Here is a 55398-nt window from a genome sequence, read left to right as displayed (position 1 = left end):
CTCCTGTCCTTCCTCCTCCCACCAGTTACATGATCACCTTAAATATTTCCCCTACATACTTCGTGGCATCAGACAGTGTTCCACAGAACCTCTCATTCCTAAAGTTTCATCTCTTTGGGTATAAAATTTATAGTTGATGGGTTTTTGCTTTCTGCATCTGGACATGCACCTCTTCTTTTTTAACAAATATTTATTTTTATTTATTTGAGAGAGAGAATGAGGCAGAGGAAGAGAGAGAAAAAATGGGCACGCCAAGGCCTCTAGCCACTGCAAACGAACTCCAGATGCATGTGCCACTTTGTGCATCTGGCTTACGTGGGTCCTGGTTACTCGAACTGAGGTCCTTTGGCTTTGCAGGCAAGTGCCTTAACCACTAAGCCATCTCTCCAGCCCAATGCGCCTCTTCTTTCTGGACTGAAATAAAAAAAAATCCACATTATTTGAATTGTTCTCTTTTCCAGTGAAGGTGGCATTTCTGTGGTTGCATTAAAGATAGTTTTTTCCTTGTGTGTGTATGTGTGGATGGGGGGGTGCATGCACCTGTACGTGCCCTTGCAGGGCCATGTGCCCATCTGTGGCAGGATGCACTCACCTGTGATGCCCAGAATGAAATGTCTACCTTTCTTCTGCCTCTTCATATCTGAGCCAGAGTCCCTTACTGATTCTGGAGCTTGCCATTTTTCATGAGCTCCAATGATTCTTGGGTATTTGCTATCTACGGGACTGGGGATACAGACGTGTGGCCATAGCCAGCTGTTTATGTGAGCCCTGGGGATGAAACTTGAGTATTCTCTCAAGATTCCTCAGACCCTCATGCTTGCATAGGAAGTGCTCTTAACCACTTAACCATCTCTCTACCTAGCAGTCTTTTTTTTTTTTTTTTTTTTTTTTGAGTTTTGGCAAGTATGATGTATGATGGTATGGGTCTCTTTAGGCTTATACTGTGTGGGGTTCAACACCTTGAATATTTAAGATTTGTGTGCTTTGGAAATCCCCAATCATTATTTCTTTAGATACCCCTTCAGCCTTTCCCTTATTCTATCCTGGTCCTTTAAGGGCAGGATTGAATGTTAGATCTTTTGTTATATCCCAGGGGATCTCGAGCTGTGGTTTACCCTCACCACACATGTGCACATGCACACACTCACATTTTCCCCTCTGTTTTTCAGACTGGGTAGTTTCTACTGTTGTGTCTTCAAGCTCACCGGAGTGTTTCCCTGTCCCCTCTGCTCTGGAGCCGTCATTGAGTGCTGCATCGCTATTATTGAACATTTAAGAAAATTCTAAACTGACCATTTGTTCCCCATTACATCCTTGGCAAGACTGTCCATGTTTTTGTTTGTTTCATGCCTGGTTACAATTGCTCATAAGGCATCTTTTATGATGCTCTTAAGAGCTTTGTCAGATGATTCCAGTGACAATGTCCTTTGTGTTGGGTCTGTTGATATTTTCTGATACCAGTTCAGATTTTCCTAGTTCTTGCTATGAGAGGTGCTTCTTTTGTTGGACCTTGAACAATTGGGGGTACCTTATGTTAAGACCCTGGATCCTGATGCCATCTCGTTTCATGCTGCGTCTTCCTGTCCGGTACCTGGAGGCAGAGTGGTGCACTGTCCCGAGGGGAGGGAAGTCCAGCATGCCCACTCCCACCCAGCTGTTTTTAGCACGGCAAGAAAAGCTAGCCTCCAGAGGAGGTAGGAAGCTTCTGTCTTGCTGCTTTGATCTTTGGCGCTGTGGGGAAAAGAGCTTCCAGGCCCTACAGAGTGGATGCTGGGAATGGCTTTTCTAGGTTAGGCCTAGAGATGGTTTCTGTCCTTGGGTGCATCATTAGTGACGTGGTCGTGAGCCCCACTGCTCAGGGTGTGGTGCATGCTATGCAGCCACTGCACCAAGCCAGACATTGCACAAAACTACTGGCTGGGCTTCTCTGACCATGCTGTCACTCAGCACGCTCCCAGCCACCGCCAGTCCCAGCCCTCGGCCTCACCATTTGCACCTCTTCCCCTTCAGCATATGAGTTTATAGCCCAGAATGAAACAGTGCCAAAGCCTCTTGAGAAGTGGAGGGCAGAGGGGAGTTTGCCACTCCGTCTTTTGTACTAGGTATTCCTGGCAGTGTCCTCATTGTGTCTGTAAGCTCAGGGATAGGTGAAGTGGTGACAGATCTGCTTAGAGAGCTGGCACAGAGAGGTACAGGAAGCTGAGGAGGCTCATGGGTCAAAGAGGCATCCTGGAAGAGGAGAGGGACACTCAGACCAGTGCACAGGATGGGGAAAGGCTCGAGATGTTGCAGCAGTTACTTTCTTGCTGCCAAGACAAAGCACTTGAACAAAAAGCAGCTTACGAAAGGAAAGCGTTTATTTCTGGCTTACAGTTTTGAGGGGAGTTCGTCATGGTGGGAAGCAAACATGCAGGTGTCACATCTCAGTGACAGTAGGGAGGGCTGAGAGAGAGTCAGCTAGGTGTGGCCAGTGGCACTGGGCTATGACACCCCAGGGTCCACCCCCAGTGACCCACCTCCTTCAACAAGGCTTCACCTGCCCAAGGCTCCACCAGCTGGGGATTAAGCTTGAGGCTTGCTCACAAACCCATAACGAAGTGGGGGATATTGTGCATTCAAAGCACGGCAGATGTTAAGAATCTTAGGTACCTTAGGAGAACAGCCATTCCAGCCCCTCAGCATCAGAGGGTTCTGGATGTAGACTGGGTCACATGGTGGAGGAGGGGGTGTTGTATCACCCACTGGGGATTCATACTGCCTGTCTTGCCATGTCTGGGACAGTCCATTCACCCAGGGACCTCTGTCCACATGGCAATGAGGGGGACTGCAGTACAGCCTCCTCATACAGAGGCCTATGCAAGAGCATAGACAAAGCGGCCGTGGTGGCACACACCTTTAATCCTAGCACGTGGGACGCAGAGGTAGGAGGATTGCCATGAGTTCAAGACCACCATGAAACTACATAGTTCCAGGTCAGCTTGGGCTACAGCGAGACTCTACCTCGAAAAACCAGAATGTGTGTGTGTGTGTGTGTGTGTGTGTGTGTGTGTGTGTGGAGAGAGAGAGAGAGAGACGGAGAATAGACAGCCCTTTGCACCTGCTGAGCATCCATTCATGCTGCTCATGGGAAGCATGCACAGGAGGACACATGCTGGCTGTGGAGGGCACACATGGGCTACAGCTTTTCCAGAGACTTGGCACACCCTGCAGCCAGACGGTTGTTTTGATAGCTATCCTGATTTTTCACTGAGGAAACTTCCTCCAGTGAAACCTGTGGAGCCAGGGTCCCATGGTCACCCATAGATCCTGCATGCCTAGCTTCTTGCTTGCCTGAGTACACAATTCCCCCCAAAGAGCCCAAGCCCAAGCGAGCCCCTGTCATCTGCAGCCAGCAGTGCCGGACCGATGGGGAGGGCAGAGAAGGGTGGACCATCTGAGGGGGTGATGTAGGACAAGTGAACCTCTGTCTGCAGTGCCAGCCCCTGGTCAGGGCCCTTCTCCTCCTGCATGCGGAGGGACAGGCAGATCCCTGAGTTTGAGGATGGATCCTGTGAACACCCCTGCCTCTGGTCCCTGGAACAGACACTCACAACACTAGTGACTTGCCCTGTGCTCTTCCTGCCTAGGGGCCACAGTGAGCTTCCTAGAGTGCAGGGGGACTACACTTGGCCCTGGGTCTGCCCATCAGAGGCTACCCATGGCCTGAGGTTCACAGAAGGACCCCACAAAGCCGTGTGAGGATGAGCCGGGATAACCATGGAGTGCCTCCTTTAGGAGGACACCCTCACTTGATGCCAAGGAGTTCTAGGGGACCATGATACAGGCTAGAGATGGCACAAGGTGCGGGCCCTGATCTTTACCAGCACACACAATGGAGGGGTGCTGTTGGGGGCTGGAGGGCAGAGGCAGGGTCTCCCATGAGGAATACAAGGTATAAATGCTACTGACAGCTGGGGAGGGTGCAGTGGTGAGTCAGGGAGGCTGGTACGGGGGCAGTGCGAGTGCATTTTTGTGAATGAGTATTCTCGCGTACTCTGTTTTGCATCTGTGCATGTGTGTACCCATATATGAATGCCTGTATGTGCACATGTGAAGTCCATGTTCATACACTGCAGCCTGTGTTCATATGTGTGCATGCCTGTGTGAATATGCTGCGCATGTGCGTTTATAGAGGCATTGTGTGTAGAAGGGTCCCCACCTACTCTGCTCTCTCAGACTCCTCCTGGTCACAGGTGCACAGGTGAGTGGCAGACAATGCAATGGAAACACGTAACCATGAAGAGCCCACATCCTCCAGCCAGCAGTAACAGGAGGGGAGAAATGGACTGGGTAGGCACTGACATGGAATGGGGGTAGGGGGGCAGGAATCAGAATGGCTTCCATCTTTGCCGTGGGCCAGAGAACAATGGCCTTCCCTCTGGGTGCTGGAATGCCTAGGGCCTCTTCCTCACTTCTCTCTTCATGCGAGTGCTGCACTGAGGAGGGAAAAGCCACCCAAGTCCACTTCCACTAAAAGCTCTGAGTAATGCATCCAAAAAGGGCCCTAAAACTGCTCTCGGGCTGAAGAATGGGAAGGTACCCTCAACCCTCCTCCTTGGACATCCCTGAGCAGAACTGAGCTCCTGGGAATTAATCCCTCCTTCTGAACTCTCCTGCCATAGAAATGACCCTGCGGGGGAGAGCCAGAGGGAAGAGCCCCTGCCTGTGCAGCAGCCACGCTGACTAACTTCCTTCCACGTGTTGTGGATCAGAAGCCCAAAGCCACAGACTTGGGTTCCAATCCCACTTCTGCTTCTGCACTTGGGAGGGGTGGCCTCAGGAGCCAGTGAGGTCACGCGGAGATGAGATGAGACTTCACCGGAGGGAGAGCGTTGCTGGGGTCAAATGGCAGGCTGCAAGAGCTGCGGATAACATTTCCCTGGGTTTGCCTACGGCAACAGCCCCTGGCCACATTCCATTCAGAATAGGACGTGCAGAGAGCTCCCCCTCTTCCTGTTGGGTGCTACCCTTTTTGATTCTTAGGCATTCTTTATGTATTCTAGATACGTATCCCTTGTCAACTCTGCTATGAGACTTTTGAGACTCCAACATCTCATTATTATTCCTCTCATTTCCTCATTAAAGATTCTAACCCTTAATGAACAAAACTTTAACACAGTCAGATTGATCCATATTTCCCTTTATTTCTTTGTTTTTAATGTCCTACTTAAGAAATATTCCCCAAAGATCAAGAAGATAACGAGCTCCATGGTCTTCCAGAAGCCTTCTGTTCCCTTTACCATGCTCAGGCCTGCAGTCACCTGGAATGGGTGACAGTATATGGCATGAGGTAGGGATACTTGGGGTATTGATGCAAGGGTGACACAAATACTCATTTGAAAGCTCTTTATGCTGCTATCAAGGGAGTGGATAGATGGATGTCACCAGGCAGGAGCAGGGAGAATGGATGGGACACAGAAATCAGGCTGGGGGTGAGGGGAGGAAGCAGAGAAATATGCAATAAGTTTTCAGGAAGACATCAGAGCTGTGGCACACACAGGGATGGGGGAAGGAGGTGCTCAGGCAGCATGGCACTGGGGTTTTTGGTTGGGCAACTTCAGAGGTCTGGTGCAACTCTGGAGACAGGGAAGAATTGGCGTGCAGGGGTAACCATGCTCCCTCCACTAGCTTCCTCAGGAAATACCACCAGGAGATGAGGGCTGACCTCAAAGGAAAGGCCAGCACTCTCTTGAGGATTTCTGAGCACAGAACAAGAGCCCTGAATGCCTACCTCCATGGTCCTACGGAAGACAGGTGGGTAGAGGAGACTGGACAAGTGTGGGCAGAGCATGGGGGCAGCAAGCCCCTGGAGCCAGGAAGCAGAGGTGACCCAGGCAAGACCTGATTGAGCATATGCTGAGGCTGGCAGTGGCTTTCACACTGTCACCTAACCACAGCTCTGCAAGGGGGCGACTGTGGGTCCACTTGACAGATGAGGCAAGCAAGCCTGGGGTGGGGACAGGGCAGCCATGTCAGATCCATACCCAGGTACATGACTCAGAAGTCTCTGAGGGAGCAGGCCTTAGTTGCTTAGGATAGGTAGGATGGAGAACAGTGTGGCAGAGTAGAGGCTGGACCTCAGACTGAAGCTGGACTGCTAGGGTTAGGTTCCCACCTCTGTCACCCAACAGCGGAGGAGGTCATGCCACCTACCCAGCCTCGGTCTACCCATCTGTACAGCACAGCAGAGATTTATGCAATCAACACTTTGTGAGATCATTCAGGAACCAGAAACATTAAAACCACTACCAAAAAAAAAAAAAAAAAAAAAGCCAGTCCATACCAACGGCATCAAAGTGCAGCAGTTCCCCAAAGTAGGATAGGGTCAGCACCATCGACCTTCCCACAAGCCAGGGGTGTGGACTCGGCTTACACTTGGAAAGCCAGTTTTCAGCACCTGCTGAAGCTAACATACACCTACAGGGGGCCTTGAGGCCCACCCTGATCTAACCTTGCCCAGAGGCTTACTGTGTCTCCATTCATTATAGTCCAGTGGGGATCCCAGTCCAGGGAGCAAAGGCTGCCTGGAACCCCTGGATCCCTCTCACAGAAGATGGAGGATCCCATTTGTATAGCCTCCCAAACAAGCCACACAAAAGAACATGCCATTCAGGGAGACAAGTACAAATGGTCACACCCAGAGAAAAGCCAGAGAAGGATTAGCACAAAAAAAGAGGGTGGTGGCTGCCCTAAGAGAGATAGGAAGAGGGATGGGTGAGGACACAGGGTCTTCACCGTGGGAGCTCATAGAGGGTCCCTCCTGTGTGCGGGTAACGCGGTCCACACAGCAAAACCCTCCCCACCACGCCGTGCCCAGCCAGCGCTGACCCTCCCACCCCAACCTTTTCGGGGGCCCTTTCTGTTGGTTCGCCTGTACAGGCTATCTTGCCTCGCCCGGGCCTGGCTGCCTGGCACCAAGCAGCCTTCCTGGAGAAAGAAGGGCTCTAATACCCGCACCTGAGTCCGCCCTCGGTACTCCCTGCTCCTGTAGCCCAGCCTTGCGCCTCCGGCCCGCCTGGCATGATCTCTACCCAGATGGGGCTCAGGGGTCGCCCAGCTGCAGGACCGCGAGCTGGACACAGCCCTCCCCAGTCAGCGTGGGCATCTACGAACGCTCCACGGCCGGGGGCCGCGGGAATACCCACCGTTCACCCGCGCAGGTGCCCCTCCCACCTAACAGAGGCACGCGCCAGGCCAAGAGCCCAGACATCCAGCCCTGCAGGACCTGGGCGAGTTGCCCCCTCCGGCCTCAGTTTACCCTTGTGTGGACGAAGGTTGCGCTTTTCTAGCCCAGGCACACAGAGGCCAAGGCTCGTTCCGGAAGACGCGGGTTCTCAGGACGCCCCGCCGAGACCACCCCGCCTCCCCCAGCCCTGCGATTGAAGGCGGAGGTGGCTTCGCCCTTTGAAGGCGCGCAGTGGGACCCGGCGCGGACCGCAGCACGGGGCAGAGCGCCCTCTGCAGGCCACAGCGGCTCCCGCTCCGGCCCCGCCCCCGAGCCCCGCCCCCCGGCCTCGGGCGGCGCATGCGCGCGGCGCAACGCTCCGCGGGCGGCGAGAGCGAGGCCGGTCCGCAGCCGCGCGGCGCTCGGCGTCCCATTCATGCTGGGCAGCGGCAGCGCGGCCACGCAGCGGAGCCCGGGCGCGGCGGCCTCGGCCTGGGCGGCCTGCTGGGCTTCAGTGGCCCCGCGGCGGGGCGAGCGACGCGGTGGGCTGCAGGGAGCGACGATGGCCGGCGGCGGGGCGCGCCCCGGGGCGGCCGGTGAGTAGGGGCGCAACTTTCCCCGCGGCGCGACGCAGCCCGGGCGCTGGGTGGGAGGGGGCCGGGCGGCCGGATGGGGGTCCCGGGGCGGCCCGGGTCTCGCGGCCGGATGGGGGTCCCGGGCAGGGGCGGATGGGGCGGCCTCCACCGGGGCTCCCGGCGAGCGTCGAGGGGCAGGGGGTGTGCGGGGGACTGCGGCGCGCGCGTCCACGGCCCGCGTGTCCCTGCGGCTCCGGCCCGGCGCCCGCGTGTGTCCGGGCGCGGTCGCGGCGCCGGCGCTGAGCTGCCGCGTCCTCGCGCGGCCGAGTCAGACCGCGGTCCCGGGCCCAGCGCCGCCGCCTCTCCCCGCCGCCCGGCTCGGCCCGGCCCACGGAGCCCCGCCGCGCAGCGATCCCGGGCGGCGCGTGGGGGCGGCGGCGCCCCCCCCTCCTCCGGGCTGGAGAGAAAGTTTGCGGCAGCCCCGTCGGGAGGGCCCTGCGGGTGTCCAGGCCGAGCCGGGCCGCGGGACCGCCGGTGGGGACCTCGGCCGTGGGCGATCGCCGTGCTGGGCAGGCCCGGGCAGGGCTGCGCGGCTGCTGAGGCAGGGCCGCGGGAGCCCGAGAAGGTCTTGGGGGCTGTGCCCCGCGGGCCAGCCCTCGGGTGGAAGTTGGAGTGCGTCCTGGGGACCGAAGCCGCTACCGCCTGCTCCGGCCCGGACGCCCGAGTGGGCGCTGTGGCCAACCCCGGCCCCTGCGGGCCGCCTCCGGGCTGGGAGGGGGGCGGTGCGGTGCCACCCCGGAGGCCACCAGCTCGGGACTCGTCGGCCTCCCCCCAGCGCAGGGCCTCTCCAGGGTCATTCCTTCCCAGGAGGCTTCCCTTTGCTTCCTGGACAGTCCCGGGCCTGGTGTGCAGTGATGCAGGCTCCGGCGGTCGAACTCGGCTGCTGAGGGAAGGGCGAAGGTAGACTCCAGGGAAGCCGATCTGCCGGGGGCGGGGAGATCCCAGGTGCAACCCTGGAATATTATGAAAGGGGTTCTGAGGGGCTACTTAATGAGGGGAGCTGCCTCTGGGTCATCTGTGGGGTGCGGGGGCCACGCCCCTTGAAAGAAAGGGGTGTGTGGGGGGATGTAGCTGAACCTCTGCCCCTCAGTCAGCCTCCTGTCTCTGGAGTTCTGTCTGCTTATGTAGATACTGTGGGTGTCCAGTCATGCTGGGTGGTGCTAACTCTCTGGGAGCCCCTCTCTCCAGAGCTCCCCTGGATCCTCTCTGGTTGGGAGTGTGCTGGAGGGAATGTGCTGCACCAGGCTGGCTGAGAGTCTGCTGGGTCTGGGAAACACCCAGCAGGTGCCTTAGGCAGAGGTGCAAAGCACAGATTCCGCTTCTGGGCAAGGCTGCCAAGCAAGGGGGGGGTTCCTTGGGGGTAGGCATAGTACCTCCAGGTCCAGCAAAGGTGTTTCAGGCAGAGGGTCCAGCATGGGTAGTCAAGATTGGTAAGCCCCTGTAGGACCAACATGTGTGCTCTGGGGGAGGGTTCCAAGCAAGATACACTAGACAAAGCCCCATGTCTGTTGGCCAGGAGAGGGGACCCCAGGGAAGGTTCAGCAGCAATGCCTTTTCTGAGAAGCAGGACTCCAAGGCCTCCAGGTCTTGGACCCAGAGGACTGGCAGAGAGTGGGCCACTGGGAACCACCTCTTGTCACTTCCCATGGGGTGGGACAGGGTGACAAGGGGATCCTTCTCGGACTGCGTATGGAGAAGCACTGGGCAGGATGTCAGTAAGTTTGGCCTGTCTTAAGCCCCAGAAGGACCCTAAGCCAAAGGCATAGGGAGCAAACTGGCCCTGCTTGAGGGCTCTGTGGCCTTTGGTTCTGAGAAGCAGCCATGGTGTCATCCAGGACTGAGAGAGGGAAGGACACCTGGTTTTGTGTGCTCCATTGAATGCCTGTCCCAGGACTTGCTGGGTTAAGCACCCCCTGCCCTGGTTCCCACTTGTCCATGCTGGAAAGCTACAGCCATTTGTACTGCCCCATCTGCCTCTCCTGCAGATTTGCACCCCACGCCTCTGCTTCTGCAGTCACTCCTGAACCCACCAGTGTAGTGAGTCTAGCCCTTCTAGAACAGGTAGAAAGACCTCTTGAGCCTCTGCAGGCAAGGGTGGTTGGGTAGCCATACTGCCTCTCACAACCAGCATCTGACGGTGTTCCCCTACCTGAGCCTTGCCTGAACCCCAGCACCCAGGCCTCCTTGCAAACTGTTCCCTAGGCCGACTTCAGGCTGTGAGATCGAGCCCCTGCAGGTTGCCCTGCTGCCTGTGTGTCTACAGACCCTCTGAATTTGATCCCTGCCTGCCAGGACTGGCTGTGTGACCTTGGATCTATCAGAGCCAGGAATCCTGCCTCTGTTAGCCAGAGAAAGTGGCCTTGCTGTCCCAGTGAAATGGTGGGTGTGAGGGACCCAGCTGTAGGCTTGGGATTCCCTCTTACCTAGCCAGCACCCTGTGCCCCAGGGCCCAATCCCTTCTTGGCAGCCCCTGTTCTGAGGCAGGGGAGGGGACCCAGGGGCAGACTGGAGTTTGGATGGTGGCTTCTTTAGCCGTGTCCCTCCTGCTTAATATAAAAAGTAGAGCCCGTAATTGCATTAAGACGTGTATAATTATCCCGGAGGAGGGGAGAGCCCAGCCCCTGGTAATTGCAGGCCTGCTTTGAACTGATAAACGGTGAGTGATTCATGTTTTCTTTGGAGTTCACATGGACTCAGCTCTCAGCGCAGGCCCACTGCGTCTACAAGGAACCTGCTTTCTGGCTGTTGGTCTGCCTTGAGCTTGGGAGTTTTCTGTGGGTGGGATGCTCCCCCACCCGGCTGCTGGTCTTAGGGCAAGAGGCAGCTGACAGCCTGTTAGGGAAGGAGTTCTACAAGGTGGCAAGAACTTCTGCTTTAGAATTCAGACCTTGCTTCCCTGAGCCTCAGTTTCCCCACCTGGATGCACACTGGAGAGTGGTATGGCAAAGCCAGGAGCAGGTGCTGCTCTGCTCAGGCCTGTCTGGCCGCTCTGTGTCCCCACTCATTCATTCACTGATTAACTCTCTCAGTGTTCACTGAGCTATCCTGGGTCGTCATGGCTATAGGAACACAGTGTGACTACAGAGCCAGGCCCTGCTTCCACCTATCGCTGCACCAGGAAAGCATCTGGGCAATGAGTAGCCAGAGTCACCAGCCAGGCCTGTGCCAGGGATTAAGGCTGGGACTGAATTCATGACCAGGCCAGGAGAGATGTCTCAGGCATCCCTTAGCAGGTGTGGGGGCAGGACAGGGAGCCCTGGTTGAGAGGGGGTTCTGGTGGCATAGGGGCCACCAGGCTACGAGGGCAGTGTATGGGAGTAGAGGGAAGGTGTGTACACCTGGCTGCCTGCCCACCCCTATGCTCAGTACCACCATGCCTGAACATCAGCCAAGGAGTGGGGTAAGAAGTCCTCAGCACACAGGACAGGGCCAGAGACCCTGCTGTCCTCTGTGGGTGGTATGTACCAGCATTTTCAAGCATGGCTTTGGCTGTCTCATCCACCAGGGAATTGTTGTCGCCCCCTTTTTCAGCTGTTAAGAGTAAGAAAAATGATTGTTCCTATCAGCCACATAGCTACAGTGTACCATAGTCTGAATTTGACCCAGAACTGCTGAACTGAGGAACTTTCCAGAGATAGTGAGGGTGCATAGCAGGATTTGAGGGATCATGCTAAGATTTGGGTAACACTGACCTCGTGTGCAGGTCAGAGAAGTAACTCAAGCAGCTGTATGGAGTCCTGGCTATGGGTGGACACTGGTAGAAGACAGCTCAGTGTCATGGCTGTCTAGGACAGTGGTAAGCAGTTTGAAAGAGATTTAGAGGTGAAGTGAGACTATGCCTTGGGAGATGCCCAGGGTCTGGTGTGACGTTGAAAGCAGAGGTAGTCAGTGAGTCCTGGGCTGGGCACATAGGTCTGGTGAGGCGTCAGGTCAGGGTGGGGGCAGAAATGCTGAGGCCTAGGATTTAGGAAGTTGATTTCTAGAGGCTTTCTCTGCTTATAGGTGGGTGTGAGGCCAGGGGCCAGAAGGACAGGGGCTCAAGGGACAACTAAGAGGCAGGCCTAGGTCCACTGGGGAGCCAGGGAGTGCCAATATGGGTAACAGTTGTTAGCTGGGTGTGGAGATGTGGGTGGGAGCTGCATATGGCCAGCTTCTGGCTCATTCCTTGGAGCACATAAGAGGCTGGCCAAGATCAGTCAGTGAAGCAGCCCCATGGTCAGGCTCCAAAGAGAATGGTTCAGACTGTCCCTGGCCCAAGCTAAGAACCATTGCCATGAGGTTGTGGGACCCTCTGATGACCATTTGGGGTGAGGTCTACTGGACTGTCAAAGAGTCCTTGGGAGAGTGTATGGGTGATAGCATGGGACAAGGGCCATCCAGAGCCATGCTGCTACTCTGGGTCATCAGGATGGCTGGCCCTGTGTTGGGATGGGGACACAGGTGGCTGGAGTATGCACTGTAGCCCATGTGCCCGGCTCTTGAGAGGCTGCTGGTGGTCACAGCGGTGCTGTTTTCCCAACAGCCTCAGTGAATGAGGAACTTGAGCTGTCTTTCTCCCCAGGCATGGCCAAGCTTGGAGTCAGGGCAGTGCACTTGAAGTTGGGGTATCAGTCACCCTTGTCACGCACTCTGTGTTCCCATTGTCTTCTTTACTAGCAGTGACAAGGCACAGGTTCTAGCGTACTAGCTGCCGCTAACCATGGCATGTTCTCTGGCACTTGGCTCACCCACTGCTGGCAGGCCTCAGGACAGGGAAGTGTCTTTTCTGCCTCTGATTCTCCTGGCTGGGGGATCCTGAGGGTCCTGCCTTCTAGAGGTGTCCACACAGAACAGGGTGGGTGCACATAAAAAGTTCATGAGATGGGAGGGGATGTATGTATGTGGCATGTGCAGGCAATGCCCACATTCCCACCCTGTCTTGTTTGTTCTCCCAGTGCTGAGGCTCCCTGCCCCGTGATGCTGGCCACTGCAGGACCGGAGTTCTTCCGCCCAAGGCCCTGGCCCACCATGCCGCTGCCATCTCTGAGCCTGAGGACTCTGCTGATGCTGCTGTTGCTGCTGCTGGGGGGCATACGTGCCACTGCAGGCTTGTCACAGGCTGGTGGGGGTCTACAGCCCCCCTTCCGCACCTTTCCGGCCAGCGACTGGGGCCTCACTCACCTTGTGGTCCATGAGCAGACAGGCGAGGTGTATGTGGGTGCCGTGAACCGCATCTACAAGCTGTCGGGGAATCTGACGCTGCTTCGGGCCCATGTGACTGGCCCTGTGGAGGACAACGAGAAATGCTACCCACCTCCCAGTGTGCAGTCATGCCCACACGGCCTGGGCAGCACAGACAACGTCAACAAGCTGCTACTGCTAGACTATGCCGCCAACCGCCTGCTGGCCTGTGGCAGCGCCTCACAGGGCATCTGCCAGTTTCTGCGGCTGGACGACCTCTTCAAGCTGGGTGAGCCACACCACCGCAAGGAGCACTACCTGTCCAGTGTGCGTGAGGCAAGTAGTATGGCAGGTGTGCTCATTGCTGGGCCACCTGGCCAGGGCCAGGCCAAGCTCTTTGTGGGCACACCTATCGATGGCAAGTCTGAATACTTCCCCACACTGTCCAGCCGCCGGCTTATGGCCAATGAGGAGGACGCTGACATGTTTGGCTTCGTGTACCAAGATGAGTTTGTATCCTCCCAGCTTAAGATTCCATCGGACACATTGTCCAAGTTCCCAGCCTTCGACATCTACTACGTGTACAGCTTCCGCAGCGAGCAGTTCGTCTACTACCTCACGCTGCAACTAGACACGCAGCTCACCTCACCTGATGCCGCTGGGGAACACTTCTTCACCTCCAAGATTGTGCGTCTCTGTGTGGATGATCCCAAGTTCTACTCATACGTGGAGTTCCCCATTGGCTGCGAGCAGGCCGGGGTGGAGTACCGCCTGGTGCAGGATGCCTACCTGAGCCGGCCTGGCCGTGCCCTGGCCCACCAGCTTGGTCTGGCAGAGGATGAGGATGTGCTGTTCACTGTGTTCGCCCAGGGCCAGAAGAACCGTGTGAAGCCGCCCAAGGAGTCAGCACTGTGCCTGTTTACCCTGCGGGCCATCAAGGAGAAGATCAAGGAGCGCATCCAGTCCTGCTACCGTGGTGAGGGCAAGCTCTCTCTGCCCTGGCTGCTCAACAAGGAGCTGGGCTGCATCAACTCGGTGAGTGGGCAGGAACTCCAGAAACCCTCCTCAGTTCCCACATCTTGTCCACACCTCAGTGACCCTACTGTGTGTCAGGTCTGCCCTCGACTTCCCCAGCTCTGAGAGATGGGCTGCTCTCAGCATGCCAGCCCCCATGCCCCAGGAAGGTGACGGCACTCAGCCGCACAGCTCCCAAGGCCCTCAGGGACATTGATGGCACTCTGCCACATGCCTGGTACAGTGCTGGATGCTTAACCAGCTTCATTTGGTTCCCATTTTGTAGGTGAGGTTTTGGAGGCTGACAGGTGGATGCACTTGCCCAGGGTCACACAGCCAGTCAGAGGCAATGGAGCCAGGTCTGACCATACAGCGTCCTGCCACTGTATCTGCAGAACACTTGTTTCCCCAAGTCCTCTTGACCATACACCTGCTTTCTGGACCTCCTCGCCATGCCCAGTGGTGGAAACTAAAAGTATCTGGGTGCACCCTTCCAGAGAGCAGCCTTGACATCAGGGCATCTGTGCTGTCCTGTACTGGGTGCCCTGCAACCAACCTGGCCAGCCTTGGCTTCAGGTCTTGTCTGTGCCTCCATGCCAGGGACAGCCCCAGCCTCAGGGTGGTCACTGGATGTGGTCAGCCAAGTAAGAAGGCAGTCACTGGGCTGGAGAGATGGCTTAGTGGTTAAGCGCTTGCCTGTGAAACCTAACACCCCAGTGCAAGGCTCGATTCTCCAGGACCCACGTTAGCCAGATGCATAAGGGGGCGCACGCGTCTGGAGTTTGTTTGCAGTGGCTGGAAGCCCTGGCGTACCCATTCTCTCTCTATCTATCTGCCTCTTTCTGTGTCTCTTACTCTCAAATAAATAAAAATGAACCACAAAAAAAAGAAGAAGTCAGGCACATGGCTTGTTGGATACTTAGGGAAGCTTGTCCCTCTGGCTGTAGGTTTCTCATCCCTGAACTGAAAGCCACAAACTTCCCCCAACCAGAACAGTGTGGGTCCCTGCTGTCCCCTCTCCCTGGTATGCTCTGCATATGGCCAGGCCTCTTGAGTGCATGGGGTGGATATAGTCACCCAGCTTCCCTTAGCTTCCCAAGGAAGGCATTCTGTACCATACCCATAGAAATACTGAGGCTCAGAGGGTAATGCCTTGCCAGAGCCCCACACTGCACTCTTGGGAGCCCTGCCCCTGATCTTGGAGACCTGTTGCCCTTTCCTCCCTGCATTGGTTCCAAAGGACTGCCAGTCTGGCCTGGCCTAGCCTGATCTCCCTGTTCAGCCCACATTAGTGGTGTCTCCCCTAGCAAACCTCAAAAGCCAGAGAGCAAGCAGTCATCCTCCCATCTCCCTGTATTCCCACCCCTCCCACCTGCCATCTCCTTGAACTTCCATGCCCAGCAGTCCCCAGAACCTTGAAGTATTGATAACTTCCTGCCCACACAGCTGATCCCTCTCTGTGGCTGCTAGGTGTGCCTGGCTGTCTCCTGCCTTAAAACCAGTCTTGTCTCCACATGCCACGTTTGTAGAGGGAAGACTGCTGCCGGCCTCCTCCCACTCCACCATCCCCTCCTCTCTCCATTCTGATGGCTCCTGAGGTTCTGAGGATAGATGGCCCAGACTCATGACCACCTACTGGCAGCCCAGCTGTCCTCCCTTTCTCAGGTTATTTCAGTGTAGAGACTGATGGTCCCATTGCCTTTCTCACTCCCTTCAGAGTGGGTGCAGGTGGGATGGTTGCCTTGCTGGGCATGCTCACTGGTCTGGGACAGTCTGAGTCTCTTTTCTCTGCCAGTGAGCCCTGGACTCTCCCATCATTGTAGAGGTTGTGTTTAGGTCTATACGGCTCTGTGCTGGCCCCTTGAAGACCCTCCTGGGCCCGTCTTCTCTGGTTTTGTCCTCTTGATATTGAGGTAGGCTGTGCTCAGGGCTTACCCTCTCATTTCCCACAGCCCCTGCAGATTGACGACGACTTTTGTGGGCAAGACTTCAACCAGCCGCTGGGGGGCACGGTCACCATTGAAGGCACACCCCTTTTTGTGGACAAGGATGATGGCCTGACTGCTGTGGCTGCCTATGACTACCGAGGCCGAACTGTGGTATTTGCTGGCACACGCAGTGGACACATTCGCAAGGTCAGGCCTGTGTGGGCTGAGGGTGGGGTACCCTTGGCTGAATGTGAGCAAAGGTCCTGTCAGGGCAGAAGGACAGCATTACTCTGTGACAGAGAGGCTGGGTCTGGTGAATGAGGTGGTCACTTTGTGACCTTGACAGGCTCAGCTACCTGGGATACCTCAGAAGGGCCTTCAACCTTGTGGTAAGGTTCCCTATATCTGGTGTGTGTCTGGAGATATGAGGTTAGTTGGGGGCCTGTCTTCTATGTCCCACTATGCAAGAACCTTCAGGACCACTATATAGAAGCCTGGGGTGCAGAAGCTGAGGCCAGCCTGGGTGTCCCTGGCTGGGAGAGAGGCTTGTGTAGATGGTGGACTGGCCTATGAACTCCCTCCCCGCCGGGCCTGCTTCTGCCCTGGGAGATCTGGTGTCTGCTGAGGCAGCACTCTGCCTCAGCCTGCCCCGCTCCCACCCACTGCAGCACAGCAAGGGCAAGGCAAGGGGAGCACCCTGCCTCCACCCCACTATAGCTTGGCCCTGGGGGCAGGTGACCTTAGTGACTGAGGGCCCAACTCAGGTCCTAGGATGAGAGTGGCTCTGTACAGTTGCCCATGTGGTTTCCAGGCCTTCTTCCCAGAATGGGAAGCTGGACAGAGGCAGGTAGGGCAAGAAAGGCTTTCTGGAAGCTGTGGGCAAAGGGGCTGCCTGCCAGTGAGCGGGCAGTGGTGGACAGCACCCCACCTGATTGGAGGAGCTCCTAGTGGCACTGGTGGGGTTACCTAGATGCCCCAGAAAGCTGTCGAGCGGGTGCCGAGGATGAAATAACAGCTAAAGGCTCTTGCTGACACAGGTCCCCTCCCTCCTGCCTGCCTGCACACCCGTGGGTGGGACTGGGCCTGGGGCCAGTGGGGCCTAGCTGGCTCTCAGTCCCCAACCCTGTGTATGGGAACCAACCATGTCCCAGTGCTAGCTGGTCTGGAAATTCTGGGAAGCCTCTCAGCCTCAGTTCTCCCCCACCCCCCAAAGCAATTCTGATGGCCATGCTTGGGCTCGGGTGCTGATGGTGGCTTTGGGGCCATAGGACCTCAGCTGTTGACCAAGGGGCACCTGGCGAGTGGAGGCTGATGATTGGTCAGCTCAGACCAGGCCCCTGCTGCTTGGCAAGAAACCCCTGTGCTCTCAGAGCCCAGCCCTGTGTTGTGACCCCACCCCCGCAGTGCAGGTGAGCCCTATGGCTCTCCCCTCAGCTTTCCCACCACACCAAGGAGGCCCTCAGGGCTGAGTAGTGCCCAAAGGGGCCAGTAAGGTGTGTGTTGGGGTGGGATTGTGCCTGGGGTGGAAGCTGGGGTACAGTCAGCCTGGAGACATTGCCTTGGGGCTCCCCAGTGTCTGCTTCCCAGCTAGAGATGGGCTACTAGGGCTTGTAGTGTCCCTTCCATGGCTTGGGGGCTGAGGCATGGCAGAGAGGCTCATCAGAGGCAGGGAGAATGGGTCCCTCCACACTTGTCTCCCCTGTTGCCTCCTGGGTCCTAGAGATCCCTTTGGCTGAGGAGCTCAGAACACAGCTGTTCCCGTGAGTCCTGCTGATAGTGCTCCCACGTAGGCAACTGAGGCCTCGAGTGTAGAACCAGAGTTGGGCTCCAGCCATCCTCAAAGAGGCCCTGCCCTCCTTCCCTGCTTTTCCTACCCCTCTTCCTTTCCCCACCCTAGGCCTGGGAGGCAGTTGGGTGGGAGGCAGGCAGGAGTTCCTCTGCTCCCCAGGACAGATAACTCCTCAAAAGTGGTGTTCAGACTGCAGCTGGGCAAGGCCCTTGCACCCAGCCAGTGTCCTCTTTAGACCAGGTCTCTAGCCCTGCCTTTCAGAGCCTTGTCCTAGACCTAGGATCCTAGCATTCCTGGATGCATGTGGGCTGGGTGTCTGTGTAGCTCTTGAGTGAGTAGACCCTTTGGGGAGAGTCTGGGATCAGCTGCCCGGGGGGCTGCATTGGGGAAAGAGTCTTTATTTGGAGCTCTGAAGTTGAGCTGGGTGCATGCTTCGCCCTCCATGATACTCCTCAGAGGACCTGCTGCCACCTGAGCCCTTGCACCCCGTTCACCCATCCTAGTTGTGAGGACTCAGGCCATTTTTGTGCCTAGTGTTGTGCAGATAGTAGAGTTCCAGCAGGCTTGTCACTGCTCTCTGTCTGTTTTTTCCTAGCAGCTGCTGACCCCATGACCTCATTCAGGCCTTAGAGATTGGGGCCACCTCCAAGTGGTGCCCTCCAGCACCACATTGCCCAGTAGGACAAATCAGTTTGTGCCTGGATGTAGGATGGGCATGGAGATATGCCTCTGTGTTGTTCAGGACACCTGCTCCCCATAACTGCTCTTAACTGGGGCCTGTCCCACCTTCAGACACAGGATAGCCACACCCCCATCTTGACCCATTCTTGCTAGGGGCAGTACTAGTGGGTTCCTCATGGGCTGCAGTGGACTTCAGGGAGGAGGAGCCTAGACAGAAAACAGAAAGGAGGCTGCTAGGCCTAGTTTCACTGACTGTCAACTGCAAGGTGGGTGCCTGTGGCCCCACCTCCTAAACCAATTTTGGCACTGTGATCCTGGGGACCCCCATGCCACCCACTTAAGCTACTGGGCCAACCTCTCTCCACTTTCCCAGGCCTGGGTCATCCAGGGTTTTAAAAAGCGTCTGGGGAGCTCCAGAGACTTGGCTGGCCTCAGGCCAGGCCCTGCCAAACGTGTTGTTGTGTAAAATTGTGGCAATTAATTTAAAACCTGCCAACTTCAGCTGCTGAGGCCTGGCTGGGGGTGCCCCTGCCTCCCCCTCCCTTCCCTAGAGCCCTGCCTGCCACCTGCCCTTCCCCCTACAGAGGCTGCTTCTCCTAGGTTCCCCTCCCATTATCCTCCTTGGCCTAGAGACCCAGCCATATCTGTGGCTCTCCTCATAGTCTCCAAGGACCATGCTCTGGTTGGAGCTCCTTGTCGTAGCCTTTGGTTTGTGTCCTGCAGAGCAGCCCAGGTAGGGAGGCCCTAGAGTCCTGCTAAGTGGACAACTCAGGCTAATAATACAGAGCTAGGGAGAAGGGTGCCTCTAGCCACCTTCATCTTGTCCCATCATTAGTTCAGAGCCAAGGATAAGGATGCCAGATGGAATGTGGCCCTGCTTGCTCAGGCATCCAGTTTTACAAGAGAATCTGAGTTTGTGCATTTTGAGTGAAATGGCTCAGTTATAAAGCACTGGCAACTAATCCATATTTTCAGAAAGTACTCTGGCCCATCTAGTGTGCCTATGGGACACCCATTTATAGTTAGGGACCTGTGCTGTGGCATGGTACAGCTTCGAGGAGAAGCATCTCAGGCTTGTGGTGTGCCAGACCTGGGGGGCGGGGGGCTGAGAGCACTGGATGAGGCCATCAGGAGCCCAGCCAATGGGGAGGGCTTCACTGGCCAGTTCTGCTGTCTTGAAGCCTCTGTTTTTCCTCCCTTGGACCTGGACAAGCCCTGCTTTCCTGTGAGCTATTGGGAGGCCAGGGAAGGAAAGGGAAAGGGGGCCATGCTGAACAGGTCACAGAGACAGCCTTCTCCCCATCTCCTTGCCGTGATCCTTTGGAACAGAGGTATGGCTGCAGTCCTGTGCATGCAGGCCTCCTTGCAGGCTGTCCACTTCCCTCCACCTTAGCCCCTGCTGTCCCACCTGCCCTAGTCTGGGTCTCCTTTCATTCCCAGGACATGTATAGAGGTGGGTCTCTGAAGGGCTCATGTATCTCAGGGCCTTAATCAGTATCTCCAGATGCTGGCCGGTGGTGCTAGCATAGCTCTGCTCAGCACATCTGAGGCCTGGGGCAGGAATGTAGCTTTCACCTGCTGCACGGGCCCCTGTCTGCAGCCTCCACCCCCTGTGGCCTTTCTTCTTCCGTAGATGGTTCTGCTCCCTGGAGCACCAGTTGTCAGGCTCTGCCTAAACTGCTCTAGGCCTGGCTGCCTGCTTTAGGCCCTGGACCTCCGATGCCTCCAACTTGCTTTGTGCACCTCTGCACCCAGCCCTGTTAGAGATCCTTTGCCCTTGGTGCCGCCTGTAACACAAATGTGCGCAGGGAGGGGTGACCTGAGGACACACCACTGGCACCCACCATCCCCAGAGCCCCTCCCAGGCCCCGCCCATCCCCAAGAATGCCCTGGCTGACCTCTGTCTCTGGCTGTGTTCAGGGCCGGAACTTCTCTTGGCTGAGTCATGTGCATTTCCTTTGTCTCCTTGGTGAGGCCGTCCCCACTGCTGTGCTGAGACTTGGGTCCACAGGCCACACAGTGGGTCACATGCAGCTCAAGCATCCTTCTGTTCTGCATGTACTGTGCATGCTGAGGGGTCTGTCCGCAGCTCTGCTCTGTGAACCTGACTTGAAAGGGCATGGGTTGAACAGTTCAGGAACAAACTTGGGCTTCCAGTCTTTACCATGCTCTAATCAGACCTCCATGATGCCTCTTGCTGCTTCAAGGACTAGGTGGGGGCTGAGGCTGTCTGTCTGCCCTGTCCCTCTGCTGGTCATGAGCAGAGTCTGGAGTAGTCTAGACTGCCTGCCTCCCCTATGAGTTGGCTGCACTGGAGCATGTGCCTGTCTGTTGTTGGTTCTAGAGGCTTCCCACTGGAGGCCAAGTTAGGACACAGGGAGAGACCCGGTTAGTGGGATCGAGCCCCTGGACCAAAGCTTGTGGTACCTAAGCATATGTGCATTGCTTGTGTTTCCCAGTGGGCAGTGTCATCCAGCCATGCGTGGATGGCACTCTTGGTATAGCAGAGAAGGCCCCCATGCCTTGAGCATGGCCAGTCTGGGTCTTCCTGAGTGCCTACCCTGGGCAGCCTTTCCTCCTGAGGTAGTCAGGACCCATCCGTATGGCAAGGGAGGCTGGAGCCATTCAATAAGCGTCCAGGTACAGGGAACATAGTTCAGAGTCTCCAAGCAGACACCTCACCTCCCTTTCTTCAGAACTCCCAACTTCTCTCACAACCCTGTGAGACAGTGTTGGTGAAGGGGGAGAGCAGGCAGAGGTCCACTGCACAAAGGGGCCAGTGCTGGAGCTGTTGCCTCTAGCCTTGGCTGTCCTCCACGTGTGGGAGCCTGACCTCATTGACCCCTGCTTCCCTATGTGGTAGAGTTTGGGGTGGGAAGATGGAATTCCTGAGATCCTTGCTGGTCAGGTTTGCTTAGCCCAATTATAGCTTCTGGGCTTCTTGTCAACTGCGTTTTAATCAAAACCCAGTTACACCAGAGAAAGCGGCTAGCTGCTTTACTAGTATCAGACCCTGCTTGACCTTTGAGAGTGTTGAGGATCCTAGAGAAGACAGGAGAGGGGTTCTGTAGGGAAAGGGAGGCTGTTCTTGGCACCACTCTCCATGGGGATAGGCTTGACACTGTTACAGAAACGGAGATGCCTCCCTGGCTCCTGCCCCTGGCCCCTGCCTCCTTTCCTGCCCCAAGCCTTGGAGACTGGATCAATTCAGCCAGTGTACCCTGCCCCCAAACACAGGCAGGGAGGCCTGGGCTGAGCAGTGCTTCAGGGGCCAGTTCTGGCTGCCATCTCAGAGTGGGCAGAGCAAGGAACCTCTCCCCTTCTGGGTTGGGCCAAGAGGGGCAGCCTCCTGCCTCCAGGCAGCTAGGGCGCGTGCCGGCCTTGGCACACGGCCTGGATGGCCCAGACGTCCTCCTCAGCACCCCCGCCTGCCCTCAGCCTGGAGAATGGGCTCTTTGTTGGCTCTGAGCTGGACAGACAGCTGACCTGGCCAGGCTGTCAGCTGCCCACCACCCGCATATAGCAGTTGGCCAGGGCCTCAGGTGATGGGAACCTAACAGCCAGCCTGGGACTCAGGCCTGCCCTGCTGATGGCTATCTCCTCATGGCCCTGAGGTCTCCTCAGGTCTCCTTTTGCAGGGACCCTCCTGGGGTATCCTGAGTTACATGGTTAAGGCTGCTTCCTGGTCTGCCTTGTGTGGTATCTGGTGCTCCATCCATGGGGAAGTCAGAGTCTGGTGTGGCCCTGTGGAGAGGCTGCTGTGGTGGTCAACTCAGATTCCAGGGTGTACACCTCTATACACAGGGCGGGGGCAGCTTATGTCCCCTGACTGGGTGACTCTGCTGCAGTACCTGAGATGAAGGGTCTGTTGGAATCAGCAGTGGAAGGGGCATTTGGGGAGAACTTTGTAAAGCAGGAAAGCAACAGCTAGAGGTGGCAGGGATACCCAGGATGCCCTGCCCTAGCCTATGCATTCTTGTGTACTCTGCCAGATGACCAGCTGCTATGGCAGGAGGCTGCTGGCCCAGCTGCCTCCAGGTGGGTGGCCTGAAGTGGACAGCTGGAGGCTGAGGCTGTAGGCGTTTGCACATGGGCCCTGCTATCTTGCCCTGTACCCGTCCTGCTGTCTGGACCTTGGTGCTCCTGCCCTTCTGGAATACTCCCCTTGGCAGGGTGCTGGCTTCAACCCTCCCTCCCCAACTTTGGGGGTATACTATGTCCTGTCCCCATGTGTAGCTGGGATCCAGGGCTCAATTCCTTTTCACAGGGTCTCTGTGAACCTTGTTTTGCCTCCTGTCTGGTCTAATGAAGGTCACTGTGCTGTGGTGACTGAATGCTGTGGCAGGGACATGCATGGCAAGCATATCCTGGGGACTGTTCCAACCTGATGTTCCCACACGGAACACGTGCACAGGGGCCCCACCATGCTTGTACACACACAGGGCCCTCCTCATGTGTGTACACAGGGACCCCATCATATACAGAAGGACTCAGCACATGTGCACAGGGACCAACCCTGTTACACTGGTTTGCCATTGGTCCTGTCAAGCCTAGGCATGGCTCAGCCAGCACAAGAAGCCATCACACCATAGTCATGTCTACCCTCTGGCCTGGCAGGCCACCTCTTCACCCCCTCCCTCCCTGCCTTCCTCTGCCTCAGGAACAGTTCTGTGCTCATCCAATGGCCTCTCCCCAGAATTGGCCTCTGCTGAGCCATGTCCCTGGGACCTGTCTGTACATGTGACCCATTGCTGGGCAGGTGGACAGACAGCTGGACTCGCGTGCCCCTAGTTGCAGCTGTCAGCCACCTGTCCCAGTGTCTGAGCCTACAGGCCAGGGGCGGGGCATCCTAGAGCCTGGGCTGCATGCCCTCCCTGCGTTGCCAACTCTGGAGTGAGGCCAGCCCTGGCGTCCACATGCATGCCTTGGAGCTGGTGTGTCCATCCTGAGTGAGGAGGATGATGGCAGGCTGGGAAGGGTCAGGGTCAGGCCCTCAGTATCACCTGGCCTCAGGTGGTCAGGTTGGCACAAGGCTGGAACCAAACTCCCTAGGGCACTGTCCAGGACCCCTCTGCATTCAGGCCAAGACACCAGGAATGCCTAGCCTGTGGTGCAGGCAGTAGACCTCTCATGGAAAAGTGGAAGTCTAGGGACATAGATGTCATAGGAATGTGGAGATGGGTGGGGCTAGCGGAGAAGTGCAGAGCCCTGGCTGTGGTCTCTGAGATTGGAGGCTTTGAGTCTGGCATTCTGGGTCCCTTGTTCCTGTCAGCGGGCTGTGTCCTGTCGCCCTCCCTGGCACCTGACTCAGGTCGACCTTCCCTGGGCTCAGAGAGGCTCTGTTGGGGGAGGGTAGCTTATTCTCATCTCACTAGTAGAGAAACCAAGGCAGAGGAGCACTCCTCATGGGTCTGGTAGCTGAGGTGGTTCTGAGCTGGGTTTGGACCAAGGCAGCATGGATCCAGCCTGGCCTATACTTCCAGCTTACCAGGACCTTCCCCTAGTACCTGGGGTTCCTCCCCTGCTCCACCTGCAGTCGTGGGGACAGGCCTGGGTGGGTGCACTGGACAGCCAGGGCAGATCTAGGTTAAAGCTGAATGTTCCCACTTCCAGGGCTCTGGGCTGCTGTAGCCCCTCTTCACCCGAGCCAGTACTCTAGACAGCCAAAGTTTGGGCAACTGTGCCCCCAGTCCCTGCCTCTCAGCTAGGCTGAGCTGCTGGGCATCTCCTCCTCTGCCCTGTTCTTCCTGGTCTGGTTTAACTTAAACTTGCTTGGAGGGGAGGCAGCTGAGCGGATGTGGGGGTTGAGGGGTGGCCCAAGCTCTCAGGAATGTGACCCTCCCCCTCCAAGCCCAAAGCCTCTTGGCCCTGAGACACACAGCCCCACCCTGGCTGGCCCCTAGCCCAGCCCCTGACAGAGTTGGCTTAAGCAGGGAGCTGCTTTCTCGCCTGCCTCTGCCACCCCAAGGCCTACCCTGCCTCCTCATTGTGGGGCACAAAGAAGAGGTCTGTGCCAAGCCTAGTCCAGGCCCTATCCTGAGGTAGAGGTAGAGAGGTGATCCCACAGACAAGTCCAAGGCCAAAGATGGGTGATAGGCAGGCTCGTAGCAGTGGGCAGAAATGAACTACAAGCCCTGTGCCCAGGAGACGGTGCCTGGGCCGACCCAGCCAGGCAGATGCACCCCACAAGTTCCATCCCTATAAAGCCCCCTGGGTCTCTGTTAATTAAATACATTTGTTTGGTAAAAGCAACTAAAAATACTTGCAGCCACATCGAGGCTGTAAGGAAAGGAGCAGGCTCATTAGCGCCTGGTTTGTTTGGGATCTGGAATATATTTCCATGCCGATGAGACGCCTGCCTTCCCTGCCTGCCTTCTTGCTGGGGTGTCCCTCACCCCCAGAAACTAAGAGCTGGCCTGGGCCTCCCCATATAGGAGGTGCCTGGTCCTGTTCCTCAGCTGCACCTGCCCCTCCTTCCAAGCATGCCTCTGCTGGTCTGGAAGGAGTTCCTGCTTGCTATGGCCCCTGCAGCTTAGGAGTGGATGCTGCAGCCCACACATACACCACCCTGGGCCCTGGTGTCTGGGCTGGTGGAGGAGCTGGGGCCAAGGCCTGCCTGGGCCCATACTGTCTTGCTGTCCTTAGGCTGAGCTAGGCAAGGGGAAGTGAGTGTGGCTGGCCTTACCCTTTTCTGAAGCCTGCCTGGTTCTTAGAGGGCTTTGGGGAGGTGTCTGGTGGATGAGGGGCAGTCGGACCCTTATCCTCAGGTGGAATGGGGCTGAAGCAGAGAAGCAGCCAGCTGTACACTTCATGGAGGACCCCTTGCTTCCTTCCATAGATCCTGGTGGACCTCACGAGCCCCAGTGGCCGACCAGCCCTCGCATATGAGAGCGTGGTAGCCCAGGAGGGCAGCCCCATCCTGCGTGACCTTGTCCTCAGCCCCAACCACCAGTACCTCTATGCCATGACAGAGAAGCAGGTGGGTGCCTTAGCTGTTCAGCTGTGTGCTGGCATGCAGGAAGCTGGGGGAACCTGTCAGGACTCAGGAAGCTGCTTCTCCCCCTGGGGTACTCCACCAGTTAGAAGAATTGTCTTGTCACCCAGCAGACAGTATATCTGTCCCTTGGGGGCAGAGTCATGAGGAACCCCATACCATCCATGCTTCCCCAGACTGTTGGGGCTGGAGTGGGAACACTTTGGGCCCTTTCCACCCTGTGTAACTTGTGAGCACCGGAGTATATGTGTGAGTGGGAGCATTGGCCCATGCAGGTGCCGTTGAAGGGTGGAGCTGCATCCGGAGCCTTGGGTTCTTGGCCTGGGCCCTTTCTAGCTCTGCCCATCCTCTGTAGTGGGCTGTGGATGTTTCCTTTGTGGGGCTGCAACCAGCCTGGCTTGCCCAGCTCTTTTTAAGGCTGTGGGCTTTCATGCTGGGCCCTAAGGCAAGGGCAGTAGAACCAGAAGCTAGCCCTGCTGCCCTCTGGCCAGGCTCGTCCTTCTCTTCTACATCTCCCCTAAATATAGTGGGTTCTTCTGCCCCTAGGGGTCTCAAGGCTGGAGCTTCTGGTGCTGGGATGCTGCAAGGCAGCAAGCAGGATTAGGGAGACCCAGAGCCTGTCGGCCCCTCTTAGCACCATTGGGGTCTGCTTGAGCTATTTGTTTGGAGGCTGACAAGCCCCTGAATACCCCAGGATGCCCACTCTGAAGAGTCCAGACAAGCAGGACACTAAGTGTGGCTAGGCCTCAGCTGGCTGCCCATCCTGCGCTCCCTCGATAGCCTCTAGGGCAGAGGCCGGCCTGTAGGACCTGCTTGGCCAACAGTGTCACCAAGCCTAACTTTTGAATACACTGAGCTCCTGGGGAGTGGGAACTGCAGGGAGAAGCTGGAAGCTTGGGGCCTCATGCCAGGGGTCCTTCCCCAGGTGACGCGAGTACCTGTGGAAAGCTGTGTGCAGTACACGTCCTGTGAGCTGTGTTTGGGGTCTCGGGACCCCCACTGTGGCTGGTGTGTCCTGCACAGCGTGTGAGTCTGGGAGGCCTGACTTGGAGGGGTGGGTGACACTCGATCTGGTGGCCACCAACCTGGGAAGGACCATAGGTAGCCCATTGTGTCTCACATAGTCACATTTGTCCTGAGTCTCCCTCTGTTTCCACTGACCATTGTCAGGATTGTTCCCAGGGTGGGACTGGGAGAAGCCATGTCCTCAGCCTGGGCATGGTTCTGTGGTGGGTGGTTCTATGCACACAGCCGTCTCAGCACACTCTGTCCACAGCTGCTCCAGGCAGGACGCCTGCGAGCGGGCAGAGGAGCCCCAGCGTTTCGCCTCTGACCTGCTGCAGTGTGTGCAGCTGACTGTGCAGCCACGCAATGTGTCAGTCACCATGTCCCAGGTGCCGGTGAGTGTAGCTGCAGGGGAGAGGGGTGTGGAACTTGGGGGTGAGTAGGTGAGTACCAACTCACTTGATCCTCTTGCTGTGAGCTAGCTCGTGCTGCAAGCATGGAATGTACCAGACCTCTCAGCTGGCGTCAACTGTTCCTTCGAGGACTTCACGGAGACTGAGAGCATCTTGGAAGATGGGCGCATCCACTGTCTCTCACCCTCTGCCCGAGAAGTAGCGCCCATTACACAGGGCCAGGGTAAGTGGATTTCCACACTCTTGTGCAGTGATAGGCCTGGCTGGGTAGGGTGATGTCAGCAGTGGGGGATGAAAGGACAAAGGCAGTAGGCTGTTCAGGGTTGAGCAGAGCTAGAAGGGCATAGGCCCTATGAGGTCAAGGTAAATGGGAGGGATCAGCCCTGCATGGAATGAAAGCCTGTGAAGATGGGGACAGCACCCTTCTACTTGCTGTAACTCAGCACTTCCCAAGCAGCACTAGTGAGCCAGCCCTCCTGGAGAAGGAAGCTGTGCTAACCCCTTGCTGTCCAGCCAAAGAAGGGGTTGGAGTCCTGGGGCCACCTGGGCTGACTGGTACCAGGACCTGCAGAATCAGCAGCAAGCCTTCTGCTGTCCTCACTGGAGTCTGGGCCCTGCATCCTGTGGCCCTGGTGACTCAGTAGGCATGGCTTCTGCAGGAGATCAGCGAGTGGTGAAGCTCTACCTCAAGTCCAAGGAGACAGGGAAGAAGTTTGCGTCCGTGGACTTTGTCTTCTACAACTGCAGCGTGCACCAGTCGTGAGTGTCCCAAGACCCTGCTCATTCCCTTCTCACATCCCCTGGATCCTAACGTGTACACCCTCTGTAGGCCTGCCGTCATACAGCTGGGGTTAGGCCAGGCAGACCGGTGACGAGTCCTGGTAAAAGCAACCTGCCAACTATGTGGCTGCAGGGTAAGGCCACAAGGGTGGCACAGGCGGGAGGCTATGGCTGAAGTTTTTGCACCTGTTTGTTGGGAGCTGTTGTAGAGTCTGGACAGTGACACACGCAGGAACATGGGATAGGGTAGGACTGTGATGCTGCTGGCCACCAGAGGCTCTGGAGGGAGATAGTGGTCACTCAGTGTCTGCTGTCTCTGGACCTAGCCAGTGGCTGCTGGATGACAGGATACTCAAATCTCTGACCCCTGCTGGGCTCCTGGTTGGACACAGAGAGCAAGGAGGAATCAACTTTACCTGCTACTGCCTGTTTGGGCTGTGAACACTCAGCCTGAGGAGGGGCAGGGAGGTTGGAGACCTACTATGGGTTCATCAGAAACCAGAGAACTGGTCAAATGAAGGCCTGAGCTCTGCCTCCCAACCTGGAGGGCCTGTGGCATAGGCAGAGGGTGGGAAGGGAATCCCCTAACAGGTAATAGAGTTTGGCCTCAGACACAAGGGTGTCTGGCTTTTTAGTCATGTCTTTGTTTGCTGACTGACTCATCACTCTGCACAGTGTTTTTAGTTGCCAGTATCCTCCTTTTTCCCAGGCAGGAAACTGCTCTGACAGGGAGCTCCAGGAGTACCAGGACTGTCTGGACAAACAGTGGCGAGCTGGTAGGGCAGAGAGTGGTGGCAACCTTGAGGCTGCGAGACTTCATGGACAGAGTTCTTGCAATGGCTAGTCCTTTGATAATTCCTAGGTTGAGTTAGACACAGACCAAGCAGTGACTGAGGTTCTGAGATGAATGGGTTTCCATAGTATAGTGACTACCTTGTTCACCTAACTCATAAAGTAGGATGTGAAACCTGGGCCTCAAGTGTCCTAACAGGTTTCCTGGGCTGCTTATCATCAGTTGGCAGTGGTCACTGTAGTGGCTACAGGGAGGGAGGACTGGTGGGTTATTAAGGTTCACGAGAAGCAGTAAAGAGGGAGCCGGCAAAAGGAGGTAGCAAAACAGTTCTCATAGGGCCAGCAAGACTGCTCTTGGAGGCAAGGCCTGTGTAGCAGGCAGAGGGTTTGGAAGCCCCTCCCAACCTGGATTAGCTAGTGCAAAGGCTCTGCACTGACACTGCAGAGAATAACAGGGCCCTGGGTCCCCACAGGGGAGATGCAGCCTGGGTTCCCAGAACTCATCACCTCACTCTTCCTCTGTAGCTGTCTGGCTTGTGTTAATGGCTCCTTCCCCTGCCACTGGTGCAAATACCGCCATGTGTGCACAAACAATGCTGCGGAGTGTGCTTTTCTGGAGGGCCGTGTCAATGTGTCTGAGGTAAGTCTGGGCAAGGGCACAGGGGTGGAGGCAAACCTGAATGTCACCCAGCAACAATCATGGGTGACGGTGACTGGGGTGTCCGTTGCATACCATGAGGTGTGACTAGGGTAGGAACAACCTCCTAGATGATGTTAAAGTCAGAGTCCAGACTATGGACCTGGGTCTCATTTGTGATCTTGGGAGATAGGGGAAAGCTTCAGTGATGGAGGACTTAGAACAAGTGGACACCATGGGTGACTGGCTCCCAGGCATGATCCTAGGCCCAGAGCTCATGTGCTGGGAGTGGCCTTGCAAGGCAGGTTGCGCAGTGGTCCGAGTTCTTCCAGGCCAAGAGGGAGCACTTTGGATTAGCCCACAACACTGGTGGTTCCTGGAGTCAGTGGTAATGGCTAGTGGTGAGGGGTGTTTGGAGCCCAGCCAAGGCACTGACTGTATTTATGATCATCAAGCCACTCCTAGAACTGAGGCTCTGAGCTGGGACAGGGCTTGCTCCTGGTGCTTTCTGGGTTTGCATGGACAGGAAACTGGAACAGACTCCTGGGGCATAGCCTGTGGTATGGGGCCAGGACTTTTAGGACTTGGTACAGGGCCAACTCCTTGGTTGTGGATCCCACATCACTGCTAGAATGGGAGAAGTCATGATCCACCTGCTAGGGCCCATTAGCCTGGAGTGGAGACCTGGTAGAGGAGGTCCTATGGTTTCAGGGACCTGTCCTCCCTTGTGCCCCTGTTCCTTGAGTACTTCCTGTATCCTTCCTGCTTTCTAGTTTGAAGTCTACTATGACAAGGTGACAGTGAAAATCAGGACCCTGGGCCTTGTGGTGATGAGGTCCATGAAGTAGGTGGTGGGGGAGCCAGGAAAACTGGGTGAAAGACTTCCTGAGAAGGTGCTTCTCTGGCCTGTTTGCAGGCATAGAAAGATGCATCTGGCCTTCCACAGGAGACCCATCAGGTGTCCTTCCTAGTGGTCTGGTGGGCCACACCCATGCTCAGGCCTTTCCCACCTGCCAGGCCCTGGGATGTTCTGGCATTTCCAGAAGGGAAGTGGACAGGTGGTCCTAGTTCTGACCATCTGTGAAAGGGAACTGTAGGTCAGGTAACCTAGAGCCTGACCTGAGTCAGAAAGCATCTCCAGGGACTGGAGAGATGGCTTAGCAGTTAAAGTGCTTGCCTGCAAAGCCAAAGGACCCAGGTTCAATTCCCCAGAACCCACATAAGCCAAATTCACAAGGTAGCACATGTGTCTGGGAGTTCATTTGTAGCAGCTGGAGGCCCTGGCACTCCCATTCCTCCCCCCACCCCCACTGTCTCTCTCTCTCTCATCATCTTTCTCTCTCAAATAAATAAATAATAAAATGTTTTTTAAAAAACAAGCATCTCCTTCCCTCACACTTCACAGGCCTGAGCCCCAAGTGAAGAATGATAGGCAGGCCCAGGGCCCTTGAGCAGGGACCCTGGCACCAAGCTGTTATGCAGCTGCCTTCCCAAGGGTCTGCTGGGGCACAGGAAAAGGTCGGACCTTACAGGCAGGTCTGCTGATCCCAATGGCTACCATGGCCTCCCTTCTGTGTCTTTGGTCAGGAGGGCCTGAGGTAAAGGTGGCCAGTGTGAATTAACTCAAGACTAACTCATTGTGCCCCTCAGACTACCCACCAGTTGTAGTTTTCACTGTCATTCCCCAGGTTTGAGAATGTGTAATCAGAAAACATACTCTTGTGTCTGGAAAGGCCAGGGGAGGTGGGAGCCCCTTGGGGAGGCTCAGGCAGGCCTGTGCCCTTAGTATAGCTATCAGCTTGGTGGCTAGGCAGATAGGAGAGCAGTGTCAGGGTAGAGGAGTGGCTGCCTGGGCTCCAGCTGGCCATGTCTGCCCTTTGCCTGCTGTATGTTCACATGGGAGCGTGGCTGAGGGCAGCAGATAGTACTGGGGTCCCTGGCTGGGACTTGCACTGGGTGAGCCTGCTCATGTCTCAGTTTCTAGCAGAGAAGTCTCCCAGCCTTGCCCCCACCCCAGCTCCCTGCAGATGGGTCACCTGACGTGTGGTGGTAAGGTGATAGTGGAGCTCAGCCTAGCATGGTTTAAGGCACGGAGGTTCTAGGGCGAGCCAAGACTGAGTTAGTCCCATTTTCATGGCTGGGTCCCAACCCAGACTGCTTCCTGAGTCTTGGGCTGTAGTCACTGGGTGTCTTGTCAGATGGTTGGGTAAGTACTATCATGAATATGGACCCTGCATGCCAGTGCCAGGGCAAGTTGAGGTTGTGGCCAGTGGATATAGGGCATCCCACAGGCTCAGCAGTTGATGGCCAACTTGCCGACTGGGCCTTTCCAGCTCTGCTATAGTAGTACTGAAGGGCTGAGTCAGAGACTAGGCCTTCCCAGGACTCTGTGAGCTCTGCATAGTATATCCTGAGCCCACACCCACCATGGGAGCTGTGCCAGGGCCCAGGGAATACGGCCTGTTTGCAGCATCCCTATTTAAAGCCCACTTTGCACACTCCCCCGGGGCAGAGGCTCCTGAGGCAGCTGCCAGCCGTGCTGCAAGCAAGCCGGGCATTGCATCAGTTATTATTGCTGAAACCCTGGCCCTGGGGGCCCTGACTGTTTTTCTGCTGGGCTCCAGCTATTTTTACATGCTCCCCAGGCCCCCAGCTGAGAATCTGTTGCCCCAGCTGCCCATTCTTGGCTCCTCCTGCCTTAGGGACCTGTGCAGCTATAGGCCGGGTGAGGCGCCTTTGGCCACTAGCATGATGGGGCCCTAGAATCTAGGTGTGAGCAGGCTGGCCTCTAAGCCACAGTTTGGTAGGGAGCGGGATTGATGGGCCACTGCCCCTGCCATGCTCAAATGCAGGGTATGTAGCAGCACAGTGGACCTGGGCTCTGTGAACCAGCTGTAGCCTGGAATGCTCACTCCCCTTACTGGCCAGCCCCAGCTCAGCCAAAGCCTTTTTTGTACATAGGATTGTCCACAGATCCTGCCCTCCACCCACATCTACGTGCCTGTGGGTGTGGTGAAGCCTATCACCTTGGCTGCACGGAACCTGCCACAGCCACAGTCAGGCCAGCGTGGGTATGAGTGCCTTTTCCACATCCCTGGCAATCCAGCCCGTGTTACCGCCCTGCGTTTCAACAGCTCCAGTTTGCAGTGCCAGAACTCCTCGGTGAGCCCCTGGATGGTGTGCTAGCCACAAAAGGCCAGCTTATGTGACCCAGTGTGCCTTGGGAGGGTTAAAGGCTCTGCTGGTGCAGCTGCATTATTAAGGTCCTGAGTGTTGAATAGCCAGATGATGTAACTATATAACCTGTGTCCTGTGGTCACAAACAATGCACCCGGTGGTCATGAACATGCTACCACCATGAGCATGTGTACATTGGCAGTCAGCCTTACCTGCCAGTGGGTCAAAGGACAATGTTTGGTAGTCACACCTCACTCAGTGACACTCCACAAGCTGTGCTCCTGAGCTCAGCAAGCTTGGTGTTGGGCTTCTTTGATGCTGTGCTCTTTATGGAGCTTACCCTTTCCAGGTTGGGGAGGGGTGTGTGGAAGACAAGTCTTGAACTCTCCTTTGGTTTACTGCTGGTTAATAGGCCTCAGTTTCCCCCTCCGCTCAGGACAGGCATAGTCAGAAGAGCAGTGGATTTCCTTGGGTTGCAGCATTAGGCACAAATCTGTTGGCAAAGCCTTGGTGGTTCTGCACCCACTGGTCTCCTCAGGAGGGTCCTTGATGAGGCTAATGGTCTGGTTCCTGAAGCCCTTGGATGACACAGGTCTGTCCAGCAAGACAGGAGGCCTTGGGGGTCATAGCCAACTCTCGGGCTGCAGGTCAGGGAGAGGTGGGCTTCCTTCCCACCAGGGAGGGCTATACTCTTTCCATTTCCTCCGTGCTGTTTCCTCCCATCTCTCTACCAGCTCCCCACATGCCCTGCACCCCATGCTCCTCCCTGCTCCGACTCCTGCTTCCACTTCACATCTCCTTCTCACCTCATCCCTTGTCCTTTCTCAGACCCCCACTTATCTTTAAGCATGTTTAAAGGGAAGAGAGAATATCAGAGAACTTTATAGGATCCAGATAAAATGATGAATTTCTGGGCCACTCTTTGGGACAAGTCAGGGAGACCAGCATCTCCAAACACAGGAATAGAGTTGAAAGCATCAGCTACAGGAAGGAGGAGGCAGCTGGAGGGGCAGTTGGTCTGAGGCCAGGGCAGACTCCTCTGGGGAGGAGCAGGAGCAAAACCAGTCTCCCAGGACAGTGGTCTTCTGGCCTGTACCAGGCTGTAGGACACAAATGTCACACCCCTCAAGGCATTCCTGGCCCACTTAACAGAAAAGATGCTGCGGTTCACAGAGCATTCCTGATGCTGTCCAAGGGCCCATCCAGGAGTCCTGTTTTCCCAGAAGGCAGACTGCAGTTCCCAGAAGGCAGAGGGTTCCCTGTGGTTGGCAGTGTTGTCAGAGATAGCCTTGGAGGTCAGCTTGGGAAGCAGGCAATTGATATGGAGGTCTTTTCATGGCTGTAGGAGATGGAATTTGGCAGGGATGTGGAGCCATGGAGCCAGGAAGAAAGCCTTCTGTGGATGAGGTGGGCAGGAGAGAGCTGTGTATAGCCTTTGTCACAGGTATTAGGTGCTAGCCTGCCAAGCCCACCCAGTGGTTAGTCTCAGAGCTTGTAAGGGGCTCCGACCCAGAAGCCTTAACTCTCTAAGTGGCAGGGGGTATGTGGCCTGTCTCTCTAAACCTGACCACTGTGCCTGTACCAGCAGTACTCCTATGAGGGAAATGATGTCAGTGATCTGCCCGTGAACTTGTCAGTTGTGTGGAATGGCAACTTTGTCATCGACAACCCCCAGAACATCCAGGGTAAGCGGTGAAGCCAAAGGTCCGGGTGGGCAGTGTGTGGAGCCACACTGACCGGGCCTCCCCTCCCCTCTGCCACCTGTAGCCCATCTGTACAAGTGCCCAGCCCTGCGCCAGAGCTGTGGCCTGTGCCTCAAGGCTGACCCACGCTTTGAGTGCGGCTGGTGTGTAGCTGAGCGCCGCTGCTCCCTGCGCCACCACTGTCCAGCTGACATACCCACCGCATGGATGCACGCCCGCCATGGCAGCAGCCGCTGCACGGACCCCAAGATCCTCAAGGTATGCACTGGAGGCCAGGCTGGCCCCAACCCCCACCCACCCAGCACCACCTGTTACCTGGCACAGTGAACCCTTTTCACTGCTGGGCTTCAGTCGCTGCATTTCCACAGCTGTTTCCTGAGACTGGCCCCCGTCAGGGAGGGACTCGGCTGACCATTACTGGTGAGAACCTGGGCCTGCGGTTCGAGGATGTGCGGCTGGGAGTGCGTGTGGGCAAGGTGCTATGCAGCCCTGTGGAGAGCGAGTACATCAGCGCAGAGCAGTAAGTGCAGGCTGTGGCAGGCAGGGTTGGGGTGGCCCAGAAGGAATCCTTCTTGTTGCTGATGCCCGCCATGCCTCTAGGATTGTCTGTGAAATTGGGGATGCCAGCACATTGCGGGCCCACGATGCCCTGGTGGAGGTGTGTGTGCGGGACTGCTCCCCGCACTACCGTGCCCTGTCACCTAAGCGCTTCACCTTCGTGGTGAGTCCAGCCCTAGCTCCCCTCTCTGTGCCTGGTTGCTCTGAGAAACTGGTTAAGGGTACTGCTAAGGTCTGCTTGGGGTATGGGAATAGGCCCTGGCCCACAGCCAGGCCATATCCTCTGGTGTAGGATACTGCCCCTATGCCCCCACCTTTAGGCTTTCTTAGCATCTGGGAACACAGGGTATGAGATCCAGCTCAGGCCTGTGGATTCCTGTCTGGGGTTTGGCCAGCCAGCAGGGGGGTAGGCTGAGCCGGGACTGTGCTCATGTGGCCTGAGAGGGACTCTTCCCTAACAAGTCCCTCTTCTGGCAGACACCAACCTTCTACCGCGTAAGCCCCTCCCGTGGGCCTCTGTCTGGGGGCACCTGGATTGGCATCGAGGGAAGCCATCTGAATGCGGGCAGTGACGTGGCAGTGTCCATTGGCGGCCGGCCTTGCTCCTTCTCATGGTATGGGGCGGGGGGGGGGGGTTCAGGGCTCTCCCTCTTGGCTCTGCTGCCCCCTCCTGTTGCCTGGGCAACGGGTATGGAGAACCTGGCTGGGGTGATCACCATGGAAACACAAGAGGTGGAAAAGGTTGCTGTGGATACAGGGGCTGACTCCAGAGTAGGTAGGGGGTATGGCCCAAACTCGGTGGGCAATCGCTGCCCTGGCTCCTCCCAGGGAGGGGGTTCCTTATGAGCAAAATAAAAAGGTTTTTTTTTAAATTTTTAATTTATTTATTTGAGAGTGACAGGCAGAAAAAGAGGCAGATAGAGGAAATGGGTGCGCCAGGGCCTCCAGCCACTGCAAACAAACTCCAGACATGGGCGCCCCCTTGTGCATCCGGCTAATGTGGGTCCTGGGGAATCGAGCCTCGAACCAGGCCTTGAACCGGGGTTCTTAGGCTTCACAGGCAAGCACTTAGCCACTAAGAAGGAGCCAGGCGTGGTAGTGTATGCCTTTAATCCCAGCACTCAGAAGGCAGAGGTAGGAGGATCGTCATGAGTTTGAGGCCACCCTGAGACTACATAGTGAATTCCAGGACAGCCTGGGCTAGAGTGAGACCCTATCTCAAAAAACAAAAAAACTAAGAAGGAAAAATGTACATCTTGACAAAAGCCCAGAGGTTTGAAGTGGGTAATTTTAGATTAGGAGTGATAACAGAACAGCCCTTAAAATATTTTCCTGTGGTAATTACTAGTTATCAGGCTAATCACTGGTATGTGCACCCTAGCTGTGGAGCCTCCACCGAGGAGATGGAACCAAGAGTCAGGGCATTGGCACAGGTGAAACCTGGCTTACTGCTCTTGGAGGTGACTTGTGACCCCATGCCCTATCCCAGCTCACTGTGTCTCCATCTAGCCTAAAGGCTGAGTGTTTTCCTCATCAGGGTCAGATGTGGGGGAAGGGGAGCTGATTTGTTCAATGCATTGTGGAGACTCACTCAGCTCAGGGCTTGGAGTGCTGGAGCTGGTGGCAGGGGTCAGGCCCGGAGCTTGGTTGCGTGGGCCTCCCGCAGCAATGTGCCGTCTGCAAAGTGAGCCTCCTCCTCCTCCTCAGCCTGCCTGGTGGCTTTGCTGTCTGGAGCTTTGCACAAGATAATGGCCTGGCCTGGGTCTCCTGAGAAAGCTGGCCACAGTCGGACCTCCCTCATTGTGCAGCAGTATTGCCCTGAGGAAAACAGGCTAGAGGTTAAGAGGCCTAGGAGAGGTATTGAGTCAAGTCCCACAGCCTAAACAGGCATGTGGGCAAGGCCCAAGAGGATTAGGGGTGAGAGAAGTTAACTAGGGCCCAGGGTAGGTCAGTGATCACCCTGACAGCCACCTGGAGGCAGGCCTGTGCCTTGCCCTTGGGAAGCCAAAGCACAGCTTGACATGAAGGAGAGCTTCCCATATCGGCATGCCACTTCACCACACCCTCATCCCTAGGAGGAACTCCCGTGAGATCCGTTGCCTAACACCCCCTGGGCAGAGCCCTGGCAGTGCCCCCATTGTCATTAACATCAACCGTGCCCAGCTCTCCAACCCTGAGGTGAAGTACAACTACACTGAGGATCCCACCATCCTGAGGATTGACCCTGAGTGGAGCATCAACAGGTAGGAGGCCATCGGAACCCATCCTAGAGCTCCTGACAGGACGTGCCCTGCTGAGCCCCACTTAGAGCTCCTGACAGGAGGTGTCGTGAGCCTTGGACCATAGACTCACTCGGGTGGGCTGTACATTCTGCTTGGACTTTGTAGGCCTAGTGCTTCTTCTGACTGACTCCTCCTTCCTCTAGTGGTGGGACCCTCCTAACCGTCACGGGCACCAATTTGGCCACCGTCCGTGAACCCCAAATCCGAGCCAAGTATGGAGGCGTTGAGAGAGTGAATGTGAGTCCACACCCTGAGCCAGCTGATTGCAACCCCTGCCTCACTCTGCCCTCCACACCAGGTCACCTGGACCTTGCCCTAAGCTGGGGCTCCTGCTGGTAATGCCCCTGCCTGCCACCTCCCCATGCCTGCCTGGCTGTCCTAAGGCCCCACGGAAGGGAGGTAGCAGCTGCCTGGGGTGGGCTCTGGCCCTGGGCGTCTGGCCTGCCTAGTCCTCAGTTTGCACTGGGAAAACATCTCAAGGACACCTCCCTGGTGTCTGAGCCAATCCTCACAAAAAACTGGTCCCCAATGTGAGATTGTTTTGGGGGCGGGGCCTAGCCTTCCTTGGGGTGGTTGGCCTATGGTCTTGCTGCCTATGTCCCAGAGCTGCATGGTGTACAACGACACTACCATGGTTTGCCGGGCACCGCCAGTAGACAACCCCACGCGCAGCCCACCGGAGATGGGGGAACGGCCTGATGAGCTGGGTTTCATCATGGACAATGTGCGCACACTGTTGGTGCTCAACAGTTCCTCCTTCGTCTACTACCCCGACCCTGTGCTGGAGCCACTCAGCCCTACTGGGCTGTTAGAACTGAAGCCTAGCTCCCCGCTCATCCTCAAGGTGGGTCTCAGCTCCTGGGATAGGGCAGACAGGGCTGGAAGGGAGGTTCTAGCACAACTTGGACTCATCCCACCCCTTGCAGGGCCGGAACCTCCTGCCACCTGCACCTGGCAACTCGCGACTCAACTACACGGTGCTTATTGGCTCTACACCGTGTATCCTTACCGTGTCTGAGACACAGCTGTTATGTGAGGCACCCAACCTCACAGGACAGCACAAGGTCACGGTACGTACCCCAGCCACCTTCCCAGGGAATTCATGTTACAGTCCAGCTATGGTTTCCTGCCTACCCTATTCTGACCATCTGACCCGCTCCTACCAAGGCCCCTTGACCACAACTCTCTCCAAAGGAGGCGAGCTCTAGTACAGGCTCAGCTCAGCCCTTGCTCATCTTCACATGTGATTTCCCACTACCACTGACCAACCCAGACATGTGCCCAGGGTTCCAGCATCCCATACTTGCCAGCCACTCTGGGTACCCATTGGTGGGATCCTGCCCACAGGCTGGGCTATTGGCAATAGCCTTGAGCTCCTAGTTTCTGGAAGCCCTTGAGCACCTCCATGCCCACTTGGCAGGTGCGGGCAGGTGGCTTCGAGTTCTCTCCGGGAATGCTGCAGGTCTATTCAGACAGCCTGCTGACACTGCCGGCCATCGTGGGCATCGGTGGGGGTGGTGGCCTCCTCCTGCTGGTCATCGTGGCTGTGCTCATCGCCTATAAGCGCAAGTCCCGGGATGCTGACCGCACCCTCAAGCGACTGCAGCTCCAGATGGACAACCTGGAGTCCCGTGTGGCCCTGGAGTGCAAAGAAGGTCTGCTGGGTCGGGGCAGGGCCCTGGGCAGCTGATTCCTCTGAGCCTAGTCTGGTGATGCTGTGCTTGGCTCCAGGGACAGGTGGCACTCTGGGCCTGCTGATGACGGGTCCAATCCACATATCTCATACTTAGCCCAACTTTGGGGAGTGTGCTACCTAACTTTGCCTCAGAATGGGCATAGAAGGTAGTGCCATCCCTAGGCGTTACATATGGGAGCAGAATAGCTAGGGCAAAGCCCATACAGTGCTAGTTCAGGTGCTTCTTCAGCCCAGGAGACCCAGGTGGACCCATGGTTGGGTGGACATGCTTGTCCACCTGCTTTGTGGGTGACCCTGGTGGAACAAGAAACAGTTTAAATTAGCCCAAACTAATGAGAGGAGGGGCCTCTGGCCCACCTCAGAGCCCTCACATGTGGAGGACTTGTGCATGGTGCCCTCTCTGCCATGCCAGCACATATGGCATGGTCTGTGCCAGAGAAGGAAACCAGGTGCCTGCACTTCCAGTGCTTCATCAGACCTGCCAGAAGCCCCCAGAACCCACCCCAGAGCCTGCCTGGTTCTTCTGACTTCTGATCAGATAGTCATGCCCTGGGCAGCTGGAGGGCTGATACTTCACAGCTCTGGAATGTTCTGTAGGACGTGTTGCTCTACTCCACTTCCTTTGTTCCTGAGAGAGGCTGGGGTCTGAGGTGGTGATGTTGAAGGGGCCTGATCATCACCACCTCAGCCCCATGATTTGCATAAAGCAATGGCTGGCATGGGTTTTGGAAGCCTGAAGACAGTGTTGGGACCTCCGTGGCTCTCACTCCTCACCTGGCCGTCCAGGCTCCCTCTCTTCCATAGGTGGAGGAAGCATTCCTGAACAGCTTCTCCCTCAGATATGAGGGGACAGATGGTCCTCCTTCCCACCAAGTATTGCCCTTGTAGTTGTTCTTGTCTTAGTAATCACATAGCAGCACATGAGGGAGAGGGGTTGTCTGTGTTAGAAATGGGGAGACTGAGACACAGGGAGGTGCAATGACCAGACATTGCAGGTGGGTTGGGGCTTTGGGAGGGCAGGTAGGCTTTGAGAGTGCTGCCCCTGACCCCATGCTGGGCCACAGCCTTTGCAGAGCTGCAGACAGACATCCATGAGCTGACCAGTGACCTGGATGGTGCCGGGATTCCTTTCCTTGATTATCGCACATATGCCATGCGGGTACTCTTCCCTGGCATCGAAGACCACCCTGTGCTCAAGGAGATGGAGGTAAGACCATCTGTCCAGCGGGCTCTGGGGGATGATATGCAGCCAGAGGGATTCAGTGTAGCCTTTGGGAGACAGACTGGGCCTGCAAGGTGCAGGGCACTGGGTGGAGACCTAGGTCAGGGTTAGCTCAAAGCCGGGGCCCTTAGCCTTAGGGCAGAGGCCTACCTGTGGTCCACTCCCCACAGTGCCTCAGGAGGCAGGAAGAGTGCTCCCTGGCCTGAAAGCATCAGGCCAAGCCCAAGCAAATCATCCTTTAATCTAGGTTCCTAGCACTTCCCCTATGGCTGGGCTATGTAGGGCTCCTTCCCACTCATCTGCCCAGGTCTCCTGGAGTGTCTATGTGCTGAGCTTTTCTGGGTAAGGTCACTGGATGATGCTGGCAGGTAGGTGTCCAACTGGAGTCCACGGTCACTCAGAGTGGGGCCTTCAGAGCTGAGCTCAGACCACCAGAGCCCAGGTCCCAGCCAGCAGCAGCAGGGAATGGCAAGATGCCTGCCACTCTGGCCCAGAGTACCTAGCACTGCACTCCTGGGCAGATCTATGACCCCTGCCATGTCCCTGTGAACAAGAAGTCACCAAGTCAAAGCTGGGCGTGGTGGCGCACACCTTTAATCCCAGCACTCAGGAGGCAGAGGTAGGAGGATCGCCAAGAGTTTGAGGCTGCCCTGAGAATATGTAGTGAATTCCAGGTCAGCTTGAACTAGAGTGAGACCCTACCTCGAAAATCAGAAAACAAACCAACAAAAAAAGTCACCAAGTCAAACTTGAATATGCCTTTCTATCACTCCAACTCATTTCCTTGTCCCCTAGGACTGCCATGATGCTGGGGCTCCTTGTCCTCCCTCTGTCATATCTCCTCCAGTGTTCCCATATGATGTGATTATATTCTGCCTGGTTCCTTTTGCTTATTGGCCTGGGTTGGGATCCAGGTATCACTGTATCCTCTTGGCACAGACTGGTGTGAACTTTGTCCTGACAAGTCTTGGTATGGATAAAAGAGAGAAAGAATCTGGAACCAACCATGCCTGCACTCCACCCTTCCCCATGACCATGCTGTGTGACTCTAGACATCAGTGTCCTTTATTATAGTTGTAAAGGCAAACTGAGACACTACGCCTTCTGGTACCTTGCAAACAGGCAGTGACATGAGCTTCCTCTGAGCTGTTGAAGCCAGGCTGGTCAAAGATCTGGCTGCAGAAGGTACAATAGAAGCAGGCCTCCTTACCCCACCCCACCAACAGCGCGGGTGACACTGTGCCATGTCTCCAGTGACAGTGGTTTCTTATAGGCAGGCCTTCATGCCCAAGCCTGTCTCAGTGGCAGTGGGGGTGGTGCTTTCATTGGTGCTCATCATTCTACCAAGGATGATTAAGCTTGAGGACTGACCTGTGCTGGCCCTGTGGAGTCAGGATCTGCCCTGCCCTGGCCTGACCTGTGCATATATGCCATGCCTGGACAGCTGCAGCACAGTGCAGGGTCTTTCCCCTGCCTCAGCCATGAGAGCTGTGTGGCCTGTGTTCTGAGCAGGCCTGTGTGCTCCCAGGTGCAGGCCAATGTGGAGAAGTCGCTCACGCTCTTTGGCCAGCTGCTAACCAAGAAGCACTTCCTGCTGACCTTCATCCGCACGCTAGAGGCCCAGCGCAGCTTCTCCATGCGTGACCGTGGCAACGTGGCCTCGCTCATCATGACGGCCCTGCAGGGTGAGATGGAGTACGCCACAGGAGTGCTGAAGCAGCTGCTGTCCGACCTCATAGAGAAGAACCTGGAGAGCAAGAATCACCCTAAGCTGCTGCTGCGGCGGTGCGCCTGCTGGGGCGGGAGGGGCGGGCGGGACAAGGCTGGGCCTCTTCACTAGCCACTGCCCTGTGTAGGCTCTAGGGGAAGGCCTGGGGTCTCTGTGGCAGCTGTACTATAGCCTACTGTGTCATCCTTTGAGTCCTGACTGGGTGGAGTTCTGTGGGAGACTGGGCATCTTGGGCCTGCTGGATAGTGGGAGTGATGCCACTCCGTCCTGTCTGCTGCTCTGTCCTATAGGACTGAATCGGTAGCAGAGAAGATGCTGACCAACTGGTTCACGTTCCTCTTATACAAGTTCCTCAAGGTAGGTGGGCCATGAGCAAGCATCCCAGCTAGGCCTCAGGCCATTGAACACTGGAGGGGAGGGTGGAGCAGGGCAGAGAATATTGCTGGGCTCTGGCCCACAGGTGAAGTACAAGGACCTGCACCAAGTAGGTCCCTGGCCGGGAGCCCTCCATGTGCTTGCTGGGAGAAGGAGACAGGATAGGTGTGGGCAGTGAGCAGAGAGGGCTGGCTATAGAACCAGTAGTTAGGAGGGTGTGTCTTGGGTGGCTAGAAGGATAAGGCTCTAGATATTTTCCTGGATGACCAGTGCACACATGAACAGCTGCCTAGGCCACACCAGTCCCAGCTCCATCCTCAGGCTCAGTGGGAGCTAAGCAGAGTCTCTGGATCTCAGACCCATCAACTGTGGGGTCTTCTCACTATAGAGGGTACCAGGACCTGGCCACAGAGGAGGCTACCTGGTGGGCCAGTCTTCTGCTCCAGGAGGGTGCCAGATTGGCTCTGGCCTGCTCTTCCCTATGTCTGATCACTACTCGGCCACATGAGCCTCCAAGCAGCTCCATACTCACTGGGGAGGGTGCACAGACCAGGGTCTTCTGCCTGCATCTGGTCCACACAGGCCAGGAGGAAATGTGGCTCCATTCCTCCCTCTCCCAAGTGCTGGTCCTGGCTTCTTCCTGCCACACAGCTTTGCCTTTTTCAGAGTCCTGTAGTAGAATTCTCATGGTATACACAGCGTTGTCAGAGTGGCTTCTAGCCATGGGCTTGAATTCCTTTATCTTTCATGGCTTGACAACTGATTTCCCTCTTTCTCTCTCTCTCTCTCTCTCTCTCTTCCCCCTTCCCCCTCTCCCAGTGTGTGTGTGTGTGTGTGTGTGTGTGTGTGTGTGTGTGTGTAATGCATATACTTGCATGCGCACAGGGCCTCTTGCCACTGCAGACAGACACCAGATACTTGGGCTACTTTTTGTGCCCAGCTTATGTGGACAGCTTAGAAATTAAACCTGACCTGGCAGGTTTTGTAAGCAAGTGTCTTAACTGCTGAGCCATCTTCCCAACCTTCAGTTGACCTTTGTATGTGGATTTGGAGATCTGAACTCAGGTCCTCACCTTGCTCAATAAGCATTTTACCCACTGAGCCATTTCCCCAGATGATAACTAATCTCTTTTTAGCATGACATAGGCATAGTTTTTTCATACTGTGATTAAGATACACATAATACAAAATTCACCATCTTAACATGTTATTTCATGCCCATTTAAAACATTTATTTATTTATTTGATTGACTGAGAGAAAGAGAGGCAGAAAGAGAATGGGTGCACTGGGGCCTCCAGCCACTGCAAACGAACTCCGGACACGTGTACCCCCTTGTGCATCTGGCTTACGTGGGTCCTGGGGAATTGAACGGGGCTCCTTTGGCTTTGCGGGCAAATGCCTTAACCTCTAAGCCATCTCTTCAACCCTTTATACCCATTTTCTTTTTAAGACAAAGCCTCACTGTGTAGCCCTGGCTGATACGGAACTCGTGATCCTCCTGTCTGAGCCTCACAATTTAAGTGATCATGCTAAAGTGTGTGGTTCATTGTATTAATTGTCAATAGTGTGCAATTCTTACCACCACCTGCACAACTCTGCATTTTGTGAAACTAAAATCTGTCCCTGTGAAACACACTCTGTCCCCCTCCTCCACCACTGGCAGCCACCACACTACTTTCTGTAGGTTATGAGATTTGACTCTAGGATGTCCTCTAGGAGGAATTGTCCAGACTTCCTAGACTAACCTGGAATTCAGTATATAACTCAGTCTAGCCTAAAAGTCAGTGAACTTCTTACTTCAGCCTCAGACACCAAACCCAGCTCTCTAGTATGTCTTTGTGTGACAGGCTTATCTGGCTCAATATGACATGGCTGCTGCCCCATGTCCATTGGCAGACACATTGCGGTCTCCAAGGCTCCTCCATGTTCACTGTGCCTTCTCTGGTTTCAGTTGTCTGAGGTCAGCTAGTCTGGAAACACCCAGTGGAAAACTGGAGACAACATGAGTATCAAATTGTGAGCCTTGCTGAGAGCCATGAGAACCACTGTGGTCTCTCCAGAGTGTTTGCCCTGTGCACTATACCTGCCTGTTGGTCATAATAGTTGTCACCTTGGCTGTCACATTATCAAAGGGCTTAGGTCCACATGGCCCTCACTTTTTAAATTTTATTTTATGAGAAGAGAGCGAGAGAAAGGGAGAAATAGTGTGCCAGGACCTTCGGCCACTGATATTAAACTCCACGTGGGTCCTTGCACACTTGCATCACCTTGTGCATGTGGCTTGTGTGGGATCTGGAGAATCGAACCTTTGGCTTTGCAGGCAAGCACCTTACCCACTAAGCCATCTCTTCAGCCTGGCCCTTACTTTTTTTTTTTTCAAGGTAGGGTCTCACTCTAGCTCAGGCTGACCTGGAATTCACTATGGAGTCTCAGGGTGGCCTTGAACTCATGTTGGTCCTCTTACCTCTGCTCCTGAGTGTTAAAGGTGTGTGCCACCACACCCAGCTGGCCCTCACTTTTAATAGCAGCCCTGACGTCAGTCTTGGGAGACTGACAGTTCCAATATACCAGAAAAAGCTGCAATGGGCTTCTTCAAGTGGAAACTCTTGACTTGAGAAAAGAAACCACATGCTGAGGTGGCTGATGACTGTGTTAAGAAGGAGTCATCTGCGAAATGAAGGAGAAAGGAATCAGTTCCAGTTTGTCCATCTTACCTCAAACGTCAGAAGTCTTAAGCACAGTGTGGGATACCTTCCAGGGCAGGTAGAAGAGCAACAAGCCGTGCTGTGACCAGGGGCCACAGGTGCTCTGGAGGCTTTGAGTTGAAACAGGTGCCACAGGCCCTGTGCTGCAAGTGGGCCATTTGTACTTTCTCAAGTAGGCTTGGGCCCCACAGGAGGAAATTAGATTTACGAGGATTTGGTCCTGTTGGAAGGCTGAGGGGTCTTCAGTATCCTGAAGTCCTCCCCTCCACTAATACAGGGGATCGAAATAGAGGGTGGGATAGTGACTTTCCCTTAAGTTACTGTCTTTGCTTGCTGTGCTCCTGTTATGATGCACTTCTAGAAGGGTGAACCAGGGTGACCAGGCACACTCGTTTTTAATGTAAGATGTGCTACCTTGTCCTGTAAGAATGGGCATGCTGGTTCCACGTCCAGAATTCCTGCGCAGGCATAGTGACCCTTGCCTCATTAGGCTTTCCCACCTTTGCCAGTGTGATAAGCGCGTAGTAGTAGCTTACTATGGTAACTGACACTTAACAAGTTGAGTGTCTTGCTTAATGGGCCACTTTTTTTCTTTGAAACTGCATTTGCAAATCCCCCCTTTTTTTTTAATCCTAGGCATGTTTTTCTAAGGTTAATTCTTTCAGTATATGATAGGATTTTTGTCTCGTTTGTTTTTTTTTCAAGGTAGGATCTTGCTTGAGCTAAGGCTGACCTGTAATTCACTATGTAGCTCAGGCTGGCCTTAAACACATCAATCCTCCTACCTCTGCTTCTCAAATACTGAGATTAAAAGTATGTTGCACTACGCTAGCAGAATATTTTTTGGTTTGTTTGTTTTTAAATATCAGCTCCTTTGTTAGCTAAGAAGTGACTTTTACTTGTGGGTGGTGTAAGGTTGGGATCTGTCTTGGTTTTTCCCACCAAAGAGGAAGCAATATCCGGCCATGGTACCTTGAGCTCCTTGTGTGGTCTTTTATGTGGAAAAACTTTTTGTTGAGTCTGTTTGCATTTTCACATAGGGCTAAAAGGAATCTAAGGTCCTCTCTTACCCTTGTCAGAGGACAGGAAACTGAGGCCCAGAGAAGGAAGGGCCTTGAGCCTGGGGGCTTCATTCCTGGTCTCTAATTGTGGGAAGGGCTGCTGGAAGCAGTGGCTGGGGCTGGCAAGGAAGCTGCCTCTTGGGTCAGGAGTGAGCCAGCTTGACTTGGGCCGAGACATATTTGAGAAGCTTTGGCTTTTAAACAGAAGTTGTATCAAGGTTGAAGGGATCTGAATTCCAATCCTGGTCTCTGGTTATGTGCTGTGTTGTATCCTCTGACCTTCAGAGGCTATAGCTCCACTCCTTTGACCTGCGAAGTCCAGGCCTGGGAATCTGGAGCAGAAATCTGATTTGGGGAAACCATGATAGGTTCTGCACCCTTTGTCCCTCTATCAGGATGGTATCTGCAGGTAGAGGCATATGATGGCTCTACGTCCTGACTCTCCCTGCCTCCTCCTTGGCCGACTTAATTAAGCCAACTTTGCAAATGAAACATAATCTCAAAGACAGGCATGTTGTTGGAAGGTCTCAGGATGATCTGTGCTCATGAAGGTTCCTTAGCAGCTGTCTCTTTAATTACTGCAGATGTTAACGAGGTGCTGGAGCATCTGGTTACAGGGGTAGAGCCACTGTGGCTGGCCAAAGGTAGTGGAGGCAGGGCTGCCTGAGCCTGCTGTCTGCCTGGGCACTGTCACCCCTAAACCTGCAGAGACCTCAGCTTGGGCCCTGGTGGACCTTCACCCGCACTGAGCACAGCCGGCAGCACTGGCCATCAGGGGCAGGCCCTGAGGCTGACAGGCCAGGATGGGCTTCGACCGGCTGCTTTCCTCCCCTTGCTGAATGCCATGAAGTTTTCCTCGGATGTCTTGGTGTTCATTTGGTTCACTCAGTAATGTCTGCTCCCTTCTCCCCCTGGCTCCTGCCATAGCCCTCAAAACTTCCAATGCATCTCTGCCCAGAAGGGTGGAGGAGGGGTCCTGACTGTAGGGACAACAGGTGCAAAGGCCCCGTGGGACCTGGAGGTGGCCCTCATGGCTGCAGTATGGGGAACTGTAAGGCAGTGGTTGGAAGTAGGGGTCCTTGCTAAGTGCCATGGGGTGACCCCTCTAGTGCCCCACACCTTCACACCTGACTTGTAGGCTCCTGTGCTCTCAGTGCTGCAGAGCCTCTGGGGTCGGTGCACTTGCATTGATGATGGTAACAAAGATGTGTTCTACAGTGGTCCTAGCCCCTGCTGGGTGGTCCCTAGACATCTAGCCAGTCATGACCACACCCGGTCTGGAGCAGGACTTCTTGGATGAGCTTTATCTTGAATTGACTCTGGAAATCAGGGATGGAGCAGAGGTCACCATAAAGGCTGCAAGCTTCAGTCCACTGGCCTCTGTCCTTTTGCCATGAACTTGTTGGCCACTTGCTCTGACCCTATTCTTGGTGCCTCCTGGCTCGCAGTGTGTGAAGGAATTCCAGAAGGGTGTCGCTAGCACTGGCTCTAAGGACAGGCTTGCCTCCTAAGAGGAAGTAGGGGTATTGATGGTCTATTAGATAGCCCCAGGATGCCTCAGGTCCTGGCTGGGCCTCATGCCTCACTGTTCCCATAGGAGTGTGCAGGAGAACCACTCTTCATGCTGTACTGTGCCATCAAGCAGCAGATGGAAAAGGGCCCCATTGACGCCATCACGGGTGAGGCGCGCTATTCCCTGAGCGAGGACAAGCTCATTCGGCAGCAGATTGACTACAAGATGCTGGTGAGCTGGGTGTGGCCTCCCATCCTGGCCTTACCCCATCCTAGTCATCCCTGGTGTGATGGGCTGACACTCCCATGCCTTCATCTCCACAGACCCTCAACTGTGTGAACCCTGAGAATGAGAATGCACCTGAGGTGCCCGTGAAGGGGCTGAACTGTGACACTGTGACACAGGTCAAAGAGAAGCTTCTGGATGCTGTGTACAAGGGTGTGCCCTACTCGCAGCGACCCAAGGCTGGGGACATGGATTTGGGTGAGTGGTGGGCAGTGGACTAGAACAGGGTCTGGCACTGTTTTGAGAGATTACATGTGGTAACCAAAGGGGCTGAGTATGTCCAGAAGCCCTAGGGGACAGGACCTTGGTGCTGGCTATCCTGATAGTGGGGATACTGTAGAAGTAGAGGGTCTGCAGGAGAGAAGAACGGTGGGGTGGGATCTACAGGCCAGGATGTGGCTGCTACTCTGCTAGGGTGGGTTCAAGCCAGAGCTGAGTGGCCTCTGCCTTGTGGGCAGTTGGAGTCCATGGAGGACCCGAGTGGAGGTGGAATAGAACTCAGATGTGGCTAGAGAGGCTGGGTCAGGACCATCAAGGAGGACCTGAAACCTAGGACAGGCAGTGGCCACAGGACAGAGGCTCAACTCTTAGGCCAGTGTGGGGAGGGGCCTCGCCTGTTCATGCGTTCCAGGCCCTTTCCCAGGTACCCGTCAGGCTTCTCCCTACCACCCTGTGTGCTAGTGGAATGATGAGCTAGGACAAGAGGAAAGAGGAGGGAGGCTGCCTCCAGGGACCGGGACAGGAGGAGGAACGCTACCTCCAACCCCCTGCTTCCCACAGAGTGGCGCCAGGGCCGCATGGCACGCATCATCCTGCAGGACGAAGATGTCACCACCAAGATTGACAATGACTGGAAGAGGCTGAACACGCTGGCCCACTATCAGGTGACCACACCATCTGGGGACTCCATCCCTCCCTGCCCACTGGGTGGGCTTTGCTGCTCCCCAGACTACAGGTGCTGGGTGCCGGTTTCCAGAAGCCCAGCCTGGGACTGGTATGAGTGTTGAGGAAAGGAGGCAGGTCACACATGTTGATGGTCCCAGGTCCTCACCAGTGAAGGTGCAGTATCTGCCCTGTAGCTGTCCATGGAAGAGGCTCAGAGTGACAAGGGCCCAAACCAGGGACATCTTTAGGTCCTGACAGGATGTGCTGGGCAACTCACTGGATCTGCTCCTCTGCCTGCAGGTGACGGATGGCTCATCAGTGGCATTGGTGCCAAAGCAGACTTCTGCATACAACATCTCTAACTCTTCCACCTTCACCAAGTCCCTCAGCAGATATGGTAAGAGACTGGCAGGGTGGAGCAAGTGTGCAGTGGGCCTGGCAGGGTGCCACTCCTCAGGCTCTGCTATAGCAGGTCCATTGCCAAGAATGAGGGTACATGGCCGTGGCATGTCACTGGGCTCTTGACCTCTCCTTCCAGTTCTGGAGATGTTGCCCTCTCCCTAAAGCCTGCACCCAAGCTCCCTCTTGTTGTCCTGACGGCCACAGTGGCCATCATCCCCAGTACCCCTGGAAGGCATAAGGGCATTCCAGCTTACCATGAGAAAGCTGGGTGCAGTGGGCTGTGGCTGATGAGCTGTCTCCACAGAGAGCATGCTGCGTACAGCCAGCAGCCCTGACAGCCTGCGCTCACGCACACCCATGATTACGCCTGACCTGGAGAGTGGTACCAAGCTGTGGCACTTGGTAAAGAACCATGACCACCTGGACCAGCGTGAGGGTGACCGTGGCAGCAAAATGGTCTCGGAGATCTACCTGACACGGCTGCTCGCCACCAAGGTAGACCTGAGGGTGAATACTGGCATGCCAGGCCTCCAACTGAGACGCTCAGTTCAAACAAGCCCCTTAGCAGCCCTGTTTCTGGGGCACCTCCAAGGGTCACCCATGAGGTTAGCACCTTCCCCTGCCTTCCAGGCAGCCATAAAGCTGTCTGTGCCTTGCCCCACAGGGGACGCTACAAAAGTTCGTGGACGACCTGTTTGAGACCATCTTCAGCACAGCGCACCGTGGCTCGGCCCTGCCATTGGCCATCAAGTACATGTTCGACTTCCTGGATGAGCAGGCTGACAAGCATCAGATCCATGATGCTGACGTTCGCCACACCTGGAAAAGCAACTGGTGTGTGTGGTGGGGCTGGTGCTGAGTGCAGGTTGTTCCCTTGGCCTTCCCAGTTGCCAGGGATCTCTGAGGCAGAGGGTGGGGCACAAAGGGTGGGCCTCTAGGCTTGTGTCCCTGGGCTGAACCTGAATCGGGGGTTCCCACACAGGAGCATGAGTGTGAGCCACCATATAGGCCTCAGGGATGGTGACAGTGTTCCATGGGCCGTGAGGGTCCCTGGTCTGCCTGCCCTGCCTGTGTGTGATCACATGTGTCAGCATGTATGTGACCACCTGCATACATACCTAGGCATGTGGAGGATGCTGTGTGGAAGGCCCTGGGTGGTGGGGCACTTCACCATTTAGGCCTCCATTTCTTACCCACGTGGACATTAACCACCTTGCTGGAGGTCAGCGCCTCCTGTTAAGAAAGGGGTTGCGGTTCAGAGGGGTCCTCTGAGCACCCCGGGCCTGCTCACCCACAGCCTGCCCCTGCGCTTCTGGGTGAATGTTATCAAGAACCCACAGTTCGTGTTCGACATCCACAAGAACAGCATCACGGACGCCTGCCTGTCGGTGGTGGCCCAGACCTTCATGGACTCCTGCTCCACATCGGAGCACAAACTGGGCAAGGACTCGCCCTCCAACAAGCTGCTCTATGCCAAGGACATCCCCAACTACAAGAGCTGGGTGGAGAGGTGGGTGGGCCACGGGGACTGGGGGACTGGGCTGTAGGCAGGTGGGCAGGCTCCATGACCCCACTCCATCCACCCTGCCACCTCCTGGCAGGTACTATGCCGACATTGCCAAGATGCCCGCCATTAGCGACCAAGACATGAGCGCCTACCTGGCCGAGCAGTCCCGGCTGCACCTGAGCCAGTTCAACAGCATGAGTGCCCTGCACGAGATCTACTCCTATATCGCCAAGTACAAGGACGAGGTGAGCCCCACTCCCATTGCTGCTGGGTCTTCCTGCATCTTGGAACTGTCCTGGCCCTTGCTTTTGCCTCTGCATCTGATAATCCCCCTAGGCTCACAGCAGGCATGGTGGCTGCATCCCAAAGTGGAGAGCTGTGTGTCTTGGGTAACTGGCCCTGCCTGTTAAAGGGTTTATTGGTTTGGGTGATGTTTCCAGGGTTGGGAAATTATTTCTTTCCTGTCTGGTGACTTGGAATGAAGAAGCTGCAAGGGACCTCTTATCTGCACATGGAGCTGGAGCCCTGTGACTCATCTCCTGAGGGAGATCAGCCAGGCTAGTACTGACGTGGATGCACAGTCCCAGAGATGGAACAGGAACAGGCGTGGCCAGTGCTGAGGCACTGAGGCAGGAGTGAGCTAGGCAGGCTGAGGTCCAGGGAACTACATGTCTGAGCCAGAGCCAACCTAGGAAGGGTGAGGGATGCTCAAAGGCCTGGGCATCCTAAGTGTGCAGGAGGTGGGAATCTCAGAAACCCTGAGTGTTAAAGAAACTGTAAGGCTGTGGTCTGCCAGCTGAGCTGAGCCAACAAGGCATCATGGCCTGGATGCTGACTGGCAGCCTAGCCTGACTGTATGTAAGGAGGCTTGCAGGAGGCAGTGGAGATGTGGGCTCAGCAGGTCCAGGGGCGGGGGAGGTGCCAGGTCAGACCTGGAGGGGCCTTTGGGCTGAGATAGGTGAGAGCAGAGGAGAGGACAGCAAGCTTGGACTCCCTCCCACATGTGCTGAAGTGTGGTAAGTCAGGTGGCCAGAAGTGGGGGTGTGATCCTCAGGCAGACAACCCCAGAGGGCTGGAACCTCAGCAGCAGGGGTGAATTGTGATAAAACTGCAACAGAGGACAAAGAGTGGAGCACTACGCACAGTAACCTGGGAGTGAGTGAGCAGGATCAATAAGAGGCCAGAGCCTGCTGATTGGGAGGACCAGGGTTATGTAGGGAGCTCATCCTAGGATATTAGGCTCAGGTGCAGAGCCCAGTTTCCACAGCTGGGGAGAGTTGGGATCGAGTCTCCACTGTCTGCTCCTAGACCTTGCCATGTCACACAGAGTGTGCTGGATCCAGCACAGGCCTATGAGTGGCCAGCCCTGTGCCTTGTCGCGCCCCACAGATCCTGGTCGCGCTGGAGAAGGACGAGCAAGCGCGGCGGCAGCGGCTGCGGAGCAAGCTGGAGCAGGTGGTGGACACGATGGCCCTGAGCAGCTGAGCCCTGGCAGTGACACCAGCAGAAGGCAGAGCCGGAGGCCAGCAGAAGGGACCCCAGCAGACAGCCTTGGCCCACCTGAGCAGAGTACTGGGCACCAGGGCTGCAGCCCGTGTCCTGGCCCTCCCCTTCATCTCTTTGTGTGGTGGGTCACTTGGTTTTATTGCTGCGATGTGCTGGCTCCTGCCGAGCCACCTCAGTTCCCTGGGCTTCCTGCTTGGGGCTAGGAGAGCATAGCATAGTTTGTCCTGTCCAGGACTTTTGCTGCTTGGCAAGAGCTGCTGGTGGCCTTTATGGGAGAATGAAGTGGCCTCTGAAGGGCTGAGACTGAAGGCCAGGGCCTCCAGAGGGAGGGGCAGCCAGCCTGGCCTGTCCCTGTGAGGCCAGAGTGAGTGGCTGGATATGCCTGCAGCTCCTGGCTTCCCTAGCACCTCCAGCAGGTAGAGTCTAAGGGTCTTGGCCCAGTCAGCAGCCAGAGAGGGGAAGAGAGGCAAAATGGCCAGGCCTGGGTGCGATGAGCCACAACCTGGGCCCATCCCACCAGCCTCTCCGTCCAGTACCCTGTGCTCGCCACCTACTGCCGCCACCACCCTGATTCACCGCGTGCTCTGCGCGGCCGAGGCCGGAGTGCTCTGTCCTCCTACAGGGAGAGGCCCCACTCCTCTCCTATGGAGGGGCTATAGACCTCGCTCCCAAGTGACTCATGGATGGACTAGGCGACCCCTCTCTGTCCTCAGGGCTGTGCCTCTGGGAGCTTCCAGGCCTGGGGCTCCGTGTCACAGGGGGCATGTTCCCATTATTTATTCCCCACCTCCTACTCCCGTCTTAGGCCTGCAGCTGCCCGCAAGGGTGAGCTGTTTTCCCACAGTGGAGCTCCAGGGACAGCCAGCCATCTCCTCTGCCCTCCCTGCCCCCGACACCCCCCAGTGGCTTCCAGCCTGACATCTCAGCATCCTGGTCCCTCTAGAATGGTGGGGCACCCAGGGACTGCTTTGAAGGGAACAAGAAGTCCTGCTGCACTCTGCTGGGGGGCAGGGCCCCTCTGCCACCCTCCTGGCTGTGGACAGACCTGAGGAACTGGAGGGCAGCTGTGTCTACCTTTGCCCTCGGTGAGCAAGAGAACACATTTTTAATGGACCCTGTACATATATATGTATGTATGTATATATATATATATGTGTGGCCCCAGTCCCAGTGGGGTGCTGTACAGTTACCCAAGGGAGAGACGAGGGAAGGCGGTTCAGGAGAAAACCCAGGCAGCAGAAGAGCAAAGCCAGAGGGTCCTGGATCCAGTGCCTGACTGGTGGCCGCCCTCTGCTTCCCACTGAAGGAGCCACTGCCGCCCAGGGCTTCTGGGTGTGTAGGGCTGTGGATCTGCATGACTGTGCTAGCGTTTAGTCTGAGTTGAACTTTTCAAACTGCAAGTGTTGAATACTAGAGGTGGTTAGACCCTTTTTTTATGTTTTTTAAATTAACCTGTCCCTTGGAAAAGCAAATGAATGGCCCATCCCCTTTTCAAGTTCACTTTTTCAATGGTACTAAAGATTCTAATGGACCTTAAGGGACAGCTAACTGTGGCCAAGCCCAGCCTCAGTGCCAGGGACAGCATATCCATGCTCACAGGCTGCTGGCCTTGAAGTCCCTCCCCTCTAAGTATTGTGAGCCAGATGGGACATGGTAGAGGTCAGATTAGAGTTGTGCCCACGGGTCTCTGGGGCTGATGAACTGACTCAGGGAGCCCCTTCCTCATGGACACACCACGGGGCTTGGGCACCCTAGCCAGCCCCGGCCTTGCCCATGTGGCTCATTCCCAGAGCCAACACAGCCCAGGGCTGAGGCCAATCAGTCTGGATATACCTGTTTCTTGGTAGCCCCTGGTGTTGCCTAGGATTTCTATCTCTGGGCATATTCCCCCCCCCTCACCAATTTCTCTGGGCCATGCCTGGGTAGGAGCCTCAGTTTCCCCCAAAGTCTTCCCTGGATGCTGGCTTCAAATGGAAGCCCCTAGTTCTTCCAGTTCTGCCTGGGCCACACAGCAGCTTTTCGGCCTGACTGCCTTCACAGTCCAGCCCCACATGCCCTGCCCATGGCCTCCAGGCGCCTGCAGACCAGCCTCTGCCCTGCCAGGCTACCTGGTCCTTGCAGGTGCCATGGGTAGAGCTGGAGCACTGCAGGGTGTCTGTTCATTAGCACTTTAGGGATCTGTTTACACGCGAGCTGACGCCGTTTTTGGCACCGTCTACCTAGCATATGAGGCAGGCCTCCAGGCGTCACCTTCCTGCCAGTCCTGGACTTACATTAGTTCTCAAGGGCCTTCCACCTCTGGCATCCTGTGAGCTCAGTCCATGCACCTGCCCTTGGCCTCCCTCCTGCCAGGGACTTTGCTCTGGCCTCAGTGTGGTCTGGGGTCCTGGGCCCTGGCCAAAACTGAGGTTGGAGCCCATCATGCACTGGATGATGGTGAGGTTTCCTAGACCCACAGAGCTGGTCAAGCGACACTCCAACTGGCCTGGCACCGACAGTGTTAGCATTGCCGTCCTGCCTTGGGCCCCATTCCTCAAGGCCCTTCCCACCTATCTGGCATGTCCTTCCCTACATCCAGACTCAGGAGTGCCTAGGTGCCTGGCCTCCACATGCCTTGGGCTTGCCCTGTGCTCCCAGACTGCCCTGCCTTTCCCGTAGCCAGAGGGACCTTGTTGGATGGTAGGTACCTGAGGTTCCCCAAGAGGCACAGCATTGAGTCCAAGGCATGGGCCAGCAGCCTCTTTGCACAGATGAGCCCATTCACCACCTCCACCCTGGTCCCCCAGGCACGGGCCAGCAGTATCTGCTTAGGGCTCAGCCACTACCCACCCCAGTCCCCAGTCTTGGATCTGGTGGCTCATGTCGGTGCTACCCAAGCTAGAGTAGATATATTTAGAGAAAGAGATATTTTTAAGATGAAGCCCACAATTAGCTGTCCTTTAATGCCACAAAAAACCCCCTCCCAAAAGAACGGTCCCTTGGATGGTCTGAGCTGACTGAGCCTGGTCATTGCTTCTCAGGAAGCAGCAGGGCAGATGTGCTCAGCCCTCAGATGTGTAAATACACGGCTATTTCCTATTTTACGGTTCTTCAGATTTAGTACTTGTAAATAAACACATTAAGGAGAGAGTAAACATTTTTGCTAAAGCTCCTGGCTTCAAGTTTTCCTTGCTAGGCGGGGTCAGTGGGTGTGACCTGGAGGCAAAGGCTGGGGAGGTGCAAATCAGACCTCTCGGCAAAGCACCTCGGGCAGAAGGGGCCCCGGGTGTGCTAGTGCTGGGGACTTCATGTGGGAAACAGTGACAACGGTACCAGAGAACGGAGCAGGACATCTGGACCGTCTGTGTTCAGGTGACCCAAGTGACTTGACTCTTATCTTAGATTAAAATTTCCAGTGCCCACCCCCCCAACTCATGTGCACACCCATCAGAGTAGAGGATGGTGGCAGGAATCTCGGGTGGGCTGCATGACCAGCACCTTGTGCTGTTCCTTGCTGAGAGCCCACCATTACCACAGGCAGGAATCCTGGGGTTTTATTACTTAAAAACAGATTCTGGCCCCAAGACCTGGGGCCATCCAGAAGCCCATGGCTAACGCGCATAGGTGACCTAGGCTGTGGCCTTCAGACCTACCTTGCACACGAGGGACTGGCAGTGTGTTTGGGTGCTCAGCTAGGGAGCCCCTCTAGCCAGCCAGACACTGAGGAGCCCGGCATGGGAATGGTCAAGAGCTTCCTGCAGGCTCTACTGCCACAGCTTT

At 55.9% G+C, this 55398-nt stretch overlaps 1 protein-coding gene and 1 long non-coding RNA gene across 3 annotated transcripts; one reads left to right on the top strand and one right to left on the bottom strand.

Moving 5' to 3' along the window:
* Window positions 1-5163: 5163 nt before the first annotated feature.
* On the bottom strand, window positions 5164-6255 carry LOC123461672. Its single transcript, XR_006637786.1, has 2 exons — window positions 5771-6255; window positions 5164-5300 (listed from the first exon to the last, which is right to left on the bottom strand). It is a non-coding gene; the product is annotated as an uncharacterized LOC123461672 (long non-coding RNA).
* A 6518-nt stretch (window positions 6256-12773) lies between these two features.
* Window positions 12774-54786, top strand: Plxna1 (plexin A1). Of its 2 annotated transcripts, none has more exons than XM_004665125.2 (31): window positions 12774-14034; window positions 15966-16148; window positions 25250-25390; window positions 26331-26431; window positions 26682-26805; window positions 26893-27046; window positions 27483-27582; window positions 28921-29035; window positions 31994-32194; window positions 33798-33894; window positions 33977-34170; window positions 34281-34432; window positions 34513-34633; window positions 34948-35084; window positions 36546-36713; window positions 36896-36989; window positions 37357-37596; window positions 37679-37822; window positions 38173-38407; window positions 39513-39655; window positions 41199-41455; window positions 41690-41756; window positions 47139-47285; window positions 47378-47537; window positions 48120-48223; window positions 48525-48621; window positions 48931-49121; window positions 49291-49460; window positions 49924-50136; window positions 50228-50378; window positions 51523-54786. In XM_004665125.2, exons 1-31 carry the CDS (start codon window positions 12796-12798, stop codon window positions 51616-51618), a joined length of 5736 nt encoding a protein of 1911 aa, XP_004665182.2. In that variant the 5' UTR covers window positions 12774-12795; the 3' UTR covers window positions 51619-54786. The 2 variants fall into 2 exon arrangements, with proteins under 2 accessions (XP_004665182.2, XP_045009197.1); XM_045153262.1 differs by having other exon boundaries at window positions 33795-33894.
* The last annotated feature ends 612 nt before the right edge of the window (window positions 54787-55398 follow it).

Source organism: Jaculus jaculus, chromosome 6 (genome assembly GCF_020740685.1).
Source record: "Jaculus jaculus isolate mJacJac1 chromosome 6, mJacJac1.mat.Y.cur, whole genome shotgun sequence".
In the NCBI taxonomy this organism is placed as follows: domain Eukaryota; kingdom Metazoa; phylum Chordata; class Mammalia; order Rodentia; family Dipodidae; genus Jaculus; species Jaculus jaculus.
This window is presented reverse-complemented; position numbering and strand designations above follow the sequence as displayed.

Bases quoted from the DNA above. Each gene is read 5' to 3' on its own strand.
- Plxna1 (XM_045153262.1), top strand. From the start codon at position 12,796: ATGCTGGCCACTGCAGGACCGGAGTTCTTCCGCCCAAGGCCCTGGCCC. The intron at 34,634-34,947 runs GTGAGTCCAGCC...CTCTTCTGGCAG, and splicing joins CTAAGCGCTTCACCTTCGTG to ACACCAACCTTCTACCGCGT. The intron at 50,137-50,227 runs GTGGGTGGGCCA...ACCTCCTGGCAG, and splicing joins TACAAGAGCTGGGTGGAGAG to GTACTATGCCGACATTGCCA.